The following is a 60,948-nucleotide window of genomic DNA, read 5'->3' as shown; positions in this document are numbered from 1 at the left end:
ACATGATCTTTACTTAATATCCTAATGATTTTTGGCAAAAAGAAAAATCGTTAATTTTTACCCGTACCATGTATTTTTGCCGATTACTAAAAATGTTCCCGTGCTACTTAAGACTGGTTTTGTTGTCCAGGGTCACAAATGTCCAATCAAATTGTTTATAGGTCATACTTTAACCCGGTTTACCTGCAGGGTCACAGGTCTATTCTTAAAGCTATTCTAAATGCAAAAATAAATAAACGCATGAATTTACATATACATTGGACATAGTAACATAAATTGGCTTTTTTACAAGGAAAAAATAATCTTTGACAAAGGCTGTGCTTTAGCTCAAATGTATCGGGATACATTTTGAGTTCCTTTATAATTGTACATAGTCCAAAATGTGAGCCAAATAGAGTAGGCCTGTTGCTTACTAAGTGCGAGAACAAAAAGTTCTGTAACCTTCAGCCCCTTTTGTGACTGGTGACATCAATGTCGTGCCATCATACCACACCACAACATTTGCATAACCTCAAAAAGTCTCTGCAACAGTACAAAGAGTTCAACAGTCAACTGTCAAATGCTATCTATAAATGATACCTAAAGAACAGACCAGAAAAGAAAATCAGTAAGAAACACCAATCTTTTCTTGTTTCTAAAACGTTGTTTATTCATTTCTTTTTTATAAAAAGCCAAAACAGATCTGAAGCATTTTAGAGCTGGAACACACGGGTTAATTTTAATTTCAGCATTGTTAACAATGTCTGTAAACCAATACTATACAATTTCAAGAACAGAAAATATAGGATTCACAAAATGTTGCAATTCAGAGAACAGGGGCTGTAGAAAAAGGATGATCGTGATGTGAAACACGAACGGATGTGTCAGGAGATAAAGAGCGTAAAGGTAGAGGCAATAAAAAGTCCCACCATGATTCCTAGCATGATTTTTTATCTAAACAAAGTGTAGGTTTAAAGTGACAATTTGCAGAGATTCAGTTGAAAAACTGAAAAAGAAACGCAAACTATACATCAATTTCCAAACATCAAATCGTGATTTTGTAGTGTGGTCTGTGAAGTTCAAACATTTCCCTCAAACCACATGTATCATTTTAAGAAACATTTAATATTCAAACAAAATGTTAAAAAATACGTGGGACAAAAATCGCTTTGTGCGTATGCACGTGTGAGAAACTTTCCCCTTGACAATTTTACAAGACGAATAAGAAAACACATGGCTGAATTCAACAGTACAGCATACTTTCGACAATTATGAACAACTAACTCAATTTAAGGCAATCAGGCCTAGTTAAAAGAAGGAGTCAAACAAATAAAAATATACGACCGTACAGCTGACTAACAAAAAAGCAACAATGAAAATTAACTCATTAATTACTGGTGTCAACGTTGATGTATATTTATGCAAAATATCAAATGCGTTTGCCAAGTGCAATGTACACAAAAGCAGAAGGCAAAAGCAATACTGACTTCACCGATCGTTGAGAATACTGTATCTAGCCATGAAAATTGTAAAGCTGGCAAGTTCCCCCTAAATGTGTATCATCCAGATGAATTTGCATTTTCGGAGCGCATGGCGCAAACTAGAACGTCGGGTACTAGTGGAACGGAGCTGATCCACGTAAACGCTTAATGATTTTCTGATACAGAAAAATACTATGTTGATAAGGAATGAGAGGGTGTTAGTCTTCATAACCGAAACAAACGTATTTCACCATCATTCCAGAGGATCAAATCGCTTCGCTCTTGACTATGGAACAAATATCACAAAATAAACCTTTATATTTGTTTGGGAAAATGCAGTGGTGTGTTGTTTCGACACGACTCATTGAATTGCAGTGATTTCAAATCGTTTATGGTTTGTGTTTGCTCTATTGAAAATGATCATATATATATATATATTCACCATTACTGTAGACAGAAGCAGCACTAATATTCTCTGGGCTCTGCCCGAGAGAAAATCAGCTCCAAGTGAAAAAGACTAATAAAATACTCTCTCTTTAATTTTACCGGCGACTGTAAAGAAATATGTAATAAAGTACTTTTTCTCACTTCTGTAAAACTGAAGCCATCTTTCTTGGCGATTTGACACTTAAAATATCCTCTTAGATACGACATAAAAAAGACCTTTAAGCAATAAAAACAAGTTTATATTATGGGTAGCAATGTGTAAAATAAAATCACAACTCTGCAGAGAAGACGGAAAATACAGAATTTGCATAGCAGAAACAACTGAGAAAGAACTGCGTTTTTTGGTACAATATGGTTTCGTCACGTAGCTTTTGATGCTATCTTTATATACAGCGTGAAGTCTGTTTCAGTAAGTCCCATTCTTGCCCATCCATAAAGGAGAAATGGATTTAGAGTCTGTCACAATAATGCTCACAAAGAAAATGCCAAACATCTCGCTCCTCGTCGCTGTGCTCCTCTGAGATGAGGCGTGTCATATCCAACGTTCTTAAACAAGTCAGGAAAACAAGTAGATACTGTTTCGAAAGTGCTATCTTGCTACATTTGATCAGCTGATTCCATGGTCTGTTCGTGAAGGTTTCACACATGTCGAACATCCCGATAGCTTTCAGATACTGTGAATTTTGGTCACATCACATTCTCTCGTAGACACAAACACACACATAAAGGGTCCTGATCTGAGCAGGTGAGGGGGTAAAGAGGTAAAAAAAGATTCACTCCAGAGGTTAAATCAACGTTCCACATTCCAGCAGCGGGTAAAGCTTTGAAATGAACAAGCACCATTTGGAAAAGGCCTCCAAAGTCCTCCATTTTGGGAGAAAATGAGCTCAAGTCCAGCAGTTTCTGCTCAGGAAAGAAATCTACATTCAGACTGGCGAAAGTCTCAGTGGCTGAAATGTTCGTTTCGGGTTTCGCTTTGTCTTTCCGACACGGTCGTTTCAAGGCAAGCGGTCCTCGGTAGCAGCCCTACTGGGGGAGTCTCCATGCGAGGGGAGGCCCTTTCTCAACTCCCATCTTTGTAACGAGTCTCAAGGGTATGTTCAACTAGTCCTCACCGCATCTGGTGTGCGTAGACCGGGTATGTTAACTTGACATTCAAAGAGTCATTGTGCTGAACCAGGGACGTGTGCTGGTAGTGCAAGACCAGTTCTTTCAGAGAGCCGTAAAGGTTGTAGGGCTCGGCGAAGCCGTATCCCGTGGGTGTCTTGTTGATGACGCAGTGCTTGACCTCGCCATCCACGCTGCAAGAACACAAAGAGACAGTTTTAGACATCAGCGCTGTACACTTTCTTATTTCCACATTCTGCAGTCAATGACGATGAACAGAGTAATAAAAGAGGAACTTGTACCCACAGCCTCATAGCATTGCTAACCCAAAATCTTCCCCAACATTTATAAAAAATGATACATACACAACACTGCAGGCGTAACAACCGGCTTTACTGCTGTCCCTGACCAGGAATGTTCCATCTTTCTTGCCCCTCAGAAGTGCCTCGGCCTGGATGCGGTTAATGTTGCCCAGCTTCCAGGAGCGCTCATCGTGGTGCGGCAAATCTTCGTCATCCTCCACCGTAGAGAATTGACTGTAAAGGAGAAGTGGTGAGTTAGCTGTTGTAACCGAGAGGATTTTGAAACGTAATGTGAGGTAGAGAAAACTCACTCGTCCTGGTTTTCGTTTTTTATTTCCAGCCATTCGTTGAGTTTCTTTTGTCTCACTCCTTTCTGTGTCAACCACCTGTGGTACAACAAACACGTTTAGCATTTTTTAACCCTTAGCGTTCTTTTAATAACTTGAGTCTTTATGCCAAATTCAAAAAGCACCTATGCAGGATGAGCTACTTACATAAGGTACTGATCCCTGGTCTTTCTGAGCTGGATGAGGTCAGGCTTAATGCTGTTCATCCGCTTGTCGATCTCTCTGTAGTCCAGCGCCTGCTTCTTCAGGTCTTCCTCCAGGCGCCGCTTGCTGTCCACGATTTCGCTGATGCGCGACTTTAACTTCTCATAGTTTACCATGATCCTGAAATAAAGCGCGAATGTGATGTGTGAAACGTTGGACATCTCCAAAGAACCGCACCTGAGGTTTTCAGACTCGATGCTCACCTTTGGATTTCCTTCTCGTTGCCTTCTCTCCTAAACTTCTCGATGTATTCCTTGCTGTATCGCTCTTGCGTCTGGCACTGCTCTTCAAAGATCTTTATGGTCTCATTAAAAGCTTCAATAGCAGTCCTTTTCATTTGTATTTCCTACATAAAAGCACATCAAAACGTCAAGCTTTGTTAAATCGCTTTTATAGAAAATCATTAATAAACAGGAAAGTTTGCCAACCTGTGATGTTCTAGTGTATTCCTCATAGAGTCGGTCGTACTCTCTGTTTTTCTCCTGATACTGCTGGTGGTATTCGTGCAACTTTTTCCCAACAGCTTCAATGTTGTCCTCCTTCACCACCTGATCCTGTAAAATACATTGAAAAAGGAATATTTTTCATTACAGATCTCAGATATGTACACTTTGCTAACCCAATGTAAAATTCTTCAAATGGACATTCCATATTTCAGCGATAATTACCTGCTGGTGCTTGGACACAGGGTACAGTAGTTTCACATCTAGTTTGGGGTTATACTGGGCGAGGGATTCGTGCCGATAGTGGTTGATCAGCTCCACCACGGAGTTGAAGGTCAGAGGGTCTGAAAAGCCATACTTCCCATCTCGATGGAAGATTTTGATTAGCTTGTTGTTGCCTCCCTTCCTGTATAGCCAATAAAAAGCATGATGTCAACAATGGTCGAGGGGTCAAGGTGTCAAAGCAAAATAAAACGAATTTCAACCAAATACGGTTGCAAGAGGAAAACGTACCTTAGCGTGAGAGTGTAATCCCCGTGCATTTTAGTGGAGGCGTCTCGGACCAAAAACGTACCATCGGCTGTATCCCTAAGCTTCTCGTTGACTTCCTCCCTGTAACGTAAACCAAATGTTTAAATAAAGCCTTTGATCAACAACAATAAAACCCTTGAACAGCATGAATGTCATGAATGAGTACTTGCCTTGAGATATCACCCCAGTACCATTCAGCGTCTTGCAGAGCCATGTTGTTGTTCATACCGTTGTTAGTGACAGACGTTGGTTTGGGTGGCTTGGGAGGTAGTGCTGCAAAGAGAGAGAGGGAGAGAGACTGGTTAACATCACAACTGTAACATATCCTGTGCGCGTCAAGGTCAATAACAAACAGAACATGTGCATTCTATAATCTAACCTCTGCCCTGACATCTCAGTGCTTTCAATCTGATATAACAGCATTACTAAAGCAGTTTCAATTTGAAGAAAAAGCCATGAAAACATCATGTGGCTGTTTTGTGTCAAGGCAGCGATGCGCGTTTCCCTTCTGCTTTGCAGGCAGCGCAGGGAGTCACGTTTTGAAAGCATGAAGCGTTTGTGCAGTTTGCGAGATATTTCGCCTCCTCCCCTCCGGGCATTTTCCATTTCATTAAATGCAGCTGAGCGCATGCTTCTTATGCTCTCTCCAGCAGCGTTCGACTTTGAGAGCAGAATGCATTTTACTAAAAAAACAAAAAAACATCTATTATCAATTAGTCCCGGCACGAAATGCTTACATCGATGAGTCATGAAGACACGAAACGGAGCCAATGAAGCATTCGCACATTTCAACGCTACAAGTGTTCGGTGGAAGAAACCAAGAAAAGATGTCAATGGCTGCAAGCAGAGAACTAGAGATGGTCTTTTCAATGTGATCCAATATGCACATTCATGAAAGACCCCCTAACCATTGAGAACATGTTGCTTCATGTAAAGGGGCAGATGTTGCGTCTGATTGGCTGACGGCTTGAGTGACGAGAAGCAGCGGGGGCAGTGCAGTCTCCGTGGAGCATGAGGCAGAGCTGGAGCAGTGGGCTATTTTTATCCTCCAACCCCCTCCTCCATGCACACTCACTATATCTCTCTCTCCTTTGTTCACTTCAGTCACTATTGTCGCCAAGCATTTTCTGCACAGTGCAGTTAGAAACTATCACACGCGTATAAAATAAAAAACAGATAAGTGCATAAATCTACTGAACAGATCTTGGATTATTGTAACAATGGTCTGTGAGGTACCTGATGATTTTATTAGCGCATGCGATATAAAACGCACACAGTTATACATCGATACACAGTTAACAGCAAGTCAACGGCAAAACGTTAAACCCATTTCGACACCGCAGAATGCATACAAAACTACTGACACAACTGTCATCAATCTGATCAACCCTGAACAATGACAAGTTCGTATTGCACCAACTCAAGCGATTACCTGGCGCATCTAGTTCTATGTAAAACAGCAGATCTGATCCGGATCCATTATCAAGTCTCGGACACTCTAAATCCGCCATACCGTTGCATATCTGGAAGAACGAGCATGCCAAACCTCCACCGAACAGATACTATGAATCCAGATTCTTCCTTAAGGTTTGAAAGCCTTTGAGTGTGTGGTCAGGAAAAGCCATTACATCACTTACCCCAGCCAATGGTGCTGCGGGACTGTTGCTGGCCACTCCTGCCTCATCACCTGCTTCTATATCCTCCAAGTGCTGAGTGCAATGATGTCATAGCAACAGCGCTTCGTCCTTCCAAAGTCGAGAAAGAAGCGAATCTAAAGCGCGACGTATCCGCGGTATCCTCTCGGCGTGCAACGTGAGCTTTGCCAACAGATGGAGGTGATTCACTGACTAGGTGCACTGCAGCACAGCATCTTTCGAATGAGGAAAGGAACTGAAGCCTGGCTGTCTTTCTCTGCCACCCCTCCCTTCCTGCATCTGTGATGCAGCTCAGCTAAGCTCCGCCCCTCTCTGAGCAGTGGCGATCAGCACGGCCCCTCCGCTGGCAGGCAGACAAAAGCACAGCTCTGATAGCTGCTGCAGCGGCACGTAGGCAGTCCCTACGTCAAAGACAAGGCCGGGTCATGAGGCAGGCACGGATTGCAAATACTTCTTATAATCCCCTAATGTGTCTCGCAGAGGGCTGTGGGAGGGCAGAGATCAGCTATTCGTGTTCGAGAGGGCACCTGAAATAGCCGCAGTTCTCAGTAGGGTTAAAACCGCCACAGGAACGTGGGCTATTGTCATGCTCGGCTCTCTAAAGACAGGTCAGAGAGGATTCAGCTGGGGTACTTAACAAGCAGTAGGTCAAGTGTAACCAACCACCTCTGCGAGATTAACGGACAGCGATGGGTAGGGAAACAGACGACGAATTCTGTAAACCCTAACTTCATAGCAGCCGACGAATTCAACACACGCTCACCTCACATGTTCAGGCATGCTAGTGTTAGTCAAACAGGTTAACCCACTTTTGCAGCAGGTTGCATTCGGAGCGCTTGTCTTTTTTACCATAGACAGTTGATACGCAGAAGCACTGGCAGCTTGTAAAGCAAAGCAGCACTGATTTATGAGCCTGTCAGAGCTCCTCACCTCCCTTTAGAAAAAAGTCAGGACATTAAATGGGACTTTTGAAAGAAGAGGCCGATCCATCTAAAACACTATCAAGGATTTTCGGAAAAAAAGGGTAACTCCCCATCAAAGCTGTTCTACTTTGATACAGATTCCATCTGCCCAACTGCTTCCTTGACAAAGTAAACCGATCACTACATCAAACTTCCTGAGACATTAAAACCACAAACTTACATTGCAAGTTGTGCATGTTCGGTACAAGTCAAGAAGACTTATATTCAGGAAAATCCGTCTGTTAAGCTTTCCTCATGATTCTTTGTAAATCCAAGAGAAGTTCCACTGGCTCTCTTGAAAAGTATTCCCAAGTATTCAAGTTTTATTTCTTCAAAAGAAAAATCCAGCAAAATCCGGAGAAGTTGCCGCGACAGGTTGAAGCCGTAAAATCTGGAGAACTGTAGCAGGTCTGTTAGAGGCAGCGAATGACGCCTGCTCTGGGACGGCTGGGTTAATGATTGCTGCGATCGGACTGTTGCCGGCTGTCTCTCGCTCTCTCTCTCACCCTCATTCACTCTCTCTCTGTCTCATGATTAACTCGCTCGGGTTCAAGTATTTGCTGAGCTGTGCGCTCTTATGTTTTGGGAGGGGAATGTGGCCCAGACAGGAGGGGGCCGGGGGGTGGAGTAAACTCCTCGGAAGTGAACGTTTGCAAGCGTGTGTGTGTAAGAACATCTGCAAGACAGAACAGCCGCCACTGCAGGGCGAACAAGAAAGCTCTGTGGAGCAGACCGCACTTCAAGCAAACCAAATCCAAGCGGGCCTTTTGCCACCAGCTTAAAATAACCACCCGGTAACTGGGAACATGCATGCACGCAACCTCTTGCCCAATTAAAGCACGCACGCACGCACGCACGCACGCACGCACACACAGCCTGCAAAGTGAGTGAGCACCAGAATAAGATGGCACTTGTGTGACCCATGTTTGTATAAAAGCTACAGGAAGGAACAGAGCCGTCGAGCAGAATGGAGACGGGTATGCATTTGAGTCTGGGCTCGTCTAGCCCAACCCAACCTCCTGCAGGTGCAAATTACTGACAGCTGAGCTCGCTCCATGCCAGGGCAAGGAATAAATAGGCCCTAACAGGTAATAAAACATTTAAACAGTCACACAGCCAGACTTAGGCCCCCCTGGCAGCCCGAGTGAGATAGACAAGCTCAGGGAGACTTTACTAGTGCTATAAAAGCACGACTCGTCTATGTTGAGTGTGCACACAATGGTACATGCACACAAGTGTCATCAAGATTCATAAAGAACATGGACCACAAAATCAAGGGAGCCAACCAGCATCTCTTCTACAGAGCACTCCAGCACATTAAACATTCATATCAGCGTTGCATTCCAGCACACAGATTAAGTGAAAATGCACTGCTTTCTTATTTCAGAACATTAGTATGTTAAAAGCAATGGATACGTTTGATCCTTTTCTCTTCTTAAAGAGATAGTTCACCCAAAAATAGGCACCCTGTCATCGTTAACTCACCCTCATGAAACAACACCTTCCCTAATTGACTTCAATTGTGTGCAAACAAAACCAGCCAAGACATTTCTCAAAACACCGTCTTTTGTTTTCCACAGAAGAAAGAGTCATATTCAAGTTTTAAATGACTTCAGGGTGAATAAAAGATAACAGATTTTAGATGTTGAACCATCCCCTTTAACAATGCAATGTTCTCTGTATCTGTTCATTGAGCCATATGTGCCATTTACTCTGCTGTATAAAGTGTACGTATCAGTCTAAATTCCATGATATGACTGTATAATCATTCACGTCAGTCTGCGCCTTGCCCACCACAAAAGCGTGCAGTTTAGATGGAGCCATGGCCTAGCAGTTCCCAAAAATGGAAAATTCTGATTCTGAGATCCTGAGCTGCGGCTGCAGGTTTAAGTCCAGCAAACATCATTTTTAGCTATCATCTTCCCTCTGTTCTTTCTTGCCCTCTACCTACCCCCATGCATCGTAAAAGTGTGCACTTGAGTCAGACACATAAAAGCAAAGCTTGCATGCATTCACTATTTTACTCTCCCGTTGTCCACTTTATAATATAAATATTAATAATAGTTTCGAACATTTTGGGTATTATTTACCTGGAGCCGCCTGACTGTCACTCCATTCATTGGTCACCAGGACTTCAATTATTCTGATGTGTGCTTCAGGGCTGGGCTCACAGCTGGGGAGGAGAAAGAAAGGTCAGCATGTTGCTACCAGCTGCCAGCTGTGATGTAATATGTGTCTCAGTGACCGTGTACCTGGTGGGCTGATATCTGAAGAGTGCTGGGCTGAAGATCTCTGCAAGCGCGCGGGCGCTGAGCAGGTTGGCCGCTGAGGCCTGGCACACGCGAGAGAAGTGGCGCAGCAGGCTCTGCAGGGTCAGCCAATATTGCGGAGGAAGAGCTGAGGAGCTGGAGATGAGCCGCAGGTGATGGGTGCATTCGTCTGTACCCTGCACCTCTGCAAAAACAGACACACAACAGACGTGAGATCAAAGCCGCCCTAGCGTTCACCTTCCCAAATTTACAGTGTCATCAGACCTTTTCCTGAATACGTGTCTCGTGGGCTAAATAAAACGATCGGTGAGGACATATGCAAAAAAACGTACATGGTGTCATGTGGAAAAATGTGCTCAGTGCACTTCTAACCACAGAAAGATCGCAAGAGAGACAATGACAGAGTGAGGTACTCTGAGAGGTGATTGGCTGACAGTGTTGATGTCGCAGATAAGCTTTCAGGTTTGCTTTAGTTCTATTAACCACAGATATCCTGTTTCCAACCACGTGACTGTACACTACCAAAAGAGAAGTACAAAGCAAAAAAAACGGTGTGTACTCTCTAAAAATGACTCTTTGGCATTGCTAACAGTTTGTTTTGTGGACAGACAGAATGTTCAGTTAAAGCGAGGGTTGATAACACCCTTAAGCCAACAGCTCGTAAAACACCTGCAATACTTGATCGCCATCGAATTGGCTAGGTTTTGTAGATGCAATCAGACAGTTATACTCAAAACAGGTATACTCAAAGTATGTACTTGCTTTGATGATACAACCACATGAACTTGACAGATGAGTTTGGGCTGGAACTTTGGGACTGTGAAAAATTTCCTTTTTATGAGAACTATGAGACTTGTAATGTGGTCTCAACTACCCAATGAGAACATTGGCGCCACCCTGTGGCTACGAGATCAATAAGGATTGGTCTGATCATCTGTTTTTAAGGCTGTATGAGTCCTGTCATAAAACATAAATGGAGATGTTCACTCACAGAAAAATAACAGGGGGGCGAACAATGTTCATTGTGGCGGCTGTAGGAAAGGTTATACAACCTAATTCACTAAGTTGGGTACCGCTTTGTCTTTTTGCACATTGGGTTTTATCCCACTTAGAATAGTTAGGAAATGAACTTGCATTACTAGAAAATGCAGATGTTGCGCTAGACTTTTTGATTATCCATCATTTTGACATAGAAAAATCTATTTTCTCCCATCACTATGGCGCAAGGTGATGCTACGTGCTAATTAGCATGTTTGTGACATCATCGCTATGTACATGCGTTTACTCTCTGAACTTACTGTGTTGTAATACAACTGAATACCCGATAAAGTTGAAGTTGTTTACATTTTTAATGTTTCTGTTGTCAGACATAAAATAATGTGTATATGCGAGCACGCGACGGGGGGGTCTGATTAAGTTACAGATACGTGCATTGCAGAATCAGATCCAGAAACAATGCCTCAAACAACATTATCGCCGTGTTATTATGAAAAGTGTAAAAAGAGTTTCAGTTCGTTTTGAAACTATGGCGAAACAAAGTAGACGGTGGTGGGCCGTCATAGTCTAATGCCTTGTTTATACACGCGCCTGGCTCCACACCACGAGTCTCCCGCGTGGGTTTTCCTGAATGGGCGAGACGTTTATGAGTAATGAATCGGAAACCTGCGTCCCTTTCCTCCGGTCACTTACGATCACGTTCTGATGAAAGGAAATTATTGGATGCTACCAACTTGCCATAAAGGGGAATTACAATTTGCCCTCATTGTAATCCGTCAAAATGACGGACGGCCTTCAGATTTTTCCGTCACTGTTAAAAATAAACATTTCGGTTAACGCGACCTCTGAGAAAATGCCGACTGAAGTTCCTTCTTTCTACTCTGCATTTAATTTGCTTTAAAAATGTTAAAAGCTTGTTGCTGCTGAAGCAGAATCTCACCTTGAGCAACGCGTATCAACTCATTGTAGATGGCAGAGGGTATGATGGGCTGAGGCAGATCTTGAAGGTACCTCCTCAGACCATCGCACAACATCTGAAGGTCCATCTGCTCGAGATCCATCGACGCTGGGTCTGATAGAAACACAAATGTCAGTGGAATCAATGATGCCAACAACATATTTCTAACCATGTATTCTAACCAAGAAACCAGCTTGTGCTCTGCTCAAGCATAGCTTGTTGTGGATGACTGCCAGTGTGCTCTGGGTGGTTATGGAAGTCAAAAAAGCACCCAAGCCTCTATGATATTATGGCTCTTAGATATTTCACTCAAAGAAATGTCACTCACCACCATCAAAACACTGTCGCACATCAAGCCCTCCTCCAGCAGTGAAATTTCTGTAGAGCGTTGGGTTGTCTAGGCCTGTGCAGAATTCATACATGGAGTTTAGACATGTAGTAGACAGCTATAATTATAGCATTTCCTTGAAAGTAAGGTAGAAGATTGACTCACCTTTCCTCTCGATGGCCTCCAGGAGCTTGAGCAGCATGGGCGGCCCCATTTCTGTGGCAGCAAACTGCTCCGTCAAGTCCAACAGAGTGCAAGAGCCTGGAAGAGAAAAAGTTGAACAATCAACATCAAAAAGCCACCGGGTTCCTTTGAACAACTCTACTAGCTTTTCATTAAGCACCAAGACCGTCGTTTCAAAGTCTCCAAAGAAAACAATCTTTACACCTTGACCCACTCCAAAGTCACGGCACACTTAGATGAATAATCGCTTTCATGAGTTTATGTGGTGCGGCCAGGAGCACATTTGAAGGGAACATCTAAGCGTGGCCGAAGTGGGTACAGGGCCGGTGCTGACCGGTAGGATATGATTAAGTGTGCTGTGGAGAAAGTTTGAGCAAACAGACCGTAATACGCAGCCGGTGGTGTAGGGTGGAGGTTTTCTGAGATCTACAAGTCCAGGTGTGGGGATGAAAGAGCAGCGGGCCTGGCTTGAGCTTTATTTGGATTTGCTGCACGGCATTTTAAAAGGCTAGGATTTCTAAAAGGCACTACTGTTAATGGCGTCCAAGCCCGCAGACCCAAACACGGTTGATTATGAATGGATTCCCTTCACTCTGTTTTTTTAAAGACCCATCAAAAGGATCTTTACAGTTTGCAAAGTTTCTTAGAAGGTATGGCTCAAATTAAAAGTCTGAAAGAGGTGCCTAAATGGAAAAAATAACCAGACGAGGAAATGGGGGTTTAAGCCATTAGGAATAATAGTCTTGTTTAGTCCCAAAGCTCTGAGCCTATTTTGGAAGCCTGGGAGATAAGCGATAAAAGTTGGAGTGCTCATATCACCCCCCTTCTCTTGCGCTCTACTTTGAAATACAACAGTCATCTGGACTCTATTACAGGCGAAGCAATGGCGAGTGTAAGGAGAGTTATTCGTTTTCTGAGAACTCTAAGCAGGCGGGGGGGGGGGAATGAACAAGAGACTTCTTATAGAGATCTGGAGACTAGTGCCACTACGGTACGACGCTGAGTCAACCTTTTGCCCAGACGGACACCCTATCCGACCAGCCGGTTCTTAGAATTCAGATTCACCGTGGGGCTAATTTTATTCCGTTTCAAAATGTTCAGGTCAAAAGTGACAAATATGGGTATACGACTTTACATATGCCCACATTTCTCACATAGTATGTTTTGTGCCAAGTCACTCTTGCAATGACTGTGCCTAATGGTAAAACTGCCATAGTTTGAGTCTTGGTTTTCTACAATAGCAACTAACATATTACATCCATTTCGTAGCTTCAGTGAACTGTAGATTTTAAGATGTTTGTGTTTATTTACATGTGTTGGAAGGGCATCTCCATAGAGATGCAAAGCTAAGGTAAGGGGGATCAAGTTGCTTCTAAGAAACTCTGGGTGACCTGATAGCCCTGGCCTTCCAAGCAGCTGGATGGAATGACAGCCAGAATTGATGATAGTAGAACTGTCTGAATGTTTCGGTTCAAGGTCCTGCAACGCTCCCGAGGCATGCAAGGCCTAAAAGTACAGAAGAGAAACTACATGTTTCTGAGAAAAAGCAGTGCTTGACTTTTCAAAACTTGCAGGTGTTGTGTTTGGTGTTCTAAAACAAACAAAAAGTCCCTCCTCAAGTTTGTATGGCATTGTGGTCCGTAGATGTGGCTCGGGTCATACTTCAATAGAACCATTTTATTTTTAATTAATCACATAATTGCAAATTTTGCTTCAAAAGACCACACAATTTAAAAAATAAACAGTCTGGGATGAACTATAAATCAATGTTTAGTACTCAAGAGTTGTTTAACACCCTTAACCCTTAAGCAAGTAACACTAGGACCACTTTGAAATCCCCTTACGTGAGCTCAACCAATATTAACCTACCGTGCCAAGCCTCTCAACACAATGCGAGTATCATTAGCTGGATCTTAGTGCGAGTATGAACAAATGATCTGGACAGCTTTACATGAAAACACCCTCTGTTTCCAACTCAAAGGCTTAATTTATCCAAGCTGTGCAACAGAGATCACGCAATCAACCGGGCGATGGAAACAATTAAAGATGAATTTGTGGTCAAGTTCAAGTGCTGCAAGACTTTATGGGAAACACTAGCGAGCGAAAAACTGTTGAAACCACCTTGCATTCTCTTCAAAAAATTAAACGCTCAGAAAACAGAAAGCAGGCCAGCTCTGATTCAAACAGCCAATCAGGAGAGCTGCAGATTCTGGTTGCTGTAGCAACTCAAGAAGAAAGAGGGGCTCCGTGTGCAAGTCTCAACAGGCATAGCATCTGAATGTGTGGTGGTCTTGTAGGTTGCACAGAAATGAACTTTAGTTAAAGGGAGCGCAGCTGCTTGGGTTTAGTGGAACAATCTCTGTACATCTGAACCATAGACCAAGTTCAGAGAAGGTGCATACGATGTTAAAGATAGCAGTCCTAGCAGTTAATTTTAGGAGGTATGCTCAATTGCTCATGTATCCAGCTGTTCCACTGCAGATTAGGGAAGTTCTTTGAAATGTCCCTCCAAGCGAACCTCTAAGATTTCATCACATATCCCTTCAGGGATAAATAGAATATCTTTAAAAAGGGGCTTAAAACCTGCTTTTCAAGAACCTGTTTAACTCCTATCAATCATCAAGGTGTTACAACGAGAACTATTTTCCTAAGGCTGCTCATAAAGGCTCATTTAGACATAAAAAGTGTGTTACCATTAAATAAGACATATGGGGTGTTATCAAATTGGATCATGCACAGATTATAGAGGTAACAGTTTATGAATTAAAATTTTACCGGAGGTGGACAGTACTTAAGTATTTTTACTTTGTCATAAAGTACAGATATTTGAAAAATGTACTTGAGTAAGTGTTTTTATTTGGAAAAAAATTATTCACAACATTATCAAAATCAAATCCCTTTATTGTCACTCAACCATTTACACAAGTGCAACAGTAGGTGAAAAACTTAGGTGCAATTCCGACCAACATGGCAGTGTGACAGATATGAGACAGAATAAAGCATATGTCATACTTTTATTTCATTTGTTTTACCTTTAATACAGAATTTAGGTAAATTACATTTTTTCCCACTTTTAAAAGTAAAAATACTTAAGTAAAAGATCAGAAGTAAAAGTGCTAGATTTGAGCTTGTACTTAAGTATTAAAAGGTAAAAGTTGGGGTAAAAAATATCCATGAAAAGTAGTGGAATAAAAAGTATAACATATGCTTTGTAATGTAGTGAAGTAAAAGTCCAGATATTTTTTGTAAAAATATTTAAGTAATGTCCACCTCTGAACTTTACTAAAATACCAAATATTATGTAATTACAATCTATGTGGCAGAAAAAAATTCACATAAATATATGAAGAAAATATTTCAGAAATCGAAAGCAAATGGAAAGAATTTAGTGTATCGCCCCCTATTGGCGAAACAAACAAAACAACAACATTACAAATTTGTTTCTACTTTTTGAACAGACAGAAATTTTAGGAAAGTCTATTAGGTGTAAAAAAAAATGTTCACGCTAGTATGAGAGGTTATCATTACAAAACATTTGATGTAAGAGCAAAAGTATTTGTAATAGCATCCCTCATGTGTGAAAATGCCTGACCTCAGATAACAAAAAAATGGCACAGCTCAGCACATTTTACGCTTCTAAACCAGGTTACACAGAACAATCATGCCACAACACAGACTATTTCATGTTCTTAACTTTGATTCTCAGAAAAGCCTTCAACCATTTCTAGTATTGAATTTTTACGAAAACAAAACTACTGTGTATTAAATAAAGACAACAAGTCCTATGTTTTTTCAGTTGCTCAAAGGCTTAATCTCAACATATCACACAACTGAAATTATAATCCCTTTATTCTTTCAAATGTGTATTATCTTTTAGTTTGAAAGCAGCTGATTTATCAGTATTGCATCCATCAGTCAACACCACAGAGCCCTGCTGCTGTCAGTCAAACATTTTTCAAAAAAATAAAGAAAACAGGCCTCATTTGTGGAAAAAGCATAATGTTTGTGTAAAAATGTTTGTAAAACTATAAAAAAAACCTAAACTGCAGCATTCAATTTAATGCTTTGTTAATAAATCCATACTAGCATAAATCAATTTCCACAGAAATGCTTTATGCTCACGTTCAATAAATGAGGCTCAAAGACTTTTTTTGGCCCAAAAAATACCTACATATGAATGACAAAAAAATAAAACGTAAAATGCTATGCAGTGACTGAGGAAAATGTAACAACTCATTGAAAACAACAGACTTCTCGACTCAAGCAGAGTGTTAAAACGGTTTCATGCATTTTCCTTCACCCACGCTCAACCATTGGTCTATAAATGCAGCGAGAAATCTGACACATGACTAACTTGAACAAATGTCTTTGATGCCATGTCAACAAACACCCAGACCAACGATAAAAAAAGGATGGATGGGGTGGTGGCAAGTGGCAAACTTTTAGTTGACCCTTTGCATATTTTAGTTGTTTTTGTCGCTCAGCCTCTTGGACAACGTTTTGCTAATCCACCCAATAGACATGCTTGTCCTTCGGTAAGTAGCTTTGCCCTGACCCTTCGCAAAACCCCGCCCCCCTTCGTTCCTGCTGCTATGTCCGACAAGCTTTCGGTATCAGCCATGCGCTACCAGTGTAAATGTGTGCACTCTTTCTGGGGAAATAGTGAAGAATTTCTGGAAAAATGACACACTGATTTCAGACAGAAATGCCTGCAATATGCATTCGTGCATACAATACTAATGCATGCTTCATTTGCTGAAAACGTCTTTCCTTTAAAATGTCTCTGCACCACTCATCTCATCACAGGGCATATCTTGCCAGCTTGCTCATACATGTAATATGTAAGTAATATATCAGTAAGTATTATATCAGCCTTAAAACACCACTTCCCAAATGCTTCATTCTGTAATTCATAACGTTACATTAATAATTCCAACAATATCGTGTCTCATATATGTATTGGTATAGTTGTTGCGATGTGAACGCCGCTATTCTCCATTTAGAATGATTTTTAAAAGTTATAACTTAGTTATCGTTTATTGTTATAGTGTGAACGTCCATTAAAGCTGGGTATGTATCTCACTGTTTACTTTCACAATTATTAAAAAGCTATTTTTTCATATTAATCACCAAAGCTCTACTACGCCAGGTGGTTTGTTTGTCAGACAAAATGGCGGTTAGTCACAGGGGCACATTATATCAGCGTTATGATTGGTCAGATCGCCTGTCAATCAAACTGCTTGCAAAGGGTCAATTCAGCTCTGGAGGAGATCATTAAAGAGTACATTCCTCAATATTTTTAAGGGCTTATTTTGGTTTATGGAGTGTCCGACAACAAGTTTATGTACATACATGATGTAAAAATACTATTATTTCGTAATAATAAGCAGTTTTTATTACCTTACTTCTTGACTGACTCTCAAATGATTCGTTCCGCGATTCATCTGTGTAATCTCCGCCTTTCCGCCAGCGTAGTCTGATCTGATTGGTCAGATAGTGTAGTCTGCTGTGATTGGTCAGATGGTCTAGTCTGCTGTGATTGGTCAAATGGTCTAGTCTGCTGTGATTGGTCAAACGCGTTCAGCATGTGTCGCAAATGGACCGCCTATCATTACTGCTGTATTACGGTTTGCAGGTGGTTGGATATTAACAGTGTATAGAGAGAGATGGCGTCGATTTTACCTTACCAGTTCGAGCCCGAGTCTGACGAATCATTCTTTAATCCTTATACAGATGCCAGTAAGAAAAAGGACTGTTTTAGACACTTCTCTTGTAACAGTTAGTTATCACGGCATACAGTGTACGGTGTTCGTATCTTCAGATGTTATTATAACTATAGTACACCACGCAGTTCTTGAAATAAAGACTTTGCGAGTTAATATGGTTGAACACTTACATTAGCGCAACGAGTTTATAGCTAACGTTAGGTAAACAAACAGTAACAACCCCAAAAATAACGGTAACGTTAGCTAAACACAGACATGAGATAACGTCACACAAATTTAATTTTAAGTAAAGACAAAAATAAAGAGTCACACTTACAGGTTGTGATTCGGTGGAGCTTACAGGTCCAAATAAAGTTGGTATTGCAACATCTTTTAAGGAAAGACGTTTAATGTATCCTGCAGTAAAGGCGCCAAGATTGATGAAGCAATCTTCGGTAAAATGACGCGCGCAAAGTAAAACGTTCGGTTTATACTCCTTTGGTGTCGTTTGAAAAATAAATAGTAAACCTTTTTTCCTCAGAAGTTCTTCCTTTGGTAGTGAAAATAAGACTGACTTAGTTTCACTACATAGAACACAGCTTCTCTTAGACATGATGCACACGTCACGAACGAGCTAGTACAGTGTTTGGGGAGGAGAGAGTTAAGTTTTCGCAGTCAGTAGGCGGGGATTTTTCTAGTGACGTAGGTACATTGTGGTTAAAGATTCGGACAGGTCATGGCTTGTTCGCGTGATTCAGAGTCGATTACCTTTTTTATAAGCTAATAACTTTGTTATTCGTTCACCTTCGGATTTACAACTTGGCAGATTGCTTACATTCAAACACGGCAAAATTAAACACTTCATGAAATGTATTTTTTATGATCTCGAGGAATGTACTCTTTAATGAACAGCACATGTACACATTCTCACGCACAACTTGTGATGCGCTCCAAATACTTTTCCACGTTCCTGCTGGTAACATTACTCTATTTCAATGCACTTTTGTCCCAGAGGGCTTTAATGCACTCTAAAAAATATGGTTCTTGAAAGGTTCTATAATGATGCTCAAGGTTCTATTTAGAACCATGTTTTCTGAAGAACCCTTTTCTGCTGAAATGGTTCTTTGTTTTGGGAAAGGGTTATTTATTCCCGCCTTTTTCAGTTTTAATTAAATCAGTTATTTGGAAGCTGCCTCCTGATTGGTTGTTTGTCCTGCATCAAAGTCCTGATTTAACAGTCCTGCTGAGGTGCCTGCATAATAATTCGTTAAAATGTTAAGCGTATAACGTTACATGTATATATATCAGGTGAAATTGTATCAATCATTATTTACTTCTGCTGGTTCAGAAACTCCCATGAACCAGTTTTCTAAAATATTTTCATGAACATTATCTTAATGTTTCCTAAACAGACTGTGGAACAACATGTATTTAGGTTCATTTATTAATATTTCAGAGTTGTGAGCTTGTGTTGGGAGGGAACTTGGAAGAGACGGGTATTTCTCACAATGCTAACCAAGCCTTAATTGAGCTAAGAAGTCTGACAACTGTGTCTTGGTGTTTTAAATAGGTGATTTATTCATGTTTCTTTTAAAGTTGATACCCTTCCTAGTAATTTACTGTTAAACCATTTTGCAAATGGAAGTTGTGTGTGTTATTATAGCACATGTACTTGTCTCTGTTTTAGGTGAATAATAAGCCAAACTCACAGCTGGACAGCTGACTTTGGCTTAATGGTTGAGGCAAATTCAGTGACATTCACAAGACAACAACAAAGTTTATGAATGAATCTTTAGCAAAACATTATCTTTATTACATGCATAAATATGTTTATACGGCAGGAGTCAACTCAACCAAACTTCTGTCATTTTTACATATGTGAGTGGCATCTACGTACACTAAAATCAGCTTGTTTTGTCTTTATGTCTCATCTTCAGGCTCCTGAAAACACCTTACTGACAGACACAGCTCTGGTTTGGCCTAATAGCCTATGCAATGGTAATGACGACAGCCATAGCCGGACAGTGGTGGGAATCTGTGATCATGGCCTGCAGATTTGAGCCCCACGATTCAACACACTGCCAGACCCTACTTCTATTTAGCCAGAAACTCGACCGCAATTCGCAATCGTCACTTAGAGGCGATTGTACGGATTCGTCATGATGCTAAATACATCCACCGAGCACAAACTGTTCAGGCTTAGCCACAGGAATGTGTACCATTACACCAACTGCCACAAACCAGTTCTGCCCTTGCTAGAACCACAATGATCTAACAAGGTTTGTTACCCTGAACGAGAACGGCACGTCTTAAAAAAGCTATAGGGTTTATATATCACTTATCATCTAGCCATGATGGGAAAATAGAGAGATATACAAAGAGGACATTAGTGGAACCGAGGTGTCTTGGACATACTGAATGAATTTACCTTCCTTCAGATGAGACATTAAACCGAGGTCCTGACTCCCTGTGGTCATTAAAGATCCCATGGCACTTCTTGTAAAGAGTAGGGGTGTAACCCCAGTGTCCTGGCCAGATATTCCTCCAATGGCCCTTGTTAATCATGGCCTCCTAATAAAGTTCAGTTTATACTCATGCGTAGGACCTACGCCGTAGCCTACCCTACGCCATAACCTGACGTGGACCTCTCCAAAAATGTAACAACGCGTCAACTCAACGCAGACCACAAGCGCTGTGATTGGTCTGTTTGAACCCCTCCCTCGGGTCAAAAAACTCTGCAATAGCGTCATGTTTACTAAAACGCATTTCCGAATGAATTATCTAAGTAAATTATTTGTTATTCTGTATTTAACATCTCAAGCTGCAACAACTTGCTGCTATCACTGCTAATGCTTCTCAAACGAGCTGCTTCTTCTTCGGCTCTTGTCTTGGTTACACAAGCAACACGTGCATGGACACTGATGCCTAGTGGTCATTGCCTGTCATTATGGACAACGACGCAGAAGTATAAATGAAAACCAACACGTAGCCTACGGCATAGTCCAACGCACGAGTATAAACTGAGCTTAATCCCCATGCTTTAAATTGGCTCCCCTCTCCACCTATAGCTGGTGTGTGGTAAGCGCACTGGCGCCGTTGTACTGTGGCTGCAGTCGCATCATCCTGGTGGTGGTGGGTGAGGAGAGACCACCCTCATATGATTATAAAGCGCTTTGTGTGTACAGCAATACACAATAAAGCACCAAATAAATGCCTCATTCATTCATTCCTCCTTACTTTACAGACCTAAAAGAAAAGTTTCCAAGATGTTTGGAATAAAGGGGAAACTCCTTCAATGCCAAACAAAGACTTTCCAGAATGCACCACAGGAAGAGCAAAAATGGTTACAAACTTCTCTGTGATTCAGTGTGAATCACTGGCAAAAAAGGATAAATCAAAATAAAGTAAATGTAATATTCAGCACTACATAATTATGTATTAGTTGACACTTTTAGTTTATTTTAGGGCTGTCAAACGAATAATCACGATTAATTGCATCCAGAATAAAAGTTTGAGTTTACATAATACATGTCTGTGTACTGTGCATATAATTTTTGTATTTATAAACACATACATGTATACATATTTAGTAAATATTTACATTTATCTATATTTACAAATAATTTTAATTATATATAAATGTTTATTCATTTGTATATTTTTCTTAAATATATGCATGTATGTGTATGTTTTCATAAATACAAAATTAATATGCACAGTACACAGACATATATTATGTAAACACAAACTTTGTTCCTGGATGCGATTAATCGCGATAATTCGTTTGACAGCCCTAGTTTATTTATTAAATGCTGATACAAATCTCAATAATATCATTATTGGGAATTATTTTGGCCACCACAATCATATTCTGACAATCTGATTTTGTGACAACCCTAATGTTTATGTAACTGAGTCCCATACTTTCATTTGTGTTACATTTTATAGTTTTGACGTCCTCAACATTATATAAAATGTAGATACAAAGAAAACACCAGGGTACTTTCTCATAAGTGTGTACATGGAGGGGGCTTCTGCTGCTCTGTAAGGGGGAAAGTTCACATTCTTTATGAAACCCAGTAACAATTCTCCCTCAGAGGGCTGCTTCATACAGCAGATGTTCGTTCAAGTGTTGAAGAGGCCCTGAAAAGGAGAGAGGTGCATTATCTCAAAGGCAGCATTGCCTCCCCCCACCAGCTCGCACACTTTCAGTTACCAGCCACCGCTACCACAACTCAGTTTTAAAGGGCACATATTTTGCAAAATTCACTTTTATAATGTGTTAACACATTAATACGTGTCCACAGTGTCTGTAAACAAGCAGTCTAAAATGTAAAAAATGTGCTCACTCCTTTTTAAAAAATTAAAAAAATAAAAAAACCAAATAGAAAAAAAAAAAAATTAAAATAAAACAATAAATAAAAAAAAAAAAAGAAAAGCCCACCCAGCAGTGGTGACAATCTGCCATATTTGCTTAGACACAGCCCCGTGTGGGAAGTACAACAGTCGCCATTGTTAGATCGTCACTGGAGCTACACAATGTCTGCGCCACAAAGGCACTACAGTTGTTCTGTATTAGGATGTACCGACCAGCATAACTGTCTCCATAGACTCCCGCAAGCTGAGTTATAGAGAACAGCATGGTTAAATTTCATTTATGAAGGCAATGTCCCGCTGAGAATCGGTAAAGTATTTCACGTTTCCGCCAATCATTTCACGCCGGACTGCTTCACGAATGAGGGCCAGTACAACGCTGGACTTTCAACGAGGTTGCTACTGCAACCGGGAGCAATACCAACACTTCGTGCCCAGTCCTCATACCCAGCAGAAGCAGTATCACACCTCATATTGTTGCTGATTAGTCTTTCAAAATTGCCACTCTTAATGGACTTGTTATCGCACTATATTGGTAATGTTGCTAACAATAGAAGTACAGCATCTAACTGTATTTATTGATGCTGCCCTCACATGCTGTCGGGCTTATCGTAAACAATACGTAAAGTGTGACAGTACATGATAGAACAACGTTGAAAGCGTAGTATAACTGTAGTAACACTAAACTATACCTGCTCGACCTCCATGCAGCATTTATTCTCTGGCTCTGTAGGCATTTTACTGCAATTCCCACACAAGCACCTGCACAGCGATTTATACATTATCATGACGGACCATGCTAATGCTTATCGATCACTTGAAGAACGCTAATTACACAATAACTGCAAAATTACAACTACTCCTACTCCTGGAAACGTCCTGTTCCATTCTTAAGGCTGTCACTTCTACTTTAGTCTCTCCATCAGTGTCAAACTCCGGTTCGTACATATAGGGCTGAACACCACTAACAATTACTGACATTTTGATGTTTTGTTTTGGCCGGTGTTGTGCCGAGAAATGCACCCCTGCCAGATTATGCACCTCCTTCAATAACACGATGTCCGATTGGCTAATTCTAACCCCTCCCCTAACACCTAATCCTCACCCTAACCATTGTGGGGAGGGTGGGTGCATAATCTGGCAGGGGTGCATTTCTCGGCATTACACCGGTAAGCATTAGCACGAGTTCCTGAAACTCCGCCCTCCTCTGGAGAGGGGGCTGGGACAAAAAGCTCATTAACATTTAAAGAGATATAAGCAAAATCGGTGCGTTTTACACGCACTCAAAAACGGGCAACTTCAACATTCTATAATAAATGATCCGCTGGGTATTTTGAGTTAAAACTTCACATACACACTCTGGGGACACCAGAGACTTATTTCACATCTAGTAAAACCATTCGAACAACCTCTCCTTTAATGTAGGTTCTCAAGAAGACAGAGAGCCCTTTTCTCTTCGTTTAAAGCCTTTTCAGAATTCTGCTGCCTTGCATTCTTGAAATAAATGTTCTTTGTTTTACATGAACAGCACAGCCACCAGAGACCTGCATCTCGGATAACTTGAGATAAAGTTCAAAAACAAACAGATGAAAAACTGATAGATTTTCTGAGGGCTGAGCTCCAGAGAAAGCATAGATTGCATCATTTTCACAAACTGCATGCCAAAAGCCTGCCATATTTAATGAAATTGGAAGAATGCGGGCCTCGCAACACAAAAGGGCTGATCGCATCTATTTTAAACCACGTGTGGACGCAAAGATACTCCTGAACTCCAAAACACTGGAACGGAGAACATTCTGAGGCTTTACTGTACTCATGTTTTTCCAAAGTTCCAAAATGTACCAACGCTTGTAAATTTATGTTACAGAACATTTTGTACACATTGTATATGTTGCAGTCCTAGAGCCATTGGAAAAGCAATAATAGTTAATCCCTATTCAACATTAACATAACAATAAAACGAGAAGCGAGCATAAAGCTGGGCTAGGCACATACTGACCCTCACACGCCAGAGGCCCACAAAGGAGCACGCTAGTGTTTTAAAAAAGCCTGGGAGTCGGAACGGTCTGGAATTCCACATCTGCTGTTCTCTAAAGCCCCTATGGCTGAGAGAGAGAGAGAGAGAGAGAGAGAGAGAGAGAGAGAGAGAATTAGAGGCCCCATATTATACACTGCCCCTCATTCCGCTCCTCCGTAAAGCCCGGGCCCAGAAAAATTACCCAAAAATTCAAAGAGGGAGCTGGAGAAATGAGGAGGATAAACCAAGAAAGATCTACAAGTTAACTAAATGGGGGATAATCAATCTCAAACAGAGTGAGGCAATAAAAAGCAAACCCTGGGCCTCTGCAGCACTACGGCCCCTGACTCTCTCTCCTTCACACACACAAGGCTAGAATCATAGTTATACTTTTTTTAGTTGATACGCTATTTAATATACACTATTAGCAGCATTTCTGTGTATGACACTGGAAAAGTACACTTTTTTAAAAGTTTTATGAAAAACTGCGGCAGGAGAAACATTCTTTCCCAAAATGAGCCGAGCTGCAAAAGGGCAGAAATAACATTTTATTAGGTCACAATGACAAACAGCTCGACTGTCTAATACAAAGACAGAGTGCATTTCCTGGTGCTTCAGAAATTTTTCGCCATTTTGTTTCTGTATTCTCTTAAGTCAGTCTATCTGCGCATGTTAAAGAATCTATGACCAAAGAACTCATTTCAAATGAGGAAGAGAAATCAGGAATTTTCTAGCAAGGCCAAAATATTTCTCTAAATGTCCAACTGTACAACTGACTTTTCCATTTTCAGTTACTTCGATCCAATGCAAATGAATCACAAAAAATCATGTTAAAGGTAAACGGTCATGGATGAAATGAAACTGCAAAAACAACCATTTCCAAACAGGTTTCCATTTATTCCCTTCAGACACATAGACTCTCCATTGCCATTGGTTCTAACCCATGTTGCCACTGGAAAAAAACATTTCATGTCAAAAATTACATACTGCACCTTCACATCTAACACTTGGATTAGAGAGATGGAATTTTATCTGGAGTTTTATGTTGTTTACGTGGTGGTGGATGTGGTGGGATAACAGGTACCAGGTGCACGAGGGGCACATTGCCTTCGCCCTGGCTGACTTACAGATCTCCTGCTAGTGGTTTACATTGAGCAAAACTTTGTCTCAACTGCTGTCCAATGTAAGCTTCCTCTTACATCCGTTAAAATGGGCAGAACTTGGAATCACTTTTCAGAATGGAACAGAAAATAAATCGTCGAACTTGAACCACAGTTATACAGCTTATACAATCTTTACCAGAGAGTTACTTGGGTTTTATCCAATAAAAATAACTCTTGGTGAAGAAGTAAAAAGCTATGTGCTCATGCATTTTCTTCTGCCAAGAAGAAACAGGACAAGGAAGTAGCATGCTAGTTTGTCACACTGACTCTGAAGTGCAATGATTGAGTGACATATCTTGCTTCTGATCTATGTTCCGTAACCCCCAAAAGCCTATTTATTCATCACCATGACAACTGGGTTATGACAACCCCATTTTTTTGCAACAGCATTTTGTTGAAAAATACATTTGGTTGGTCATGGGAAATGACGTGGCATCTTCAAATGTTCACTTCGATTCACAAAGTTACAAAAGACGTTAGGGTGTTTTTTACAATTGGTTTAATAGCTTGGTCCAAACCAGAGTTTACTACAGAGCCTCTACAGTTCTTTTTCACGGACACCTTTAATTCCAATCCACATTACTTTTTACCCTTTATGTTTGTCACTGGGTTTTGCAAATATCTAACCAATAAAAAGTATTAAGAAGTGCTTGTCAACTTCAACAACATAGTATGAAATCATTTTAAAAGTATTATCTTTTTTTTTCCATTTCCTGAAAAACAGCGAATTTGGAAATGCAAGGTTTGGGAAGGACAGCAGCGAAATTCACTTTTTTTCGGTCTGCGAAAGATGTACTGCAAGCGATGCTACGAGGGTGAGGTGGTCTCCTAATTTTTGGTTGGACATGATAATAGGTTTACAATAAGATAGTTTGAACGAACTTTAGAAATTTTAAATTCAACTAACTTTTTTTAAACAATTTGAATAACTTTTTGTTGTACATACAACTTGTTATAGAACTGAGGGCTTCCTAAGTTGAACTGAACCTTCTGTATTTAAATTAATAACAACTAAATACGTCTTTCACTGAAAAGTAAAACTGAATACGCAGAGTGAATGTCTCAAAGCAGAAAGTACATTGTTAAAAATATTAAAACATTATCCCTGTTGACACAGGTCACATGTTTCCAGCTCAACCAATAGAATTACACATGCAATCGACATTACGATACATATCTTAGATTTTTTGTATCCTGATATACAGTAAGTATATAAAGCATAATTTAATTTATTATAATAATAAGTAAATATAATTAATTATAAAATGTTATAATTTGTTGTAAAATTGTAAAAGAAACCAGTGGAGTTTAATACCACAGAAGACAGCTTCTACCAAAACTACAGATCTCATACTATAGAGATTTTAGAGCCGCCATAGGGGGCTCTAAATGCTCATACTGTGGCTGTGCAATATACTCAGTAACACCAGACAATTACAAAGTACTGTGTAAAGGCCTTCATCCAAATCTGGGCTTTCTGCCATGTTTGCAATTACGAACCATAGCCCAATGCAAACCTTAAACGGCCTTAAATATTCAGAGGACATTTGTGTGCTGCAGCTATAAATCCAATCTCTTGATGAAATAGTGGTGTAAAATCTGGTCACTAGTGACAAAAATGGAAGAAGTGGCAAGTGGGTATATTAAGAGAGGAACCTGGGTTTAGCATCAGCATGAAAGGATTTAGTTGAGGAAAATATTTGTTGTGATCCAACAACGCCCAGCTAAAATGGTTGACGACAATGTTTAAACAGTAAAAAAATAAAATCTATTTTGAGACCACTGGTTAGGGTCAAATCTGATGAACAAATATAAATCTAAAGGTTAACTATTAGCTTTAAGGGAAATTAACTAACTGTGTAACAGTCAAAAGGTGGCCAGTTTGCATTTGTAAAAATATATAAACTATTGCACAGGTTCACAGGCAAGGCTTAGCTTAAGCCAAGACTATGCCTTAGTTAAATTAGGATATTTAAGTCGCTTTTATTAAAATGCCTTAGATAAAAATATTACTGGTGTGCAGCTTGAGACCAAACAATGTAAATTACATATTTTAAGTAGGCCCTACTTAAAATATGTAATTTACATTGTTCGGTCTCAAGCTGCACACCAGTAATATTTTTATCTAAGGCATTTTAAGGAGGGAGGGGGCTGAACATATTCTTCTCTCTAATAAAGGTAGGAATCTATGTCTGTTTGCATTTTAATTTTTTCGAGAACCGTTCATCCAATCGACTTCACGCATGGCGGGTGTGTTGCTGCGGACCCAAGGGAGTGCAGTGTTGCACTTTGGTGCAATGTGGACACACGACAAGTTCAGAATTAATAAACTTCAAATAAACTACAGAACAGCGCGAGCCGGAAGCGACGTGCCTCACATTAAATAGTTCTGTTTTGTTTTTAATGGCCAATTATATTTTGTTTAGTTTCTGTATTAAGTTCATTTAGAAAAATGTATTTTTTGTTTGTGGTTGCCAACTGTGAATGCAGATTTAAATGCATAAAATGAAGGCGACTGTTTAAACTGTTGCAGCCATTAAAATAGTTTAGTTTCGTTTCCTTTAACACGTTAGTTTAGAAATTTTTTGAGTACTTCTTGTTTGTTGCTCAGGCAGAGAACGCAGTTTGATTGCCAACCGAGCCAGAGACGTGGATTTAAACGCATGACGGGCATGAGTCTGTTTAAATTCCTCATTCAGCTTCAGCTGTCAACGTAAGAAAAAAAAACTTTGGATATGTGCGACATAGTGATATGCAACCTGTGTCCATACCGGGTCCCAAACTGCTCCAAATATTAGCTTTGTCGGACTTCATGCAGCGCTGCGCAGACCGAACAGCGAAAAGCATCTTTCATTAATTGCTCTCGTGTTGTTTTGATAAGATAAGCAGATCTGTGCAACGAGCACATAAAGATGAACACAAAATAAATTAATCACTACAAACTAGCATTTTTATAGGTAGAACTCGTGTGGTGTTGCGGTAGGCCAGTTTTAAATCGCATATTTGGCACACTGCCTTTGTCTTGTAAGTTCACTCATGGGTGATTCATATTCAAGCGAGCATGAGAACTGCTACACGGGGGATGCCAGGTGTTAAAGAATATTCAAATCTCAAAATTGAAAATCGAATCGCGATTACCAATAAATCATGCTGAAATTGAGCTGGCTCGATTATGCAAGGCAACAATATTTTTTTTATGCGTAGCTTGTCAATGAAGCACAGCTCTGGGATCAGTAGGAAATGCTGCTCGATCTAAAAGCAGTGCGAGTTTGAGTCGCTTATAACGTGCATTTAAAAAAGCAACACCCGTCAAATATGATCATTATAAATATACTTTATTATCATGAAAATACCTGAGGAGGCTTGAGGAACAGTGATAAAAAACATGTCCTTAGGCATTTCCTAGAACTATGTGTGTTATGGTCTTCTTCTGCAGTGCGTATTTGGAGTTTCTGCATAAGAGCGCCCTCTGGCTTTTGGGTGCAGCAGCATTTTACCATACTTCACTCACAAGCTGTGCATAAATCACGTAATATATATTTCGGTTAACCGTGCACAGCCAACCCACCGAACAAATATTCTGGTCCAACCCTAATTTTAAGATATGTCAGGGCAATTTATTTTCAGTTAAGACCGCTCAAACTTTCATTTTAATCTGGGACTAGTCTTTAAGCCTTGTCTGTGAAACCGGGCATATATGTTTTATTTTAATGCTCATGAAAGCTACAACCTAATGTTTATAAACAGTGCTCAGGTGATGTGCTCAAGTCAATATTTCACAATCTCATTCTACACATCATTTAAAAAATAACAGTTTCTAAAATACAATCCAAACTCATTGCCTATCATTGCGACAGATGGTGTGGACGAAAACTCGAAATAACACTGTAAGATACATTTTCTAATTTATTGCGACATTGCGTCTGGCGTAGACTGGAAAAAGCCCACTCACCTTGCTCGGAGTCGGAATCTGGCTTGGCAGGTACAGGGGCCACAGGCAGAGGCCTTGGGGGCCTTGGTTTGGGAGTTGGCGGAGAAATCTTCCTCTTGCCGATGAACTCCACATACGTACCAGGAAAGTCACCTTTTTCCTGAGTGGTTTCATTAAAACCAGGTAGCCATCCAATTTCATCTGGTCTCTCCTCCACACCATCCGTGTATCCAACTGCAAGCAGTGCACCCTTATTGACAGTGAGAATGTCACCTATGTGTAGATCAATATCCTCCTCTCTCTCTTTCTTATAGTCATACAGGGCTCGGTACTGATATCCTTCTGCACTCATCTTGATGATATGGTTGCAATCTTTCGCTGTCACAGAAATAATGAAGCTCACTCCAAAGGTTCTTTGAACCAACTTTCAGATGAGAGGTGAGAGTTAAAGAAAAAATATTTTACTTCAAAGACTACAAGCATTAATCTTCAACCACACTGGATAGTCTGTCAGAATGGGTGGATTATGTGAAACTAATAGTCCAGTGATTGAGTGCACCTTCAAGGTGCTTCAGAAATACTCTTCCCATCTGTGTGAGGTCTGTACCTATGGATCTCTGTACTCAAACCTGCAAGACAAAGGAGAAGCTATTTTACACATACACACAACACAGACAGGTTTATAACTACAAAACATTGTTATTTAAAACAAACCTTAGAAAACAAATAGTCTTGTTACATATTTTTTCCATTAATTATAAATAAACTATTATAATGGCCTTAAAATACGTGTTAAGAACCCTACCATACAAACAACATATTATTGTTTTTATTTTGGTGCAGTAAACCAAAAATATACTTTAAATGGCCTAAATGTAAGCAAAGGTTCTATGATTTTATCTTAAAACAAAAACAGAAAAATAAATCGCTAAACTGTGAAAATAGCCAGTTTATGTCTGAAATAAAGCATTTTTATTCTTGTAAACAATAAAGAAGTGCTACAGAGCCTGAGAAAGCAGAAATCCCATTTTTAACGTTTTTTATGTATTTCGAAAGTCCGAAAGAGCTAATAAAACAAACTGTTAAGTATAAATAGTTCACAAATATATAAAAATTGGCACAGAAGAACCGCTGACTGAGCGAAACTACACACGGAGTATCAAATACGATTATTAATCGGCGATTTTAAAAAGAATAAATTCACGTTGGTCGAATAAAAGGAAGTAAATTAACAAAACAAACGGCTAACTTTCAGCAATAAAAAGTATTAACTATAAATTTCACAAACAAATCAGATACCACCAAACAATGCGACTATTAACTTGCAAAATATTAATATCATATTTCTACTTCACGGCATGACGTTTAAGTAAACGCAAGTATATCGAATACTTTTAGATTTATACATTTTAATTAAACCCTATTGTTACTAGTTAGCATGGCGGCTAAAGTTAGTGCTTAATATTGTAAATGATTATTACAGCAAAAGCTCTTATATGCTACTTTGTATGCAAAGCAATAAAAGTTGTGACAATTGACATTAACAATTTCGTTTACGGTGATTATTGCACAGTCGCGAGGAAAGGAAATATATGGCCAGCGTGAATGTAAAGTACGTGGAGTGCTTTAATAGGATGCATTTGGGACACGCTGTACTGGAACAATCGACACAGCGAAGCAATCCTGCCAAACATGCCATTACTTCAACATTAAACCACACACTAATCACAAACCTACCGCATATTAGGTAGAAGAAGTACACCTACCTTGCAATGGCGAGTATAGAGAGAAAACGAAGTGTATATGCAAACTTTAGTAAGTGAAAAGCAGGGCCGAAAAAATCTCCTACGCTTCCCGTAACTCCAGCTCACGGCAGTTCTCAAGCAAATCCACCCTGCGTAGCTGCTATAAAGTACACCTCAGATGTGGCGTCCTCGATTAAGTAACATCCAACGGTAGGTAACTTCTCAAACCGCTAACGTAACTTATTGATCGAGATCGTTTGACGACACTGAAGCCGACTCCGCCCGAGCCACCGCGCACTGAATCCTCTCAATGGCAGGCACACCGAACACAAACCACGCCCATTGGCACACGTCACTACCAGCCCCCTTCACTCTCCTCCCATTTTAGTTAAATGTATGTTCGATGGCGGTCACACGTAACGCCCAGATGAGTTACATAATGTTTACATGCAAGTTTAGAGAGCAAAATGCTATCTTTAATATTTCTTAACTAATGAACTGGATGATGGATGTTGTGCTACTTGTAGGCTACAAATAGAAATAATAGGCTATTCACACATTATTTAATTGTATTACCATGTTTGTATGTTTGTTTTTGACATGATTTGATGCTAATAGCATGTTTTATCTTATGTTGTCCACAAACTACAGTGGTCACAGTATAGGCTACTCTTTTAAGTACTGTATGGGGTATGTAAAACCAGTATGACACAATATTGGCACATTTTTGAAGGTCTTTTACCAAACAGTCCCATCCATATCAATCACATTTTATATTGTTTATTTTCTGTGGATTTTGTTAACATGTACATTTTAGTTGATGTGTAAAAGAAGACTGCAAGTATATGAGCCTCATGCAGCGTGTATATTAGTCTCACCGCTCCCTGTTCCGTTTGCCTAATTAAATCAAGATGAATTTTTTTCCTGGTCACCCTCTCTCTCAGCATTGGAACAGGGGGATTCTCAGAATAGAGCAGAAAAGTCCTCGGTGTATGCGCTATACTAAGGGGAACATTAGGAAGCAGCGAGACTGCAAAATAAAATGGGCCACATTCATCTTAATTTAGTCACATTTTCTTCTTAAAATACAAGGTATTGAATTTCAAGGAACTGAAGAGACAAGAAATTAAATTGCAATAAATCTTAATACACTATGTCAGTGAAAAAACATGATCTTTTATCTTATCACCCGATGTTAATTTATAAACGTATAAACTTTCATCAATATAAACCACAATGAAAGTACATCATGTACAATACCACAAAAGAATTATACCAATTAATAGATTTACACTTATATGTAGGCTATCATATTGAGAAAGGACAAGTATTGTATAACACTTAAAGACATTAAATGTTAAAATGATAGTTTTAGTTCAAATGTTCATAATCTTTAAAGTTTACTTTTCTTTCTCTCAGAACTATAATAAGAAATTATATTTTCCTGAAATATGGGGTTCAAATGTAGGCCACTGCCTATGTCCACAAAATCTATAAAAACTCCATATTCAACAGAAGGGCCCATTTCCTGTGTTGTACTATTCCCTGTCAGTCAGGATTCACTACACAGGGCTCATTTAGAATGGCCAATCCTGTGAATGTGGGTGGCCTGATCATGGGGGAGGTCAACTTGCAGAAATCCCCTGGTGAGTGGCCTCCAAAGGAAAACTGAAAGAGTTTAAAGCATTCAGGGCATGAGAATGTTTTTTTAAAACCAAACTAATGCTTTAATATGATTGCAGCCAAGTGACAGTGTTTTATTAATGTAATACATGAAAGACGGATTTTAAACGTGAAGGAATTATCTATAATCTGTTAAATATTTAATAAATGTATCACACATGCAATCATAAAATGTACTAGCTTTTTCCACTATATAGTATATGTATAGTAGAAGTCACAAGACTAAAATATCATAACCTATTCATAATATTAATCATAACATAAAAATCAATAAAAAATTGTAATTCATTAAAAAGAACTGACTCACAAATCAATATTTTGTTAAAGAATCTGTAACAGAAAACAAACATCATGAAAATTACTCAGTTCCTAAATTAAAAATTTAACGGGTCCTTAAATCCCAACCCTAGTCTTCTGTTCATGTGTTCATCGTTGAGTCTGACATTTTATGACACTTCTGATTTTGGCCATTATTTGGTACCATGCGTTTAGCAACATTGTTAAGCTGTCCCTTACAGAGATACCTTAAACATATTATTTTACTATATTTATATTTTCTTATATTTTTTTTCTTAGTCTCATGTTTTCTTAACATTTTTCTTTTTTGAATGAACTGTTTAATTCTTACCAAATGTAGATTTACATCGTTATATACTTCCAATAGACATCTGTAACGTCTAGGTCTGGGCGCTTTGCAGACCTCACACAAGTAATAGTGCTCTGTTTGGATAACTGTGGTTTCCTCCTTTATATCTTACCGTGCTTTGTTCAGTGTTTAGGAGGGTTCGTGAACGCTAATGTTATGCCAGCAAAACCCTATAACAACAGAGGTCTTTGTAATATCCTAAATTATTATACTGCTCTTTTTAATGTTTTACTTAGATACAGACTCTTGGGAAAGGGTTGTAATAGAGTATGTTGTGAAGAGCATGCCCCTAAATTCAAAATCTAAAAGTAGTTTTTAGACATACTGTATGTTTAATATTAGAAACTTTGGCACAAAAAATACCAAAACATATAACTTCATATTTCAAAGCATAGTAATTTTAAATGACAGTTATATGAATTGCTTATAGGTTTTTTAATGATGGTTTGTTCTTTTAAATATATGGCAATGAAAATGACTAAAAAACAACCACAACAAAACAAACTATATTTTACATTTTCTAAGGAGATGCATTTGCATGTGCTAAACTTTTCAAAACAATGCTGGACTGCTTGTGGATGGTTGTCACTTGCCAGGGCATTGCAATGCCACTGCTAAGGTATTCTGAGCATTATGTGGGATTCTTTTCTGTGTACCAAGTCACTTAAAAAAGTATTAGCACACTGCTACTCAACAAGCTGCATATATCCAATCACTATGGCACAAATGGTGTGGGACAAGTTACATAACAAGCAATAATAATAGCTATATTTGACATATCAAACTGATTCAGACAAACTGTCTTTTCCAAATAAATTCATAATATGTGTAGTAGGAACTATACTCCACTAACATTGCATGATCATAAATAAACCAAACTCTTTCTGACATTTGAGTATTCTGTAGAAGCAGACAAGGGGAGTTCAGCTTTCTCCCTAAAGGAAGAGTGCTGACGTTGGGTGCGTTCCAGCTTCCAACTAGGGTCTGAGTTCCACATTGCAAATCCAGACTTTAGGTTGTACAGAATCGCTGTTCCACAGATAGCGGGTGTTTACGACTTCTGGAACAATTTGTCCAGAAGCGCTGCAGTTTTGTTTGCATTTCACCTGCTCAAGCTATAACACTATATTGAGAGAATTACGCAATGTTAGTGAGGAGTTTACTACAGTTCACAGAAATTGAGCAACACGTTTACTTCCCTGCACTTCAGATCTGAGCGGACAGACCCATAGGCAATATTTAGCTATTTATATAGCCTATATGCGTCACCTAATAATGGGTTTTATTATATAATTATATTGTTTTCGGTTTATTAGTATTATGAGCAGTATACTGCTATCTAGCTTATGATAAAAAAATATGTTATGTTATAAAATAAAATTAGTTATATCTGCATAAAATAACACTAATTTGACACTATTATGCCATTGACTGTATTGGATGGTTATGCCATGCTACCTAAATATATACCATTGTACTGAATGATTTTCGCATTCATTTACTTTGGCATTTACATTTTATACCTAAGACATAACGAAGGAAGATCACTGGGGAGGGCACTCTTTGCAAGCACACAGAACAGAAGCAACCAAATAGCTATTCACAAAAAACCCTCAGAAAGCAATGCACTGGGACTCACTCAGGCATTGTGATGGAGACTTTTTCACAGACAAGCAAAACTAACATTTTTTTACCAAGAATATAAAGCTGAAATAGCATATTCAATTGTGAAATGTTAAAAACAGCCACTTATCTTGAACGTGTGCTTTGCAAATCCACACAAACTAGCCTGAAACATGCCCCATTCAGGGCTTTTCAAAGCAAGTTGGAACATGTCTGAGATACAACAAAGAGATAAGAAAACCCACATTTTTTGCTAACTACCACTTTCGTCCTCTTGCTTTAATTCTCTACTATCTGCATAGAAAATAAAACTCATTGCATTGTTTTCTATATACTGTATGTCAGTGGTTCTCAACCTTTTCATGGTGGCCCCACCCTGTAAACCCATTTTAAGAACTGGCGTCTCCCCCATACTGTACATTAAGGATAGATAAGATAATGTGTAAAATATGTTAGATATATAAACTATATATAAAGAAGCAAAAAATACCTGTAGGGCCAGGGGCGTAGCTACATGGTGGCCATGGGTGGCCACGGCTACCCCTGAATGATGGATGGCCACCTATCTGGCCACCTCTGTTGTGCGAAGCAGTTTCAAGATGCGTGTCGGAGTTTACGAAGTGCTGCGCAGATCATTTAGCGTATGCACTGAAAGTAACGCGAGAATATGATGTCATACGCTTACGCACTGACGCAAACAGTCTGAGCACTATTAGCTGAACATCTGCTAACCTCTTCGCTTCGTGACAGTGTACTGTCTGCGTACCATGGAAGTTCATCGCGAGCAGAAGGCTCGGGGTAGGGTTGCACCAGCCATTCGTAAGTTCTTTCTTAAACGTGAACATAAAGTCCACACTAGAGGCTTAGTAACTACTACTAGCTAGTTTGTAACTAAATTTGTATGTTATTCGGTTGCACCATTTGGTCTTAAGGCAGAACGTAGCTAGTTCGTAAGCTCTCCGTAAAGTAATGCGTAGTCGCATAATATGACGTTTACCTTCAACAGTCCAATAGCAGCCTTTAAATTCGTGAGAAAAAGTTGTGTTGAAATGTTGTGAATTTCAAAACATTCTGGATTAAAACTTATTTTACCTCACATACGGTAAAAACGTAGACTACCTTTCATGAATAACATATTTAAAAGTAGATTAATAAACAAATGCTGTTTAAAACAATACAGCCTACTTAATGCAATAATAAATGACATGCAATATGGGTGATTTCATTTTACTGCCAACCGCCAATTAAAAAAAACGAAGATTATTTCATTTTGACGTTCACAACACAGGCAGATATACACACACGGAGGCGCGCTATAAGGTTCGTGTTAGAGCAGTCAAAAATTAAATGTCATCACATAATGTTCTCTATTTTAAAAGGAAAGTGACTGTAAATGTCAGCATTATCATGTGTGTAAATCATTGAAGAATGTCGAGTGAAACAAGAGCTTATTCCGTTAGTTCAGAGAGTATGCTATTTTATTCCTACAGTTATTCCTGATAGGAGGCTTCCGTAGATATTTACGTAACATTATGCTTCAACTAAGTTGAATGGTGCAACTCAAAAATATTTTGTAGTGCGTAAGCTGTAACTTAGTGCCTGTTTAAGTCAAAACTACAGTAGGCTAAATTGTAATTTGCGCACAGCTGGTGCAGTGAAATCAGTCTTGTTTAACTGGATTTCATTCATTAATTATATTTTCGCGAAAGTTTAAGCTGGGGTACTGCAATGTTTATTTTCTATAAAAAATGCTAACTTACTGCAAATGATAGCTAGCAAATTATTTAAAAATAATGTTAGCACATGAAAGCATTGCAAATAATTTGTTTACTTTACGTTCTTCGTGTACGTTTTTGACCAGCAAACTATGTGCAATGAAGAATTGGTGTAGAAGTAGAAATTACAGTAGAAGTTAAAGAATTTCTGTCTCTAAGGATTTTTTGGTCACCCTAATAAAATCACTGGGTCTTACCTGGCCACCTCTAAAAAAAGTTCTGGCTACGCCACTGTGTAGGCCTATATGACAGATTGATATCAAGAGATCAGATTATAAATGTAAGAACCCTGCTGATAAAACAAAAGAAACCATCACAGAAATGAATGGTTTCCATTAAAATACCATTGTGAACCATTAGCTTTTTGCATTAAAACCATTACAAAATTGTAGTGTTTGGGGCATTATTCCTAAAGGATTAATCTGCCAGATCACGATAGCTAACGGTGCGCCGCGCGCGTTTCATGATTTTAACACGAACGAGAGTTTATTCGCAGTTTATAATACTGATGCGGTGTGCTGTAAAATAGCGTTTTACATCTTTAATAACTGTCAACAGCTTTAAACAGCCGTCCAAGTTCAGAAATACATGAAAAGGCACTTTAATTACACGCCACTCCCTTCACGCGCAGTCGTCGGGAGAGGGAGAGACCTGCCCTTATTCATAAATTACAGTCTGATAGACAAACTATATGATCTATCTGTTTCTTAAGATGATGTAGGTAATTGCTGCTGCTTCCTGGGTGGACGTTTGCCTACTTTGTAGATATTAAGCTTTTGTGCGCAGCCTAAAATTGCACTGTACGGGACCTACAATCAGGCCCGGTTCCTGCCATGTGCAGAAGGGTGGGATAGCAGATATCATGGGTGGGCATATACCCCAACCACACTGTATATAGCCGCAGATTGCCCAAATTTAAAAATGTTGTTTTTATTTGCATTTATTTGCAGAAAATGTACTGGAGTAAATAGGTTAAAACAATAGAAAAGATGATCTGCGTTTTTTAAACTGAAACATCGCAACAAAAACAAGTTAATATTCAGTTTTAAACAACATAAAACTAATTTTTGTACATGTATTAGAAAAAGTAAAAAATAATGTTTCATGAAGTAACCCTGATATTTAAAATGAGCTTATTATCATGCTCTCAGTTTTTCATATTGCTGTTGCTTTGTCACTCTTGAGGTTTGCTTTTGTTGGAATTCAACAAACATTGCAATACATGCAGGATTTAAATGATTTATGATGTTATAAATATAAAAATACGCATTCATTACAGAAGACGGCAAAATTAAAACAAAAATAATTATTGTTGATTATTGCCCTTCATATAGTAATTGTGTGCGTTTCATTTTATTGATGTTTTAAGCATTAATAAACCGGACATAAAGCCTATATAGAAAGCGGCAGGGGCGGAGCCAGACATTGTGGACATTGGGGACTTAGCCCAAAATCTAGGGGTTCCATCCAGGGCATGGTCCCCAGGAGATTTTTTTCACATTTATGGCAGCTATAATAAACTATTTTTTAATCTTTAATCGAAGTGTTCTCTTTTTTATCATTCTGAAACTAATTTGATATGTTACAAATACATTTTCACTTCTCTCAAATAAAAACAGAAAAAATGCTGTAAACCTGTTACCATGAAGTTGCACAAGAAAGGTAGATTAGATTGGAATAAACATTACTAATTTAAAACCTATTTTGTTGCTTTGAAAAAAAAATTGAAGACAAAGGTGCTACCACTGAATCCATGAAGTAACAAGTAATTCAAATCAAAGCTCATCAACAATGCCAAGTAAATGTGGCCTCTAATACTCTAATTATTTAGACAGACTAGACTAGATCAGTGTTAACGTTAGCCGTTAGCCGAACGCTATTTAACAGTATAAACAAACCACATAACTAAAAATAGACACTTTCAAAGTAATAATGAAGCCACTGTAATAATGACTGATTTAAAAACGTGTTTACTGTCGGAAGATTCTGTATTTTAAGTTGCACAGAATGCACGCACCTTCGTTTTGACTGGAGTGGCGGACTCGGACTTTAAAGCTCAATGCCGCCACTGCGCCACCTAACGTACTGTATGAAATTATTTAACCTGAGATTTCGGTATTTATTTAACCTGAGATAAAGATTCGGGGCTTTTGAAAAAACAATCGGGGCTGAAGCCCCAGAAATCACCCCAACCCCCCCCCCCCGGCTCCGGCCATGGAAAGCGGGCTAAGAACATTCCCCATCACTGAACGATCACTGACTTCTGTTTAATTTCGCTGTTTGTTCATGTTACCACTTGCGTGATGCATCGTGTGGAATCTGCTTCTCCTCCACAAAATAAGACCGCAAAAACTCCCGTTATAATAAATGAATCTGATTTTACTGCACAGTTAATTTTACATGCTGTTTATAATCAACTCAAAGCAAGCGTGCAGTGTGCCTAAAATTCCTTTGCACAGTATTTTGCTTCCACCTGTAGCATGCTTCTCTGTTACAAACTAAAGCCGCTCTGTGAGTGAAGAGTGACGTTGCTTTCTGCCAATAGAAAAATACTGCAATTTTTGGTGTTATTTTTTATTCTCATTGGGTGGGCAAGACGGGCGTTTAGGTGGGCTCAGCCCACCCCTGCCCATGCCTAGAGCTGGCCCTGCCTACAATGAGTCTGCGCGCGCTTCAGACGGAACATAGGTAAGGCGTTATTATAATGACAGATGTCGCGAGCGCATTATTACAAGGCGAGAGCGCTTTCTTGTAATACGAGCGCGCGAATCTCTCCGCTCGCACGCCGATTTCCTTTGCTCATGTACAAAACTGGACAATTATACAATTATACGCTGCTCTCTTATGAATTTTCTCTCCTCTCGCTCAGTGAGCGTGTGCGCACTCAAAATGCGTGCCGTGCATCCACGAATCCTTTGGTACTCTTGCTCTCGAGAGATCCTCCTGTGTGTTCCAGGCATTATAGGCGGTCAAAAGTAGTCAACCAATCAGGGATAGGCTTCCACGCAATGAAAACGCGACCTCTTACATGGCATCTTATTGGTTGAAAGTGACTCGACGTATTCAACGAAGCAAGTTGGATCCACCACGTTCTCAGGTAACAATATTAATATATTTGATGCAACATTATTAATCAAATGTGTATTAGAAATGAACGGGGCATTAGGATGCTTTGCAAACATCCTAGTCAGTTTAACTACCATGTTATTCAGACAAAACAGGCCAACACCCTCAAGTTCATGTGGTCCTCCTGCATGTCGTAAACTAAACATAGTATTGTCAAAAAAGTACTAAATTGATTACCGAACAATTTAGATTGGTGTCTTAAGTTAGCTTTATTCTAAAATAATATATACTACAAGTAACGGTACATATAAAAACAATAATAGCAGTGGAGTATGATCCTCCCAACATGCAACATAGGGCATGACGTCAGTTTCACACTCTTTAATTATCATGGTGACGATTTTAGATTATTTTAGCATTTTATTTTATAGTAACAGATTTGGAATGCATTTGGAAATATCATATAATATTCTATACCTATTTGGTTATGCATTTAATGCATTTTCAGACAGACGCTGTAAGTGTTCTGCATTCAGTGTTCCAGAAGTTCAGGGCATAAAACTGAACTTCTAAGCAATATACCAAACGCTTCCTTACCGTTCATTTCGAATATACATTTGATTAATAATGTTGCATCAAATATATTAAAATTGTTACCTGAGAACGTGGTGGATCCAGAGGCCTATTAAGACCTCATGGTGCCCCTGGGCAACAGCCCCAGAGGTGCACCCCATCCACCCACACGCAAGAATCCACTCATTAAAAGATTTATATATTAAAAGAAAAGATTTTATAAGAATGAAACTCAGCAATGTACAATATACTATTTTACAAGAATTACACATTAACATGACACTTTTGTATAAAAGAACACAAAAAACAACTTTTCATCAAGCATTTTTAACAATTAGGCCTACTGTAGTTAAGAGGTCGCGTTTTCATTGGCCCGCCGTGGAAGCCTATCCCTGATTGGTTGACTACTTTTGACAGCCTATAATGCCTGGAACACACAGGAGGACCTCTCGAGAGCAAGAGTACCAAAGGATTCGGTGACGCACGGCACGCATTTTGAGTGCGCACACGCTCACTGAGCGAGAGGAGAGAAAATTTATAAGAGAGCAGCGTATAATTGAAAGCGCGCGTCCAGTTTTGTGCATGAGCAAAGGAAATCGGCGTGCGAGCGGAGAGATTCGCGCGCTCTTATTACAAGAATGCGCTCTCGCCTTATAATAATGCGCTCGCGACATTTGTCATTATAATAACGCCATAGAGGTCAGGTCGGGAAATGTTGAGAGTTCCGATGCCTTTCTTCCATCCGCGTCTCCACGCAGGCGCGCAGCAGCGCATAGCGGGCACGCGCACGCGCAGCACACCTGTGTGCAGCACGTTTGGCTCATCAGGTATGGGATTCCTTTTGTGCCAATAAAAATGAACGCAAACTTTTAAAAAACGAACAAAATTATACAACGAGAAAGAAAAAAAAAACACTTATATAATGAAAACAATAAACTCAATTGCAAGAATGTGACTTGATTTTCAAATAAACTGCTATTTTTCTTAACAATTTTCTAAGTTTCGTTTTTGCAAATAATAGTTTTGAATTCGCTGCTAGATTTTTCATTTGCGATTTCCGAGTTTTTGTTTACGCTTCTCAAGTTTTCGTTCGCCTTTCAGGCACAAATCTCACGTGTAGGCAGGACTTATGGCGCTTTACGCTGATTGGTTAGTGAGTTTTTGATTGACAGCTCCCTGACAAGGAAGTCGATACTGAAGACAGTACAGTGCAACGAATCTTAGAGAACGATCTGCATGCTGTTATCTTTATTGTTTGTACTACTTTCTTATTTAGTTAGTATATTAGTAATTGGTATTCGAAGTTGGTAAATCATGCGCGGTGTGGATCCAAGCGTCCTCCTCATCCTCAGGTAAATGAATGTAATTCAGATAATAAAGAAAATCGCTAAAAGTTGTATTCCTGTACAGTAGCAATTCTGTCTTTACTAAGCGCGTTCATTGTGTGCTTTATACTTTCTGTCAGGTATTATTTTATGGACTGTAAGATTATTTTCTTAAAAAGGAACGAACAACTTGCATTATAACATCCAATAAAGACACGTTACAGATTATTGGGTTGTGAGAAATTAACGTGCTAAATGAAAACATTGCTGCATAGTTACTGTACAGAGAAACTTTTAGCGATTTTATTAACTCGGTTACATAAATGTACCTGAGGGTGACTTGTGTCCAGCTGATGAGGAGGATGACGATGTCGCTCTTGCATACAGTTTCCTTTTAAAGAATTAAGTCCACTTATAAGTCAAGTACTGTATCTTTCTTTTTAAACTCATGGTGAATGTACAGTATTATACCCCTTTCTTTACATTCACAGACATTACACCTCATAAAACAGTACCAATACATTCAAATGACATTTGTTTTTTAAACGCTACAACAAAACACATTCATAAGGTGACACAATTAGAGGCCTTTAGAATGTTTTATTCATTTAGTCTGCCTCTTGCAAACAACAATATCATTATGTATTTACACACCTACATAAAACAGGTTAAAGAAAAGCAGAAGAGAGACTACTTAAACTATAAACAAACATTTAAAGATAGAAACGATACATAAAATTCCACCACGATTAATCTATAAATTAGAAATATGAACTGGAAGCATAACACTTTATTGTATATCTCCTCAAAACTCACTAGGCATCTCGTTTTCCTGATATCATTGAAATTATAAATTATAGACAGCTGTCTTGACAGCCTCTAAACCCATGTAAACTTGCATGTGAATATGGCTATCTATCCTGTATTTGCTTGACGTTGGCTTGTTGTTACGGCGTCATAGAGCCTGGAAGCGTGTCCCACTTTTAAGTGCGTGAAAGTTGGCAACCCTGCTAATATACTTACAAAATAAGAAAGTAATTTAAGTACAAACACTAAAACAATACAATACAGAAAACCGCAAACAGATTGCTCTCTAATCCGCTGCACTGTCTTCAGTATCGTCTTCCTGGTCAGGGAGCTGTAAATCCAAATCTCACTAACCAATGAGAGTAAAGTGGCCATAAGTCCCGCCCACACGTGAGTTTTGTGCCAGAAAGGCGAACGAAAAATTGAGAAGCGTAAACGAAAACTCGGAAAGCGCAAATGAAAAAAATAGCAGCGAATTCAAAACTATTATTTGCAAAAACGAAACTTAGAAAATTGTTAAGAAAAATAGCAGTTTATTTGAAAATCATGTCACATTCTTGCAACTGAGTTTATTGTTTTCATTATCCAAGTGTTTTTTTTCTTTCTCATTGTATATTTTTGTTCGTTTTTTAAAAGTTTGCGTTCATTTTTATTGGCACAAAAGGAATCCCATAATCAGGCAGAGAGCCGCAGAAGTGAAGCCCTCCCTCCTTTGCAGTAGCGTTTGTCTTGGCGTGGAGGTGAGTGGTGATGAACAGACTAGCTACATGTGCCTCGAATTCACAGCTAATTATCCAAAAGACAAAATGCAAATATTGTTTTGCTAACATCCATTACTTATGAGCTGAGTTAGCTAAAGTTTCGCTAAGGCAGTATATCATTAACTTACATGCTAACTAAATGAAGTAACGACAGCTGAATACAGTATAATTAATAACGTCATCAGAATCGCATCGTTGATATGTAGGCATTAAGTAATTAAAATGTGCTAACTTGCAGGCAATGCAGATGAATAGGATAAAAAACTAAAGCATATCACCAGTTATTAGTTAATATGATTTACATCAAGAGTATTTTCCCTTGAAATGTTATGTTTAAATAGTCAGATATATATGGAGCTTGTTTTGGGTTAATTTAGAAGAAATCTACAGAAGCAAACAGACGAGGGTATAGAAGGCTTAAAACAAACACCTTAATGTGTATTTTGGATATTTCCTTTCCATTAGAGCAAAAGAAGACATGAAAGCAAAATAGACCAACATCTCAAAATTGAACAGTACATTAAGTGTCCCGCCTTAAACAATAACTTGATAAGTAAGTTTGATTTCAGACTCCTCATCTAATAACTATCCATTTTATATGTTGTGTATGCTAATGGATCTAAGCAGCCCTCCATCAAGTGTGAAACAAACTTCTTGTCACCATCAGTGTGTGTGTGCGTGGTACAGTAAGTGTAATTATAACAACAACAATAATAATATTATTACAGTTTTTCTCGATTGCTTAAACACATTTCTTGAAATTATGCCTCGTATTCTCAAAACAGTGAACACAAATCCATAACATCTCACCCAATTCCCCAAACATCCTATTTTCTGGTCAAAATGAAGCTCTCTTCTCTAAACCATTCAAACTTGCTGAAAAACCAAACTTTTCCCCCAGATATGACACACAAGCCCTCAAAAACACCCACACTGCAACATAGTCTTAAACACTGGTGAGATAAATTCAAAACACTGTTATTAAAATCTCTTTGTGGGACTTAAGAATAATTTGACAGATTAGTGTTTATTAGAATATACAACATAAAAGAGTGCACATAGAGCAAAGTACAAGAATGAGCTTTAGGAAAAAATAAAAATAAAACATTACACTATTGGAAAGTAGATGAAGATGATCTTACAAGACAAGAAAAGTTCAAAAACCAAAGAACAATTTAAACTGGTCATGCAACACAATTCAGTACACATCTGCACAAATAACATTTACATTCAGGCATTTAGCAGATGCTTTTATCCAAAGCGACTTACAGAGAAGATAAAGGAAACAAAACAGTGAGGCGATTTGTCAATAGGAGGCGATGTAAAAAATATGGCATCCTCTGCACCTTTGGCCCAATTTCGTAAAAGTGTACTATTTTCTGCAAAAATACGGAACAGGTAAAAAAGGCTACAAATGCACATTTGTAAACTTGATAATCACAAATTTGAGGGTGTACACATGCTACAGTTTACTGGATACAGAATAGTGAAATTTCTCTCATATAAAGTGTGTACTGTGATTATACTGTCTATAATGTTTACTGTAAGTAGTATAAAGCCCAGTAGATGATTCTAGGATGCACACTTACCTGTGCTCCTATTGATATTATCCTGAGATTCTGGTTGGTGTGTCATCAGTTTTGCAACTGAATGTTTACTGATGGACAAATGTGTGCTATTTGAGTTTACAACTTGACACTTCAGTTCATTATATTGTGTGTTTGTGTTTTCTGAATGAGAACATGGTTAAACCTTTGCAAACTGAGGCTGTTTGTGTGTGGGGTTTGTACAAGTTGGTGTATTGTTCTGAGAATGTGTTTATGGTTGTCAGAAAATGGTGAGTTGTTTCATGAATTGTGTGTTAGCAATCGAGAAAAACTGTAATAATAATAATAATTAGTTAAGCTGCTGTATTTGTGTATTTTGTCAATCATTTTTTGCAGTGTGTTTTAATTAATTAAGCAGGTTTTTGTCATGAAAAATAACAAATTAGCACCAACTGCTTTTTTCAGTTTAGTGTGAAGGTCATTGTTGGTGTCCCAATAACACCAAAATAATTAAAACAGTTTATTGGCTTGTGCAAAATAAACAAATTATTAGTGAAAATATGTCCTTTTCCTTAGTGCAGTCATTTATTCTATGTATATACTTGAAACTTTAGCATAGAAAACATACACATTGCGGCTTAGTTTCCTTTGTTGTTGCCATATTCTTGTGATAAAATTAGTGAATTCTAAGGAAGACAATGGTCTCTATGTGAACTGATTATTTTGTAGACATTGTTGGAAAATGAAACAACATGAAACAATTGGGTGAGTGTGAGGGATTTTTAAAAAAAGTTGTTTTTAATATATTTAACATTTTGTTTGGAAAAAATAAAACAAATATGAGAAGTGCCCTTTTTTTCCACTTGAGCCTATGCCCCTCAAAATGTCTGTGCACGTCCCTGGACTGATTATTTACCTATGGCACCACACCATGATCTTAAGCCAGAGAATCCAGAGCATAACTTGCCTGTCAACACTCCCGTTTTCACACCCATCTCCCGCCAACCTCACGTTCAGTTATTTTTCCAGTATTTCAGTTATTTCTCCTTTGAAACTTCCGGACCGACAGGAACCGGAACGCGTTCACGGGGTGGCTCTGTGACTTGAGCCACTGCCCATTTGCCCTCACAGGCTGGCGCCCTTTGGTAGGCGAAATAGAACGGTAGCCGAAGTGTAGTAGTGAAAACTTAGCAGAGTTTTTCCGCGCGAAAAACTCTTATCACACCACTAAAGGTCCGAACAAATTCCACTCCGCGTTTTCCATTTAACGCTCACTCCTCACAGTCGGTGTCCGACAGATGGTTTCATCGACAGGTAGATGCAGTACAGTCTACTAGCTGTTTTTGTTGTTACACTTTCTTTGCTTTTACAAAAAACGTGTTAAGAAAAGTGTTGTGTTCTGCAGACAACTCTGAATAAAAACAGGTAATATAAAGTTTATTTCTAATATTTCCCTTTCTGTGACCATAAGCGGTTCTTGTAAATAATATGCAAACACTGTTAAATCCATCCATGTAAATAAAAACATTCTGCTAACTAATCAACAAAGTTAAAACAACCGAACTATGGGACGCGCGAAGGGACAAGCTGCTCATGCTTTTTCAAACCGCGTTTATATGTAATTTATTTCATGTCTGACATTGAGATCTCTGGCAAAATTTAAATGCTAAATTAGATGATACCTTACAGATATACCATTCATGGCCCTGTGAGCTGCATTTAACAGTCTCTTAGATTTACATTTAAGAATTTGACATGAAAATTATGTTATGTTAGGTATTACATTTACATTTATGCGTTTGGCAGACGGTATAAAGTATAAAGTAATTAAAACGATGTATAACAGAGGGGTGCCCTATTTGCCCTGCACAACCTCAGTTAAATAGACCTTACAAAACTATGGACCCATCTCATTATTCTGAAACTATTTAAGCCATAATAAGACGTTTCATCTGATTATTATGAATATAATTTTAAAGTGCATTTCAAACTCATAGATCTGTCATATGCTTTACTGATGGAATTGCAATAGAATACTAATATATTTTTAACACTTTACAACGTTGCATTTGTTAACATTAGTTAAGCATTAGATTACAGATTAGATTGCATTAATCTTCATTTTCAGTATTTACTTATATTTTTATATTTTTAAAAACATTGAACATCACCACAAACTAACATGAACAATTGTATTTGGCATTAACTAACAATAAACAAGATTAATAAATGCTGACAACTGTATAGCTCATTGTTGGTTTCATGTAAATGCAGGGGTTCCCACATTTTAGATCCGAGATGTATAATCTCTCAAGATCCTCCAGAAATACAGGCAAAACACACACATTTGTTCCTTTTTAGTAGTTTTCTTATTATGAATCAATAAGTTTAACTGTAATTTTAAAATACATAATGGTAGGGCTTTATGATTATGTCAAAAAACTATATTAGTCCCCTTGAAATTGTAACGTTGATTATTAATGTTGATTGGATTTTACATTTAAGTATGTTTGAAACTTCCTAAATGCTATAAACGCACCACTTGTGGCCCCCACTGTCAAAACAAGCAATATAAACGTGTAAACCAATGAACAAGTGTCATTGTTAGTCAAAACATTTACTAATGCTAACAAATACATGATTTTAAATAGTAGGGGGGCCCCGAAAACAACTCAAGCCCAAGGGCCCCCATCCTCCTAAATCCAGCCCTGGCTGTGATGCAACTCTTTGGAAGTTAACGCAAAAATTTGGCTTGCAGACTGAACCCCCCTAAACTCACTCACCTTCATTTTAAGCAGGCCGAAAGTAAACCAAATCAATTCTGTCCGCAGACTGTTGGTCTTGGCATTCGCGTTTATAATACGTCCGTCTAAGCGGCCACCACCTCCTTTCCGGCCCCATATGTTAGCGGCCCAGGTACGGCCCGGTACGCCAGATGGACAGTCCACCCCGGCTTGGCATCAATGTCCTATAGATTAGTTATGCTGAGGTTCCAAACCTGTGTGTGACCTAGGGCTGGGCGATATGGCAAAAAAAGTAAACTCGATAGTTTTTTTCTATATTGATCGATAACGATATTTATTTCGATATATATTTAATTAAAAAACTGTATTTAAAAGAATCTATTTTAAATACAGTTTATTAACAAACGTTAACCTTTAACCAGTTAAATTTCAATTAAATGAATGCACTGTTGCAACACAGAGGATATTAGGCCATAATTAAACAACATGTACCAGTTCATTCAGTCTCATTTTGACTCAATTGACTCGTTAAGTAAAGGGAGTGTTCATTCAGTACATTCAACCAATGAAAGGGCTCCGTTACTGTGTACATTCGAACGCTATTGGCTCAGCAGTGAGCACCTGCGCACATACATAACGCTGCAATAATGTCTTGCTCAAGTAGTGGGATTCATTCAATGTATTCAGTGAACCTTAAAGACATCTCACATAAACTGTAGTACATTTCTTTAATCATATCTTACATACAAGGTTCAATATTTTAATGTGCACACAAACTCACTTCATTACATCTCTAATCTGTACAGGGCAGTGCTGGTTTGTTTCATATGCGCTAGCTCATGTTAGCAGATATGTTAACTATGGATATAAAAACGTTTGTGCTTGAGTTTCGAAGTAACTCGCTTGCAATTGCACCTCAAGTTTGTTTTGTTTAACCGGCGATTGCGAAAAAAAAATAAGACGCTTGATAAACCGCGTGATGACAACTCGAGGTTAGTTTCAGCTTTGTTTCAGCTTTGTTTCCGCTTTCCTGTAATGTTTTCCTCCTCATGTTGAGTTCTTTGCCAAGTGCAGTATGAAATGGACTTTGTACATTGACGCACATGATAAAAGCTGCACGCTGACTGACTGTTGTTGCGTTTATTTCTGCGTTCTGTTAGACTATAAGATTAATCCATATCGAGTCAAAATGCCAATAGCTTATCATCGTTTTTGAAATACATTCTATCGCGATTCGATATGATATCGTTTATCGGCACAGCCCTAGTGTGACCATACCATAAAAATAGGGGAAATCAGAAATCTCTACAGCGATCGCTATTATCATGCTAATCAAATATGGATATCAAAGCAAAGGTCCTCACAGACCACCAACTACCACACAGAGACAGAGGTGGCAAGTTGGGCACCCACAGACGATGAAAACAAAGTCATGATATTGTAAGAAAAACAGGGGGTTCTATATTTCAGAAATATGGTATTGGTTCCAGCTATGACAAACAGAACATTTAATGTTGTTCTTCCTGCACTATATTTGTGACCTTTTATTTCAGTCTGTGAAATCAAGACTTAAGTCTCATAATCTTATGATACAGGAGCAGTTTGATTTCATGATTTCATACTTTGACATGGCATCATTATTAAAGATATTAAGCTTACATTTTTACAAAATGTGTAGGATGCAATATATTTTATATAGTAAATCACAAAAAATGACTTTAGCTGGGTTTTCCCAGGCAGGGTCACATTTGTGCTCAATTTAACAAAATTTTACAGTTTTATTTTAAAGAATTTTAATGTTTTTGAAATGTGCTAAAAATGACAAGTTGGGTGTAAAAACATTAAAAAAAATATTTTTACTTTACAAAAAAAATGTTATTTTATGTTTTTTCTCTGGTGCCCCAGCTTCGCTATTTTTGACATGGACAAAGCATAGCCTATTTCATGTAGTAAATCACAAAAAAATGACTTTAGCTGGGTTTTCCCAGGCAGGGTCATATTTGTGCTAAATTTTACACAATTTTACTGTTTTATTTTACAGAATTTTCACGTTTTTGAAATGCGCCAAAAATTACAAGTTGGGTGTAAGAACATAAAAACATGTAATTTTACTAAAAAATAAATATTTTACGTTTTTCTTCTGGTCCCCGGTTACGGTATTTTTGACATGAACAAATCATCAAGTCGTACAGCTTATTGGGGAGATGTGTTATTACTTTTAGAAGGAAGAACTCAAGCATAGGGTTAAAGCTATCGTTCTATTTCTTTTTGGGGGTGCACTTTTAAAAAATTCAAGTGCTAAATGATGCCACAGAAAAACAATTTTTGCATGTATGGTTCTATATGTAAAAAATTAAAAAAATATATATATTTTAATGAGAACTTTTACCTGAATGGTTCTTTGTGGAACCAATAATTATTCTTCTGTGGCATCCCTAAAAATAATTAATTGAAGCACCTTTTTTTTGAAGATTGGAGGATCTTTTAACCTGGTATGGTGCAATACTTTTTGACATTATTACATTTTTTCCATCAATTTCAATGAAACACTGAACTCCTCATGTAACAGTTAAAATTCTTTTAAGCATTAGGCAGCATTATTAAGATCTATCCATAACATTTGATGACTAAAATATTTCAAATAAATAAAATACATCAAGTTTAATTGGTGCCTTACATTTTTAAGTAAAATCATAGTGGTGCAAATTACCAACTGAAATCAAAGACATTATTGTGACTCTAAGGAGCCATAGTCATGCATGCCTTAGTATCATCAAAGGAAACAATAGAAGGTTTGATTTGAAATTAGATTTAGCTAACCCAATTATGTACAACGTGATGCTAACTATACAACTGCACACCATATGTTAAGACATTGCTGAAGTACACTTGTATATTTTATACTGATTACAGTACTTAGAACTGAAAATAAAGTTTGTGTCTGCCCTCGAATCTTCTTTTGTCTCTCTCTCTCTCTCTCTCTCTCTCTCTCTCTCTCTCTCTGCGATTAAATGAATGCTGCAGGTAGGCAACAGAAGGTCTTTCTACGCCCACACTGTGATTGTCTAATGTATCTTTTAGAAAATTCACTTTGCAGCAAACCGGGCCCCCTAAACCATTAACCGGACCCATTTGCTGCTTATTCCACAGCGGTACTGAAAAGCTCTGTGGCTCTTTCCTTTCATATTGCCTCCCATTCACCAATTCTCCCACTTTTGTGAGCAAGCTGAGAATTCTCACACAGCCTACCCCATAATACCCAGCGACATAAGAGAGCTCTGTGAAATGCATCACCCACCAACGCTTATTTAAACAACACTGGAAGAGAGAGAAAGAAACACTCTTCTTCTTGACGTGCCTCCCTTTCTATTTGTTTATTCAATTTTTCATCCCTCGTTGCTTTACTGAGCATTTACATGCATTCCAAAGCTTCTTTAAGTTTCATACTTCACGCATGTCAATGTTCCCCCATGCAGACGCTAAGAGAACCAAAGAGGATCAGTTACCCTCATTCAAGACTGCCTGTCAATGTAATAAGATGAAGAATATATCATCTGTTGACATTTGTACGAGAAAATATGTAAAAAACCAGCTTCATCTTAAAAAGAAAAAAAACCCACCACCCGTGGATGGATTCTTGGCAAAGTATAGAGAATAATTTTTTTTTTTTTTTGCTGCATAGTTATACGATTAGATAAACTATTAGATGCATAATTCATATAAACTATACCTCAATTAGCATGGCAGCAGAAAACCTTAACAAAATGCATGTAAATTAAAGTAAATTCACACGCTGTACAAAATGTAGAAAAAAATATATTATATATCCTAGAATAAATGAAATTATATATTATATTACTAAATATTTTGTTTCAAAAAGTATTTATTATAGCATGACTGTTTAGGATGGCATGTCCCTCCCACAGATATAAATGATGTTCTCTAGTTACAATGTGCTATGCTAACATGCTTTGAACCAAATATCACTATTGTCAGGCATGAAAAATCATTAAAAGTGGGAAGGTACAGTGTTTTGAAAGAGGCCCGCAGTGGGCTCAGACTTTGAGACGCTCTGTGTGAAAAGATTCTGTGGGAGGCAAGAGTCTGGTTTGAGCAATGACTGATGAATCTTCTGTCAGTTGTGCTGCCTGACAGTTCCCTTTCTGTTGGTCTCTCGATGTTGTGTCGATCTTGTGCCGGGGTTTGATCTTGAGAACCTATCATCTCTGATTGTACTTTTAAAAGGCCAATGAAGTTGGCGAATGGCATGGCATGCCAGTCTCTGCACCGTACATACGGGTATAAAAAGGAAGATGGCGTGCGCCCATTCATTCACCTTTTGTTCTTCGGAACCTGCTGAGCATACATGCTGAGCACATTATCTCTGGAACTACTGGATTCTACGACGCAGAGCAGTGGATTCGTCCTGGTGTGTGTGATTTCCACTGGGTGTTTCGGTAGCGAGCCGAGGGTGTCTACTAGAGCGAATTTCCTTAAAAAGAGCAAATTTCTCACATTTTCTCAATTTCACAAATTTCATCACTAAGCACTTTCGAGCTTTCGAGCTCGGCTCGGCCTGTTGGGGCTCCGCACTACTACTTCCATGAGATCTCCCCACTGGTGAGACCGTGTAGGTATTCCACGTATATTCTCCCTATGGCAGATGTGGTCTACGTAGCGTTCTCCCCTCAGGTGAGGGGGTAGCGCTTCCCAGTGTTCCTTATGGTGACAGGCGGCTATTTCGCCCCTAGAGTAGCAAAGCCGACCATCTGTACGGCCGTTAGTAAGAGCCTCTGGAAGGTTACGATTCGCGGTTGCGCTCACTTGTAAATTGCCCAGGCCAGTCAGTGTCGCTCCACTGGAACTCGTGACGCGGCGCCGTGGCGTTTCGTATAAGAACCCCATTCTGTCGGTTCGACACAATATCGAGAGACAGACAGAAAGGGAACGTCTTGGTTACGTATGTAACCTCAGTTCCCTGATGGAGGGAATGAGACGTTGTGTCCTTCATGCCACAACGCTTCGCCGTTCGCTGCAGCGACCGAGAATGCCTCTCAGGTTCCTCAGCCCAAAGGTGAATGAATGGGAACGCCATCTTCCTTTTTATACCCGTATGTATGAGGTGGAGACTGGCATGCCATGCCATTCGCCAACTTCATTGGCCTTTTAAAAGTACAATCAGAGATGATAGGTTCTCAACATCAAACCCCATTCTATCGGTTCGACACAATGTCTCGTTACCTCCATCAGGGAAATGAGGTTACATACCTAACCAAGATGTTTTCACTGGCGATGGAGAAGAGAATTTGCATGTTCAATTGATTTAAATAACTGTGGCAACCATGATTTAAATAACTGTAACTCCTAAATGCATTTTAATCATGTATGGAGAAGAAATTGGTAAAAAGATTGCCAACACTTTCAGTTTTAACCCTTTATTCTACACATTTTAAAGCGAAAGAGATAAATATTTTATTATTTTAATGATACTTAAATTAAACTAAATTCTTCTGAGCAATGCCTCTAAACAATAAAATGTGGTTCTTGGCAGTATTATTGTTCCAATACATGTAAAGAACAGAAAAACTAAAGCTGAAGGATAAATCCTACACTAAACCCTAAAGCAAAAGCCCTAAGATGGGATTTATGTTGTCCCCTGTTTCACCTTTCATAGTTTTTTCTTTTAATCACACTTCACTTGCCCTCTGGCCGTAACTGTGATTTCAAAAGAAAGATTTTACGACACCCTCATTAAACACAGATCAAACAGATCAGTAACTTGTTTTTAATGTCTTGATCTTGTGCATTAGCTTGACTCAACAAGATGGTACAAAGCTAAATTCTACTAATTATTAAACATAAATAATGCATGTTTCCTGCACATAGTGCAACAATATCAATAAAATCACAATGTCGTAAAAACATTAACAGTAATCTAAACAATATTATTATGAATTTTTTTTTTAAGTCAGATGTCTTGGTAATGACAATACAGTACTACAGTACATATTATTTTAGGCTTGAACATAAAGTTTGCATGAGTGTCACAGATGTTACGGAGACTTTGAGGGCATTTCAATTATACATTCTAAAATCAATTATTTATGCATTATAACTTATGTATTGTGAATTGTTAAACCCAATATTTTAGTTCAGCCAGATAAAATGTTATGTCAAAAGCTAACTAACTACATTATATCATAAAATAAATTTGTTGAAATAATATAAAAACTGCCAAAAAAATGCCACAGAGATCTTCCGTCCCTGAACCAATGATGACGCCTGAACCTGCCACAGAACTGGGGCCCGAGCCAGCCACAGGGTCCATCCCGGAGCCATTAACTTTGTTTTAGAGCCAGATTCCACCCATATTCCTGTCTCTGAATTCACTGTCATTTGATGATTACCAGGTGATAACTCCGCCAAAGGTCGCACTCAGCTCCTTGGCTTCTTTGTTATCGCTGGTCCTGCCCAGCTCTTTAGCTGCCCACACAATTGTTCCTAAATTTCCAGCAGGTCCCGCCCAGCTCCTTGGTAACTTTTGACTTCGCTTGTCCCATCTAGCTCTTTGGCTCCTTTGTCTCCGCTGGTCCTGCCCAATTCTTTGGCTCCTTCATCTCACCCTGTATTCTGCACACCCTATTGTTCCTAAATTTACGGCAGGTCTCGCCTAGCTCCTTGACACCTTTCTCTCTGCTGGTCCCATCCAGCTCTTTGGCTCCTTCGTCTCTGCTGGTTACGCCCAATTCCTTGGCTCTTTCATCCAACCAACTCCTTACCTACTTCATCCCGCTGGTCCCACCCAGCTCCTTCTTTCATGTCAGGCCCGTCCAGCTTCTTGGCCCTCTTCATTTCACTGATTCTGCCCAGCTTCCTGGCTCCTTTAGTTTCACCCAGCTTAATGGCTTAATCAGCCAACTCCTCAATCCGCCACCTCTGATGGTTCCTTGCAGCTCCTTTGGCCTGACCACTCACACCTTCCATCTCTATGGTTAGAAAGCCCCCTGGCTGCACCATGGTCTTCCTGGCCCATGACTTGATATTAACCGATCAGCCCCTTTGCTCCGGCTTGGCTCTGTGCTCCCGCAGCTCCACTGTGGTCCAACACCACTCAGGCTCCACTGGGCTACTTCATACCACTGGCTCCATCTTGGTCACTTGTCATCCTTGTTTCGTTGTGGACTTCTGGACCCCCAAGTGCCATTGGGCCCTTTACCCTTCACCATGCTCCTCCTTCCGTCTGCCTGGGCTTCCACCTTATCCAGCCCCATTTCCACCTTTGGGAAGCACTATCTGTTAAAGATGTGTGGGTCAGCTCTAACGTCACTGGAATCCTGAACTAAATCATCTCCCTGGCCCAACCTATGATTTCCTCAAATTTACATATCGCATAGTCACATTACAATCATCTTAATTCTCGTGTCACATCTTTTACCCACTCAGGTTTGTTATTTCAGATGTAGACCTTTTTTGGTGCTTCCACGCTGCAGAAAGCGTTTTTAGATGCCACATGCCCTTATCTTATCCACCCACAACCCACCCATAATTAATCATAATGCTATTTTTTATTACTTTGCCTGTCCGACCTACAGATTATCAGCAGTGTTTGTGCATATAACTGTGCATCACTACTATCTGGGCTCCGCCTTTGCCTCTCCCTCTTATGGTTCCACCTTAGTGTTTCCCGTTTTTTCCCACTATTACTGATTTAGATTTTTTTGACCAGAATCAACCCTGATCATACCAAACATTCATTTTAAGGATTTTAACCCTTTAATCAGTTTGTTTACTCAATGCCACAAAATTAGTTTTTCATTCTGAAAAGTGACACACACACAGACAGGCAGGCAGAAAGATTCCTGAAGTGTACAGGGTTAGAAGACAGAGACAAAAGTGTATAGGAAGGGAGTGGGGGTGGCTGACTAAGTCCCAGGAGACTAAAGCCGCATTACTAGCACATTGAAGTGATCTGTCTGATCCATGAAAGGAAGGGTTGACCCAGTTTTACTCTGATGTGGTTATGGGTGATGGGCACAAACTGGCGATTTCTCCGGCAGAACTCGTAATCTTCCTGAAGGCATTCTTCTCAGTCCTAGCAGCTACATGTACATTTTAAAATGGGGGCTGAGAGCTCATAAATTTCAATCAAATTACTCTGTAGTCATACAGCATGTGTTGTCTCCAGGGCAAAAATGTGGATATACAAACAAAGGACTGTTAGGTTACATTCAATACTTTTGAATGTGTTATTGTTAGATAACACATGATTTATAACCAAAAATGCTACATTTTTATCAGCAAAGGTGGGTGGTTCTTGCTAGTCAGATGCAAAGTGAGCATCTGCAAGCTTGGTATTTTGGGGCATAATTACAACTCCCACATAGAGCTAATAATTCCAGCATAAGGGACTAAAGTACTGTTGACGTAAAACAGCGTGATGCTTCCCTTTTCCTGTAAAAATCTGAATTGTGTTTCATGAAAGTGTATTTTTAACAACCAAAGGTCTAAACAGAAACCAGTGTGATTTTTGTGCAGATTTATTTAGAACTATTTACCATGAATACTACAGTGTCGAAACATTAACAGTAGAATACCACACAATGCTGTTTGATGTGGCTTTAGTGATCACACTTTGTACAATATTGAATGCATTGACATGCTCCATTGTGTGTTTTTTGATATGCAAATGAGGAACACTTAAATTCCAAAGGGGTTTTCTTCAAGGGGTTTTTTTATGATGAGGAACTGGGAATTAAGCCATAGACATCATAAGCATCTGAAGATTTTTATATTTTCGAAAAAAAATTGTCAGATGCTTATGCCACCACTGCAATGTGGTTAATTGTCTGGGTATGGTTCACACGAACTCCGGTGCAGTTTGCTGCTGATATGAACGCAGTTTTGATGACAGCATAGTGTGTGTGGGTGTGCTCACTCATCTTGCCTACCAGTGGGACTGATCTGCAAGGACTGAGATAGACGCATGGATTATTTTTGCTTGTTTCTGCATAAATTGTCTTTATCAAGTAGCTCCACATTCTTTGCATTCATTGCAGTACATTTGTTGCAGCACAAGCACTGTTATGTTTAAGGGTGTTTTTTAAACCTCGTTTGTTTCAGGGGGCTGGGAAAGGGTCAAGCACGAATTCGGGCCAAGCAATTGAACCAAATCTGAAAGCAGTCCAAGTCTATAGGATTTTTTTCTCCTTTATTAACTGTCAGGTAATAAACTGTCGAGGATTTAAAAATCGCAAGTTACATTAGTACATGACCAGTTACCAGGTATAGGTACACTGTAAAAAGAAGCTGGGGCATCATAAAATAACGTAAAATAACTGTTTTTTCTCACGTAAAATTCCATGATTTTCATGTTTTTCTTGTAAATTTGCAGGTTTTTACCGAACTTCAAAAATACGTGAAACAATTCTGTAAAATTACAGTTTTTTTTACAGTGGTAGGATATAGGTTTTTGTTGATACTCGCTTTAGCAAGCTGCACTAACACTGTTTAAAACTCTGCAGATCTAACTTCCTCAGATTAAAGTCAGCATGATAAATCACTTCCTAATTACAGGCAACTGCAGACCCATCCACTGTGTTCATTATGTAACCAAGGAAACCAAGAATCAAATGGTTTGTGATTGGAGGTGGTAAATATAGCTTGTCCTGTTTACTGGAAGCCTTGCGTGGAGAGTGCATCACGACCGAGATCTCTCAATTAGCATTTTGCTACAGCGCAAAGCTTGGATAAAAGCTTCAGGCCACATGAAACTGGACTCCTATTCACGTTTGTGACTCACCGACACCAAAAGCTAATGTTCCTTACTTCCTTTCCATTTCATTAAATTACTCGCCCTTGCTTCCTTCTTGAGCTGTGCGTGGTCTTTCGTTGATTCAAAGATGTATTGTTGTTAGCGTGTATCGTATATTATTTCCATGCCAGCACCCACTCATTTGTTGAATAGCATCCAAAAGAAATAGTTTCCTTTATGCAATTTAATGAAAGAAACATCTCAAATTAAATGTATACACAGGTCAATCATATGAATGGCTAACTCCAAGTGAGGTTTGATGGTTTGCAAATCATAACATTCTATCATTCGTCTTATTTTTTTAAGCAATTAAAAACTACATATTTAACATATTTACATTATATTTTATGAGTAATTTACTGAAATTTATCAGCACACACCAAACATAACTGTACTCTGGATGCTGGTGCCAAAATCTTATTAGACACAGTCCAGAAATTATTTGACCTTTGGTTAAGCAATGTGTCGATTCTGTGCCAATCTCTGCTTCTGACGTATTTTATCCTTCTCGCTTGCGGCCTAGATAGTCAGCAGTCCTTTACTGTGAGTGACGATAGGAGACAAGTTAGAGAGACAGGAAATCTTCAGGCTGCGGTCATAAAGAGATGAGGCAGAGGACACATACCGCACTACTTTGTCAAAGCGTCTGAGATATTTTTCACCTTGTCCTCAACCACGTCATTAACCAACTGAACAACACTGCAGTCACACATTCAAATAATCGAATGGATAAGGTCAAACACTATTGGAGCTGTGGCCTACAGCATCAGTCAGCACACAGGCTCCAGACATCTGAAGTCGTGATACCTGTGCAGGACATGGGCTCCAGTTTGGTCAAGATCATGTCCTGTCTGCATAAAAAAGAAAAAGCGCTCAGTCCCACTTTATTTTAGGTGTCTTTAAATACTGCGTATAAAAAAAAATGGATACATATATGTTGTGTACGTATTCCAGATGGGTATATGTATATACTTTAAAACCTCTAAACAATAACGATATAAAACGTTTAAGTATCCCCTTTAAAAATGCAAAAGAAAAAAGTATGAAATAACTGAAAACAAAGGAGCTTTTTGACATTCCCTTAGTTCTATAGCAGAAAATCAAGACTTTCAGCCTGGTATTCTGTAATGAGTTCAGAATAACCACATTTTGTCATAAGTTCTAATCATTCGCACCACATGTTGTGACCAGATTCGTAAGAGTTCCTGTTTTGGTTTAACTGCAGCCAGTTCAAAGATGCAACTTATCATAGCAGTGCGGGAAATGCATATGTATAATTTCCTCTCTTAAATGGGTCAGAATGGGGAAGGATGCTGTGTAATGCTGTTTTGTGCAGCTTTTGCAGAGGTTTTAGAATGCTGTCAGACATGCACTTCTTAACATATTCAACACATACTTGTATAAAAATATCTTTAAGGCTTTAGAAAAAATCATTTGCAATTTGTTTGTGATTGTGTTTATAATGTTTGTAAAAGAACCCAGTCACATTTTTTATGCAAAGTGAAAAACAAAACCGCACAAATTTTTCCTCAAAGATTTTTTACTTGACAGTTTGAACATTCCTGTGACAGAAGGAATGTATTTGCTGCCTTAATGACAGCCTCAAAACTCGTGTTCTATACTAAAAATATACACCGCTTACAAAAGTGAAATGCATTTCTAATGTCAGACTTCCTGATTTAATTTTTTAAATACACTGTTCAGCTCTAACTTCACAGAATTTGTGGTCCATGAAATCATACAAACATGGTGGCATACTGTATAATACGATATTCAGGTAAACATTCACCAATAAAAAACGAAAAAAACGTCATGAAAAAACTGATTAAATATAGATTAAATGTTTTCAACAAATGTTTGCTGAGACAGGTGTGTAAAGTGTGTAAATAGGCACACACCCGCAAAAACAAATGCAAGCATATCATTGCATCTCCCAAATTTGGTTGCTGTATTTTAGGACATGATTCCCAGCCCTGTTTCTGGAGGACTCCCAACAGTACATATTGTCTCCCTTTTCTGACACGCCTGTTTTAGGTCTTGGATTACTCTTGTGACTAATGAACGGTTGACAGACAAATTGGTCATCGGTCTGTGGAACATGGCGCTGCAATGCCAATGTCATGGGATACATTTTAGGAAACACGCAAACTGAATAAAAATACACCCTAAATACACCTTAAATTGTGTTGGTTAAAAGTATCTGCTAAATGCATTAAAGTCAATATCTTCAAAAAGATGAAAAAAGGCTGTTTTATTTTTTGGAAAAGACTTTTGTAGAACTGCAACAAAGACATTCTAGTGACTTCTTATATTTTGTCAGCCTTTATGAATACACTGAAATATAGATGACCTCAGCGTTACATGGAGTAAAGCAAAAAACAAAAAAACGGATTTAAGACTACCCTTCTTATCCACCCTGACATCCCTAGCTATACCAGTTTAATTGTATTGACCCAGTATATAAAGCCACACTATTGAACTTTTGCTCACGGCTCCCCCATGTGGTTGATAAGCGCAATTGTCTGTTACCAGTGTCGTAAATAATGTTGCTGTATAAGCATCCCCCTTGGTCAGCGCAATACACACGAATTTGTTGACTAAGCTGATGAAACGGGCGAATGCAGAAACGTTGTTTGGAAACCATGTCGCACTCTTCCGCAGGCAGGGGATTGGCGGGGCGGTGTGTTCTGACCCGAACACAGAACTTATAGAGTTTTGTTGTAGCTGCTTTGAGGCTGCTCAGATAGCAGCGTGCATAGACTACGTCCAGTTAAAATAATAAAATTAAACACTCAAATAATTTTAGAGACATTATTTTAAAGTCGAAAAAACTACAAGGTGTTGCTTTAACATATTTTCCCAGGTATTGGGTATAGGAACATGACTTTGAAGTTAGCTTAAAATGCATAACTCCACCACCAGGAAGTGCTGAGAACTCTGAGAAAATCACAATCTGTGGCCCACTCCTTACATTAACAACTGTGCATGCAGACATAAACACAAATGTACAATCCTGATGCACTCTCCACTACATTATGTCATGATACAGCACAGACTTGATTACCTTATTGCTTACATATTGACATGTAACTCATTTTATTTATTCAGGTCTGTGGGCAAATGAAAAGCTTTGAGAAGTATTCGGTACAGTATAAATGTAAGAGTATTTGATTGGTTTTCTTACCACATTTTTTGAGGGAAATGTTTGCATAGTGTTCACCTTTGAGCATATGACAGTCTAAAAATGATTCATTTCATTGAAACTAATATCTGAATCTATATTCTGTTCCTCTGTTTTGCCACAGATTTCACAACTTTGTGCACAGCTCACAGTTTTGACCTCCACCACAGAGGAAATCAAACACATGGTTGAGCACCATTCATACATTCTGACTCCATTTAGATTGCAGATGAGGGACCTGAAACTGAAATGATGGGACTTTAAATTATTCAAAGACG

At 38.8% G+C, this 60,948-nt stretch overlaps 1 protein-coding gene across 1 annotated transcript; it reads right to left on the bottom strand.

Moving 5' to 3' along the window:
* Positions 1-623: 623 nt before the first annotated feature.
* On the bottom strand, positions 624-31,436 carry pik3r1 (phosphoinositide-3-kinase, regulatory subunit 1 (alpha)). Its single transcript, XM_057354631.1, has 16 exons — positions 31,150-31,436; positions 29,405-30,012; positions 12,176-12,271; positions 12,011-12,085; positions 11,665-11,796; positions 9,711-9,912; positions 9,549-9,631; positions 5,008-5,114; positions 4,824-4,918; positions 4,536-4,716; positions 4,296-4,421; positions 4,071-4,213; positions 3,811-3,987; positions 3,628-3,702; positions 3,380-3,550; positions 624-3,208 (listed from the first exon to the last, which is right to left on the bottom strand). Exons 2-16 carry the CDS (start codon positions 29,733-29,735, stop codon positions 3,019-3,021), a joined length of 2,184 nt encoding a protein of 727 aa, XP_057210614.1. The 5' UTR covers positions 29,736-30,012; positions 31,150-31,436; the 3' UTR covers positions 624-3,018.
* Between the last annotated feature and the right edge of the window lie 29,512 nt (positions 31,437-60,948).

The sequence above is a fragment of the Triplophysa rosa genome, linkage group LG2 (genome assembly GCF_024868665.1).
Source record: "Triplophysa rosa linkage group LG2, Trosa_1v2, whole genome shotgun sequence".
NCBI classification, from domain to species: Eukaryota; Metazoa; Chordata; class Actinopteri; order Cypriniformes; family Nemacheilidae; genus Triplophysa; species Triplophysa rosa.
Note: the sequence above shows the minus strand (reverse complement) of the source record. Positions and strands in the feature narration are given on the sequence as shown.

Coding starts and splice junctions, on each gene's coding strand:
- pik3r1 (XM_057354631.1), bottom strand. CDS start 29,735: ATGAGTGCAGAAGGATATCAGTACCGAGCCCTGTATGACTATAAGAAA. Junction 9,913..11,664: donor GTTGATACGCGTTGCTCAAG/GTGAGATTCTGC, acceptor CTGTTTTTGCAG/AGGTGCAGGGTACAGACGAA. Junction 3,703..3,810: donor ACCAGGGATCAGTACCTTAT/GTAAGTAGCTCA, acceptor GTTGTACCACAG/GTGGTTGACACAGAAAGGAG.